We start from the raw sequence: 72,089 nt of genomic DNA, 5'->3' as shown, positions 1-72,089 counted from the left end.
AGTATTGCTTAAAACCATGGGAAAAGAGCTCTCTGTGAGTTCCAAGACAGATGCAAGGACTGGCATTCATGCACAGCTTCTAACAGATAAATCTGAAGAGTTCTTAGTGTGCATGTTGACTGAAATTACTTTAGAAGTAATTTTTCTCCTGGTGATAAAAGGCATGTAAGGCTATTTTAGGAAATTGAAAAATGCAAAAGGGTATAAAGAAAAAGAAAAGATAATCATTAATAGTACGTTAGTAAACAAGATTTGACTAAAGATATGACTTTCCTCCCGCTTGTTTTCTTATGCATATAAAGGGATAGGAAATATGTATGTATGTATGTGTGTGTATAGGATCATGCACTATATATAGCCTGCTTCTTTTTCCATTATGATAATTTTCCCATGTCATGAATTACGGCTTGCAAGTGCTTATTCTTAAAGGGCTGCATTATTTTTCATTATTTGGATTTATTATTTAATTGGAGCTCTATTATTGAACATTTAGATTGCTTCCAAAATTTTTTGCTCTTGTTAATATATTGTAATAAACTTCTGTGAAACACATACTCTTCACCTGCTACTTACATATGACTTCTGTAAGCAGAGACCTCTGTATCCCCAGGACCTAGAAGGTTACCTGGACATAGTAGTTGCTTAATTAAAAAAAATTATTGATTGAATGAAAGAAGACTATTAAATGTTCAGTTCTTCTTTTTTTTATTCTGATTCCCTGTGTATCCAGGGGCCTCTTATTTGGCTGCATGTATGAGTTTGGCTGTAATGAAAGTATTGGCCGTATATGACCGTAAACAGGCATTCCTATTTCTGTCACAGTTATATTTGTCATTCTGTATTAATACATCTATATCCTGATTTCTATTGAAGCATGGTTAATTTTGTTTGCTTCTAAGCAATGTAGCTACCCTACTGATGCTGATAAAAATAAATTTCTGAACCTATAAGACTGAGAATTGGGCCTAGGTTGTGGTAAATTGGCAAGATAATGGATGCTACCCTGTCAAGAGCCCTCTGAAGAGAAAAGTCTGCCACCCTTCACCAGGTAGAAACTCCTGGCAGTGGCACATTTTCCAGTTTGACGCCCTGTGATACCCTGAAAAGACAGATGTTTGACTCTTTTCAAATAATATTTTAACATATTTTAAGACGCAAAGGCATTGTGTTGGACTTTTTTCTTAAGAATGTATTTCATTACCACTCAGAAGTTAGCTTCCAAAAGAAATAAGTGTGTGCAAAGGCTTATGATAGTGGTGTAGAGAAGTTTTTAAAATAAATGTGCATCTTTTATGGTAATAAAAGCACATTATGAAGAATTTTTTAGGTCCAGTTCACAGATTCCTTGTGCCTGGGGAAAACTTTATTAGAAAATTAGATAATTTCTAATTTGATTAGGGGAAGTCTAATGGGAAAACTTTTTAACTGAGCGGTCCAGTTCGAAACATGAATATCTGTCCTGGAAGCTTCTATTGAACTTTACTTAAGTCACATCTAAGACCCTCTGCCTGTCAGTCCACCATTACCCTAACTGTGGTAGAAATTCTTTATATGACACCTAGATCTTTTTTTGTTGCACTTTTAAGCTGTGTAGGAAACACACTGCCCACATGTTCATACAACACAGAGTGATTATCCACTTAGTTCCTAAAAAGTTGTATTTGGTTATGGGGTTTGATCCCACTTGTCCAGGGTTTAGGTCAGCTACTGAAGATTAGGATATCTGGGTACCTCTTACTGGAGAATCCATTCCTGTTTTCATTTCATTCCTGGGGGCAATATTCAATCTGGTGTGGCCCTCTGTATTATAAAATATTTCCCAGATTGTGTTTATCTGAAATACAAATCCAAGGAGAAGCATGGTGTTAATTGCCGTGTAAAAAAGATTCCAGAGTCAAGAGCTTGAGAAGTTCTATTCCTTCCTTCATAGGTTGAGTTGTTTAACCCAGCATTTTTCAAACATATTTTACTCCTAGAACCAGCTTTTCCTCAGACATATTTAAGAAAAAAGCATTTTGTAGAACACATTTGGACAAATGATACTTTATATCATTGCTTTGTTTTTTAAATTTTAGTTTGACTCAATTTTACAGTTTTAGGATTTTGTTTCTGTTTCAGGTTTTAAGCTTTTCTTTTATAAATAGTTACTTTCCTAGTCTGAAATCTATACATTGTTTCAGTAATGAATTCATTATGTAAATTTGCCCATCATTCATCTAAAGGGAATAAACGTTAAATTGTTTTTTTTAATTTTGACTTGTGTCACATATGAGAATATAAAGTATATCTGTACAATAAAAGAAAATGGAACATCAAAGTATCTACCTCAGGTTAAGAAGCAGAACTTGGCTGGGCATGGTGGCTAACACCTGTAATCCCAGCACTTTGGGAGGCAGAAGTGGGAAGATCACTTGAAGCCAGGATTTGGAGACCAGCTTGTTCAATAAAGGAAGACCTCATCTCTAACAACAACCACAACAGCAAAAAATTAGCCAGGCACGGTGACACATGCTTATAGTCCCAGCTACTGGTGCAGCCTCGAACTCCTGGTCTCAAGCCATCTTCCCACCTCAGCCTCATGTTGTAGTGAACTTTGTTATGCAGTGTCTCCTATTCTACATGTGCAGGAGTATTTTTACAGTATGTACCTGGAGTGGAATTGCTTGGTCATTGGGCATGTGTGTGTTCAGCTCTATTGAGTGGCATCATACTGTTCTCCAAAGCAGTTGTACCAATCTACACCCTCACCAGCAGTGAATAGTCTTCCCATTGTTCTTCCTCAATGAAACTAGATATTCACAGGCTTTTAGGTTTTTCCTAGAGTATGAAGTGGTATCTCTTTGGGGTTTTTATGTTTATTTCCCTGATTAGAATTGGAGTTGAGCATCTTTTATTATGTTTATGGGCCATTTATGTTTTCTCTTCTGTGAAATTCCTATTGGAGTTTTTTGCTCATTTTAAATGTTGTTGTGTTTTTCTTATATAGGAATTCTTCACGCAATCAAGATGCACGTATGTTGTTCAGAGTAGTACCTGAGACATAGAAACAACTTTGTAAGAATAGCTATCATTACATTACCATTGTATTTAATCCTTTGTTTTTATGTGTTACAATTATCTTCTGCTAATTTGTGGCTTATTTTTCATTCTGTGATGCTAATTTTTAACCTAGTATTCTATTATTTTAAAAATACACAATCTTGAGTAGTCTACATGTTCATAACCATGACATATTCATGTTGCATATGTTCTGTGTCATAACCCAGAACTTTCCTTTTTTTTTTTTTTTTTGAGATGGAGTTTTGCTTTTGTCACCCAGGCTGCAGTGCAATGGCGTGATCTTGGCTCACTGCAACCTCTGCCTCCTGGGTTCAAGAGATTCTCCTGCGTCAGCCTCCCGAGTAGCTGGGATTACAGGCACCTGCCACCATGCCCAGCTAATTTTTGTATTTTTAGTAGTGACGTTGTTTCGCCATGTTGGCCAGGCTGGTCTCGAAATCCTGACCTCAGGTTATCCGCCCACCTTGGCCTCCCAAAGTGTTGAGATTACAGGCATGAGCAGCTGCACCCGGCCAACTTTCAATCTTAAGTACCATTTTTTGCTGCTGTTTCTTTTTTTGAACCCCAGGAAAAAAATTAACTCATTTAATACCCTATTCAAACTGCTACAATTTTATTTTCAGTGTTGTCTCCTGGTTGTAGATGCATTTGTCTCTCCAAATGCACTGTGATTATTTCAAAGACAAAACATTTTTGGCATTGTGATATATATATATATATATGTATGTATATATATGTATATAATATATATGTATGTATATATGTATATAATATATATGTATGTATATATGTATATAATATATATTGTATAAATATTAATTTATGTTTTATATATCATATAAAAATTATATATAAAAATTATATATATATATAAATGCCACTTATCCCTAATATAGGGACTCGATTAGTTTCTGCTAGTGTGGAGACAAGTCATATCATGGCTAGGGGCCATGATGGTAGGAGCAGTCAGAGGATTTCTTGCATTGTGATGAGTGCATATAAGTTAAATGAGCCACATATCAGTAGATTTGATAGCAGGATAATAGTTATATCACTGATACCTAGGCAGTACATGACACTCAGTAAAGAATAGATTAATCCTCATGCTCTTCATCTTCCTCCTAATCTCTTTACCTGTGCTGCCCTCCAGCTTTCAAAGTGCTCTGACTCATCACTTACACAGTGTTCCTTAGCTGCCCCTTCAGTGGGCCAGTGTTTCTGTGCCCCAGTGTTCCTGAGAGTTAGAACACAGAAAACAGAGCAGGCTCTTGCCCACATCACAGAACATCTTTGTCTCCCTGTGGATCCCGCACATTTGCTCATTAGAGCTCAGGAATTGCCAGAGACTGGCTTTTCTGGCAATGGACACTAGATTCTTCAGAAGAATATTGGTTGAAATCTTCCTGCTGTGACAGTTCCCTGCATGCAGGGCAGGAGTGTGTGCTTCTTCCCAGCAAAGGCAGAGGCAGGGCCTACAGAAACTGCCCACAGCCTATAGTGATGGGGTCTATGAGGTAATTCAGGCAGATGAGGCAGGTGAGTTCTTTCTGGAAGGCTTGTGGGAAGTCTAAGTCCATTTTTCTGAGGGAAGAAAACCAGAAGAATTTATTCTTATGCCATAGAGAGACAAAGATCTACACAAAGTTTGAATCAGGTTTTGAGTAGGATCTGCTCACAGGTTTAAATCTATAGCAGGATACGATTTTATTTTGCACGTAACAAAAATGAAAAACTGAGGCATAGAATTCAAGCTTTGCAGAAAAATGTGTTGGCTCCCTAACCAACACACACACACACACACACACACACACACACACACACACACACACACCTACTTTCCCAAATTCTTTCCTCCTGTATGAAAAAATCTTAAGTCTGGGCACAGTGGCTCATGCTTGTAATCCAGCACTTTGGGAGGCTGAGGCAGCAGGATTGCTTGATCCAAGGAGTCCAAGAGCAGCCTGGGCAACATGATGAGACCCTGTCTCTACAAAAAGAAAAGGAGGAAAAAATTAGCTGAGCATGCCAATAGTCCCAGCTACTAGGGAGGCTGAGGTGAGAGGATTGCTTGAGCCCAGGAGGTCAAGGCGGCAGTGAGCCATAATCCAGCCACTACACTCTAGCCTGAATGACAGAGCAAGACTCTGTCTCAAAAATGAACAAAGAAAGAAAAGAAAGAGAGGGAGGGAAGGAGGAAGGAAGGAAGGAAGGAAGAAAAGGAAGGAAGGAAGTTTACAGAGTTTTTTGAGGTGTTAGTGTTCCCTAAATTGTATGGTCATCAGAGGTTTACCCTCCTATAGCTTCAAGGGTTGAGTCCTGACTGGTAGGAAAATCAATCACACTCTTACTTGCCAGTGATTCATTTAGGGAAGACAGCTAACTAAGCTCTTCCACTTTGATTATTTCATTTAATTGTAACAACCACCTTATTATGACTTCTTCAAAATTACCCTGCCAGTAAGTGTTGGAGGACTCCCCAGAAGCAGAAACCACCATGCTTCCTGTATAGCCTATGGAACCATGAGCCAACTAAAGGTGTTTCTGAGGTATTTCTTTATATCTTTGGCCAAAATTAAAGAGTTAGGCTTTACTCTCCAAGATACTGCAACAGACAAAAACAAGCCACCACTGTTTTCTAATGTTGTTTTCTTGTTAATTCAATCAACAAGTATTTTCTGGTAAGTTTAGTGTTCCAGAGACTGTTAACCTGGTGAAGCACCGGTTAATAAAACATCCTTAAGAGAAATAAAAGTCTAAAAATAAACCAGATGATAAAATGCAGTAGTGTACACAATGCCACTTATCCGCATGTCTTCTGTGTGTCACCCATGATCCAGAAAATGTCTTTAGTATAAGCCATTGATAAAGATGCCTGAAAAATTTACGTATAGAAGACATAGTCACAAAATTATTTTTTTCCTTTGATATCCCTTGTTACTTCAAACAGAATTTACCACTCCAATTCGATTTCTGAATACATGGGAGTTAATAGAATACTCCTAATCCATTTATAGGATCTACACTAGGTAAAAAAATTAAAGACATCTGAAAACTATTTTGTGAGTCCTTATAATCCATATCAACAATCATGGAATATATTAAGTAATAGACCAAAAATTAATCATCATATTAACCAAAAACACATAGCAAGACAAGATAACTAAATATTTTCATTTGGAAATTGGGAAATTTAGTCAATTTTAAAACTCAGCAAATGAGATCATTTCACAGAAGCAACCTAGGTTTGCTGGTAAATTAAAATTATGACATTTTGTTTTGGTTTGGGAGGGTAGTTCGTCTTCTGTAAATTGTGTACTCACATAAGAAATATATCTATGTTCTCACGGACACTTGCTGTAGAGGTAATAATATGAAGTTAGCTCAGGGATCAGGGCCTCACAGTTCAGTGCTGGTAGCTTTTTTTTTTTTTTTTTTTTTTTTTTTTTTTTTTTTTTGCTCTGCACCTTGAGTAAAAGTTTCCTGAGGCCTCCCCGGAAGCAGAAACCACCATACTTCCTGTATAGCCTATGGAACCGTGAGCCAACTAAAGGTATTTCTCATGTATTTCTTTATAGCAATGCGAGAACGTACTAATACAGCTAAGCAGAGGCCATCAGGACCAGCAACAGTCTGAGCTGGATGAGAGACAAAGCTAAACTTTGAGCAGCAGCAGGATCTGCCAGGGATTACAGAAAGGAAGGACGGACTCCTAAAGTCCAGGATGTCTCCTTTAAGTCTGTGAGAAGCTCAGCCACCGTCTCCTTACCTGACTCCTCTGGGAAAGAGTTTCCCTAGGTTAAGCCATACAGGGATAGGGTAGGAGATGCCATTTGGATCTAGGAGCAGAGGGCAGAGACTCAGCAGGAAGAGTGTCTCTTTGAGAAGGAGACACAGTGGAGCAGGTGTGTAGGTTCACAGGGCCAGCTATGGGTAGAGTCGGGTGTACATTTTTAGAAGCCACAATTCCCAAAAATCTCCTGACTATAACATCAGTGCACAGAGCCAGTCAAATGGAGGAGGAGTGGGTCCAGGCAATTCAGGAAGAAGGAAAGTAACAAATGAAATGAGTGGTTGCAGGAGGACACTTTTTCTGTCGAGGTCACTAAACAAAACATTGTCTCCTCCCCTTAACTTCAGAAACAATGGAGGGTAAAAGTGTTGCCTGGGCCCTGGGGGCAAAGGCAGTAGATAACTTCTCTGTCGTGTTCTCCAGAAGGGCCCATTCCAGCCTCACAGGCCGAAAAGTCTGTTCGGTTCCCAAGTACTAGAGATGCTGCTATAAGGGACTCCCGAATTTCCTTCCTGAACCAGAGGCTGCCCAGCCTTTTCTTCCTGTTTTATTTTTTCCCAGGAAGAAACTTGCCTGTACAATTACAAGGTTCTACGGTTCTAAATTCCAATCTAGTCTTCCACATCATTTTGAAGGTATAATATTACTTGTCAAAGTGGGATGATAGAAGATATGTGTGGACATAAATTGTTGACAAGGAAAAAAACTAAAATAAGAAAATAAGAGAGAAAAAATATATGTATGTACAGTGGTTAGCTAGAAATATGCCTTTTAAATATTTGGCATGTGGTATGTGGGCCTCAATGTGTACTATTGCACTAGCTTCCCAAATATTAAAGAATGTCTTTTAAAAGAAAAACCTCTTGCTCAAAGGTTAACAGTTAAAATAACCAGAGTGGCACAGGTACCAGTCATTAAGTGAAACCTTTCATCTTCCCAGAATAGTACCTGTTCCCAAGCCAGCTTCTTTGAAAATCACTTTTCTCTCCTTTACTATTTAGTTTACAGATTGTATAGTAACAATACAGAAACCACAATAGTAGCAAAAAAATAAAGAATATTTTTAAATGAAAACTCACATCCTAACTCTACCAAAACATGAAAATTAAACCTGAATGCCTTCCATTCCTGATATATTTTTTCACCTAAATATTCAGCTCTGGGATTGCATTGTTTTTGGATTGAGTGGAAATTATTGCCTGGTCTTGAAATCTTCCATAATGTGTGTGTGTGTGCGTGTGTGCGTGTGTGCGTGTGTGTGTATGTGTGTATGTGTGGTGAATATATTTCTTTTTGTTCAGAGCAAAGATTTTTTCAATACGTATATTTATTTTAGGCAGATTATGCTAGTAATTTTCTACAAATGTGCTTTTTAAAAAATAACCTTTAATTTAAAAAAAATTATTCTTACTCAGTGGCCCACAATTGTTAAAAACACTACTAATGGAGCTGGGAATGGTGACACACACCTGTCATCCCAGCTACTTGGGAGACTGAGGCAGGGGTATTGCTTAAACTTGGGAATGTGAAACCAGCCTGGGCAACGTAGTGAGATCCCAATCTCAAAAATCAATCAATCATTAAAAAATAAAATAAAATAAAACACTACTAATAGTTTTTTAAAAAATAGTTCTTAACCAATTTTCCTAGCACCTTCCTTTCCTCAGTGAAGTATAGAAATATGTGGTCAGGCACTGTGGCTCACACCTATAATCCCAATAATTTGGGAAGCCAAGGCATGAGGGTCAGTTGATTCCAGGAGTTCAAGACTAGCCAGGGTGACATAATGAGACTTGTTCTCTAACAAAATTTTTTTTTCTTTAATTACCAGGGCATGATGGTGCATGCCTGTAGCCCAGCTACTTGGAAGGCTGAGGTAGGAGAATCACTTGAGCCCAGGAGGTGAAGGCTGCAGTGAGCCATGGTTGCACCACTGCACTCCATACCTGGGTGACAGAGTGAGACACAGTAACAAAAACAAACAACAACAAAAAGTATTTGTTTTAGAAAAAACATTTGGTGAGGTTTGGGCTTAAAAATATATTATTCTAAAATATTCATAAATATTCTCTAGTAATGATAAGATTAAAGTGACAAAGACAAACTTTCTTCCTGTGCAGTTCCATCTCTCACCTTCCCGTAATTTGTCTGTCCCATCCAGCTTCCAAAGGAAATTATTTACAAAATAATGTCTGCATCCTGGGTCTATATATCTATTGCCTATGAGGAGAGCGTTTAAGATCTGAGCCATCTTCAAGTCTTATACTTTGTGTATAGCTCTCATGTTTTTGCAGGTTAAGTAAGTTCGTATACCCTTTCTTTTATTAATCTGTGTATGGTCAGTTCATTTCGGGTAATCTTCAGAGGGTGAAAGGTGAAGCTTTTCACTTCACTCCTACTGTGACAACTAACTACCTTCTTACTTATTCAATGTTTTAGTCTATAACAACACTTTTATATACATTTACTTTTAAACAAAATTTTGCATCATTGCACTTAAAATTTTATTTACCTTTTAAAAAGGAAATTAAAAATTATAAAATTTTACATAATAAAAATAAAATAAATGATTTATATAAAAATTAATCTGACCTGTGAAAAACACTGTCCAGAGGCCAGGTGCGGTGGCTAACGCTTGTAATCCCAGCACTTTGGGAGGCCGAGGTGGGTGGATCACGAGGTCAGGCAATCTAGACCACGATGAAACCCCTCTCTACCAAAAATACAAAAAATTAGCTGGGTGTAGTGGCGGGCGCCTGTAGTCCCAGCCACTCGGAGAGGCTGAGGCAGGAGAATGGCGTGAACCCGGGAGGCGGAGCTTGCAGTGAGACGAGATCATGCCACCGCAATCCAGCCTGGGTGACAGAGCCAGACTCTGTCAAAAAAAAAAAGAAAAAGAAAAAGAAAAACACTATCGAGAGAATAAAAAGACAAATCACAGACTGGGAGTAAAAATTTACAAAAGCTATATCTGGTGAAGACACATTTGTTATCCAAAATATACAAAGAACTCTCAGGACTCAATAATAGGAAAACAAATAGTCTAACACAAATGTAGAGATCTGAACAGACATTTCACCATAGAATACAGATGGATGATACGTAAGCACATTGAAAGATGTTCAACATCATTCATCATTAGGGAAATGTAAATTAAAACCACAATGAGATACTGCTACATGCCTATTAGAATAGCTAAAATTTAAAAGACTGACCATACTAAACATTGGTGAGAACACAAAGGAACAGGAATGCTCATACTCTGCTGCTGGAAATACAGCCACTTTGTCAGTTTCTTTATAAGTTAAACTGGCTGGGAGCGGTGGCTCACGCCTGTAATCCCAGCACTTTGGGAGGCCAAGGCAGGCGGATCACAAGGTCGGGAGATCGAGACCATCCTGGCTAACAAGGTGAAACCCCGTCTCTACTAAAAATACAAAAAATTAGCCGGGCTTGGTGCCGGGCGCCTGTAGTCCCAGCTACTCAGGAGGCTGAGGCAGGAGAATGGCGTGAACCCTGGGGGAGCAGAGCATGCAGTGAGCCGAGATCACGCCACTGCACTCCAACCTGGGCGACAGCGAGACTCCATCTCAAAAAAAAAAAAAAAAAAAATCCTCCTACCTCAGCCTCTTCAGTAGCCCATTTTTCAATCAGATTTTTTGTTTGTTTATTATTGAGTTGCTTGAGCTCCTTATATATTCTACTTGTTAATCCTTTATCAGATACATAGTTTGAAAATATTTTGTCCCATTCTGTGGTTGCCTCTTCACTTTATTGATTGTATCCTTTGCTTGAGGCTTTTTAGTTTGATATAATCCCATTGTCTATTTTTGCCTTTGTTGTCTGTGCTTCCGAGGTCTTACGCAAAAAAATCTTTGCCCAGACTAATGTCCTGGAGCATTTCTCCTATGCTTTCTTTTTTTCTTTCTTTCTTTTTTTTTTTTCACGCCATTCTCCTGCCTCAGCCTCCCGAGTAGCTGGGACTACAGGCGCCCACCATCATGCCCCGCTAATTTTTTTTTTTTTTTTTTTGTATTTTTAGTAGAGACGGAGTTTCACCGTGTTAGCCAGGGTGGTCTCGATCTCCTGACCTTGTGATCCGCCCGCCTTGGCCTCCCAAAGTGCTGAGATTACAGACGTGAGCCACCGCGCCCAGCCTTTCCTATGCTTTTTTTTTTCTACTAGCTTCATAGTTTCAGGTCTCAGATTCAAGTCTTTAATCAATTTTTATTTGATATGATTTTTGTGTATGGTGAGATGGGTTTAATTTTATCCCTCTGCATGTAGTTATTCAGTTTTCCCAGGATCATTTATTGAAAAGACTGTTGTTTTCCCCGTGTATGTTCTTGATGCCTTTGTCAGAGATGTGTTGTTTGTAAATGTGTAGATTTGTCTGCGATCTCTATTCTGTTCCACTGTCCTATGTGTCTCTTTTTATGCCAGTAGAAATATATTGGCAATAATTAGTACAGAAAAGCTGAAACAATGAAATGACAAAAGTGAATTATACTGATATAATTCATTATGCTCACTAAATGCAATAGCATACAGCTAGGAAAACAATGTAGTGCACACGGTATTAAAATACAACACAATTCAATATACACCGTGCTCACAGTGGCCATCGTTAGAGTGTTGAAGAAGGGGATGTAGTCAGCAAAAGTTGTACAGGTGACTTCAAAAGTAATCATAAGCACTTATGATTACTTTTGGCTTAATTTCTTAAACCAAGACTGGAGACACAGGTGTTCATTATGTGCTTATTATATATATAAAATAAATATTTTATAAATATATTGTTTCTGTTCAGTATTTAATAAAGTAAATCAATAGAAAAGGTTAAAAAGCAATGCACACATATTTCAAATATTTTTTGCTCTAAATTATATAAACATTGCATAGTTATTGCCCTGGGCCTGGCAAGGTGACTCACACCTCTCATCCTAGCACTTTAGGAGACTGAGGCAGGAGGATAGCTTCAGCCCCAGAGGTCAAGGCTGCAGTGAGCCTTAATTGCACTACTGCACTCCAGCCTAGGTGACAGAGCAAGATGCTGTCTGAAGATAAAAATAAAAATAATAAATAAATATATGTTTATATATTAACTGATTTTATTAACTATATATATATAGTTGTTGTCTTGGTCTATAGGCAATCTTACAGTGCTTAAGACTTTGATACTGAGAACAGATCTCCTAGGTATATGCTGTGTTTCTGGGGTGACATGATGCTCTCGTCTGGCCTCCGTGAGCCTAATTCTATCTTACATTTACCCCACTCTTCAACAGCAACTTGGGGAGGTGTCCCTAAACATTCCCAGGTGAACCCAAACCTGTGGCCCTCAACACATTTCTAGGTAAAGCAAGCTCCTGACATATCTGTGGATATCCTCTCATTGGAAGAAGGGGGAAGAGACCATCTCAAAATAATTCATTTAATATAGCTTTTCAGCATTGATTTTATTTTGATAAAGAGACACACAGTAAATAAAATTTCTAAAAAACTATAAACTTTCAAGCATTCTCACGCTAAATCTAGCCCTGCTCACATGCCAGGGAAATATAAAGGTAATCTGTTTCTCAACCTGACCGGGATGCTACAGTAATTAAAAATAAAGTCAATCCCTTGATCCCTACCAAAGGGTCATTTCATATGGATCAAAGTTCTGGAAAAATTATTTGTCTGGAAATAGACTAATTCTCCAAAATATAATTGAAATAACAGCCTCTGGAAAGGGCCAAATACGACTCTTAATGATACAACAGCTAAATATAGGTCTGATGCTCATTCCGCGTGGACAACAATAGCAGCCATTCCCACAAATGGCTGATTTGTGGGAAGTAAACACTACTTTTGCAGAATCTTACATGATTTCAGTAGAAGGGCAAGGACATTTCAGTTGGGAACAGATTGCTCCATGGTAATGTGATCACTATGTACCCAACAATGGCTCTTTCTTCCTAGCGTCAATGCAGATGTTATTTTCACCTTAACTGTTATCATTGCTGTTTCTAACCACATGAAAGTGTATCCTTTATATATCTGAAGTAAATTCATACTAGTGGTATAACATCTCCAGCCATTTAAGTGTAAAAACAGAAAACGTATGATGTGTTTACCTACTGTTTTATACTCCTAACGCATGAAGAGAAGATCCTTTTATTCGTTGCCTATACTTTTATTTCTAAACTTTCTGTAACACTTTATCTTATATCCAGTATAGAATTGAGATTTGCTTTTTGATTTAATCTGACAATATTTTTTCCTCTAATAAAAGTCAAGTCCACTTACTTTTAATGATAAATTGTGTTTGGTTATATTTCGATTACAGTATATTATGCTATGATTTATATGCACATATCTGTCTTTTGCTGTCTTGTTTGTTTTTATTGCTTTTGTTTTGATGTTGTGATATTTGGAAGAGTGAAACTTTTATTCTGATGGCTACCTTATGTAATTTCATAAAATCATCTCTTTCTTTAGACAGTAGCTAATGTCTCTAAACTAAGAACAATGGTATTAGCTGTATTCTCTTTCTTGTCCTCCCTATGCGATTTTTCATCCCACAATTTGATTTAATCATATTAACTTTGTTTCCCCTGGTGCCATTAAGTATGCTTACATTTCTATAAACAATATCCTTTGACTCCCAGGCATTACAGATGAGCAGTCAGTAAAATCATTCTGAGGAATACTTTCTCTTTCCTTTTCTTCCATTTTTCTTAGTTGTATCATTTCTATATTGCCAGAGCACCTACAGTTGCATTTCTTTCTGTCAGCTTTATCCAGCATTTGTTTTTGTCTTTTATTTGAAGTTAAATATATTCCTTGCTCACTACAACACTGGGGGAAGGAAGGTTTCTGTTGTCATTGTTGTGCTTGTACAGTTGTTTATTTAAAAACATTGGCGAAAACAAAAACTGTATGTAGATGGAATGGAGATAAGACAGAAAATGAGAGAGACTGATGATGAGTGTGCCTATTCTAGACTGGGAGGCGTGCTACACTGAGCAGTGTCTCCAAGGCTGCAGGAAAGGATGGTTGATTGTGAGCAGGTGGACTTTCCACTGGAGGAGAGAAGTCCTGCGCTCAACAACCTGTGCAGAACCAGAAACGGGTAATGGTTCAAATCAACTTACAGACCTGGAGGTAGAAATTTAAGAAAACTCGTTTAGCACCTAGGTTCCTAGAAAATATTAGCTACTATTTGCTGAGCATCTGTCAGTGTGTCTGTAGCATGGAAGATCTGAGTACAGGGGAAACTGGATTAGTAACAGTGGGTCAGAAAATTATATAATATTCAACCAAAATTCCTGCTTTACATACACAGCACCTGGTATTTCCAGAACTAGAAGGTAAAGAAATTATTTGTGCTTGAACTTGCAGAAAACTGCCTTTTCCCTTCTTCTCTTGAATCTTAACCTGGAGCTTCCCTTTTCTTGAGCCTCAGTGTGCTTCCCAACTCAACTTATAATTGACTTCCTGCAGTTTCTCCTTAGGACAGGGCTTTGTTTTGGGGGTGGTCAATTTGTAGGGTTCATAGGAAACAGACCACTCACAGCACCTGCTTTATGCCATCCTCACTCTCAGCTATGAGTTGAGGCCCAGGAAGCCTTCCGCCAGCCTCAGCTGCTGTTCTCAGATTAATCTGCTGAGTTCTTTTTGCCTAGTAAGAATCTCTGAATTTAGGAACATAGATGTTAGCACTTGTATTTCTAGGTTTTCCAGTTCCCAGGGCCATTAAACATTTTTTTCCTTTCCTTTCCTTCTTCCAAAAAAATTGGTGATTCCCCTGGGTCCCTGTGGTTTAACCTCACAAAAGGTCCATGATGACACCCTGTTACATTGTTTTGTCGTAGTTAATACCTTGTTATCCCAGTTGCTCAGTCCGTTTTTGTGAGAGATTCAGGGATATTAATAAAACTGTGCTGCTACTGCTACTGACATCTTGCATAAAAGCCCTATTAATTAAAATGTTTATTTTGCATGTGATTTGAACTTGTAATTTTTATTCAAAGTTTTTCAACAGAGATCCAGAAAAGACCCTCTTTATATTTTTAGTTTTGTGCATTGCAACACTTTTTAGTGAAAAAAAAAAATGAGAACAACACAAGTGATTTTAAAAGAATAAACCTACAATCCATTAATTATAAAATGAAATACTATGCAGGTGTTAAGAATGAGGGAATCAATAAGAACTTGTGTGGGGTAACTATAAACTTTTAAAAAATAAATTTAATGCTCATGTGACCATATTATCATTAAAAAAATACAAGCATACTTGCACACACCTTCAAGCAAAATGGGTACACGCATTTAAAAATATTTAAATTAAGTAAATGGCCCAATAATTTAACTTTGTACAATTCTATGTTCTCTGATTATTTTATATGCTAGAAACAGGCATTACTGTTTTGTTTATTTCATTTGAAATAATTGTAGTCACATGAGGTTTAAGTTATAATACAGAGAGGTCACATATGCCTATTTTCTAATTGGATACCTTATTTATTACTATTGAGTTTTGGGAATTTTTTACATATGCTAGATGTAAGTTCTTTGTCAGATATATGGTATGCAAATTATTTCTCCCACTCTGTAATTCATTTTTTCAACCTCTTTACAGGGTCTTTCTAACTAAAAAAAATAACAAAAAAAAAAAACAAGTGTTTATTTATTTTAATGAAGTCCAGTTTTATCACTTTTTCCTTTTGTAGATTTTGTTTTTGATATCAAGTCTAAAAATTATTTGCCTAGCCCAAGGTCTCAAGAGTTTTCTTCTATTTTAAAAAGTTTAATGAATTTATTTATTAATTAATTATTTTTGAGACGAGGTTTCACCCAAGCTGTAGTGCAGTGGTGCCATCATTGCTCACTGCAGCCACTAACTGCTGGATTGAAGTGATCCTTCCACCTCAGCCACTTGAGTAGTAGCTGGGATTACAGGCACGAGCTACCATACACAACTTTAAGTTTTATAATATTACATTTTACATTTAAGCCTGTGATTTATGTGAGCTAAATTTTGTATAAAGTATAAATTTAGGTCAGTCTTAGTTTTTGTACCTGTGAATGTCCAATTGCTCTAGCACCATTTGTTGAAAAAGATATCCTTCCTTTAAACTGATTTTGCATCCTTGTTAAAAAAAAAATCAGTTGAATATAGTGTGGTCTGTCAACTTTTAATAAGATAAAAACATTGTCACTCACCAGATATCGAAGTTTAGAAATTTTTTTAAAGCTAAACTTCTGAAAATTGAATAAAAACACCTCCACATGTCAAATTAGTCAATTTGTATAGGACTAATTCATTTAAATATATTAAAATACAAAATAATTCAAACCACTAAAGTGATAATACGAGACTATAAATTTAAAGGCTAATTATTAAGTCAAATTGCTGCATTCTACGTGTTAGAGTGAGTTCAAAAGATCCATTGTATTACTGAATAGGCAAAAGTTTTAATTTCAGAGGATGAAAGTGATATATTACTGCCACATTGTGGCTATTCTGTTATTATAGGCTATTATAAAAAGCAATGAGGATATGTAATCTGTTCTAACAAGAAGCATTTCCTTTTTTTGTCGTTTTTATTATTGTTATTATTACATTTTAAGTTCTGAGATACATGTACAGAACGTGGAGGTTTGTTACATAGGTATACACATGCCATGGTGGTTTACTGCACCCATCAACCCATCATCTACATTAGGTATTTCTCCTAATGCTATCACTCCCCAAGCCTCCCACCCCCCTGACAGGCCCCGGCATGTGATGTTCCCCTCCCTGTGTCCATGTGTTCTCATTGTTCAACTCAAAAGAAAAACAGAAGCATTTTCTGCTTTCCCAATTTCTTAAATACAATACAACTTTATGTTTAATTTAACTAACTTAATTTTTGAAGACAAGGTCTAGCTCTGTTGCCCAGGCTGGAGTGGAGTGGCGTGAATATGGTTCAGTGAAACCTCCACCTCCCTGGCTCAAGTGATCCTCCTTCCTCAGCCTCTCGAGTAGCTAGGACCACAGGCACGCACCACCATGGCCTGCTAATTTCTTTTTTATTTTTTGTAGAGATGCGGTCCCACTTTGTTGTCCACGCTAGTCTCAAACTCCTGGGCTCAAAGGATCCTCTTGCCATGGCCTCCCACAGCGCTGGGATTTATAGGTGTGTGCCATGGCACCGGGCCTAAGCAACTGTAGAGAAGCCTTTTTTTCTTTCATAAAAACAGTTGTAGATATTTTCCTTATGGAATTTATTTTGTGGTGAAATATTTTAATAGACAGTTTAATTTGTTAAATAATTTGTCTTAGATAATAATAATTGATTAATATTAAAACTACAAAACAAGTAGTGTCTTCTTTTCTATGAAAAATGAAAGTTGATTCTGACATTTATGTAAACATTTTAAATATTCAAAGTATATAAATGTGAAGTCCTATGAAGAGTAATTAGACAAGAGAAAGAAATAAAGGGTATTCAAATCAGAAAGGAGGACATCAAATTGTTCCTATTTGCAGATGACATGATCTTATATATAGGAAAACCTGAAGACTCTACCAGAAAACTTTTAGAACAAACAAATTCAGTGAAGTTGCAAAACACAAAACTAATATACAAAGATTGGTTGCATTTATATATATGAACAACAAACTCGCTGAAAAAGAAATTAAGAAGGCAAACCCATTTACAATAGTTACCAAAAAAAAAAAAAAAACCCAGACATAAATGTAACCAAGGAGGTAAAATGAAAACTACAAAACACTAATGAAAGAAATTGAAGAGGACACAAACAAATGAAAAGACATTCACGGCCGGGCGCGGTGGCTCACGCCTGTAATCCCAGCACTTTGGGAGGCCGAGGCGGGAGGATCACGAGGTCAGGAGATCGAGACCATCCTGGCTAACATGGTGAAACCCCGTCTCTACTAAAAATACAAAAAATTATCCGGGCGTGGTGGCGGGCGCCTGTAGTCCCAGCTACTCGGGAGGCTGAGGCAGGAGAATGGCGTGAACCCAGGAGGCGGAGCTTGCAGTGAGCTGAGATTGCGCCACTGCACTCCAGCCTGGGCGACAGAGCCAGACTCCGTCTCAAAAAAAAAAAAAAAAAAAAAAAAAAGAAAAGACATTCACACTCATGGATCAGAAATATGAATGTTGTTAAAGTGACAGTACTACTCAAAAGCAACCTACAGATTCAATGCAATCTCTATCAAAATACCTATGAACATTCTTCACAAAATTAAAAAAAATCCAAAGAGATTTTATGGAATCAAAAAATATCCTGAATAGCCAAAGCCATCCTAAGCAAAAAGAACAAAGCTGGATGTATCATGCTACCAGACCTCAGAATATACTATAAAACTGTAGTAACCAAAACATCATGGTATTGGCATAAAAACAGACACATAGACCTATGGAATAGAATAAAGAACCCAGAAAATCCACATATCTCAGCCAACGGATTTTTTACAAAGGCACCAAGAACACTCATTGGGGAAAGGATAGTCTCTTCAATAAATGGTGCTGGAAAAACTGGATATCCATATGCAGAAGAATGAAACTAGACCCCTGCCTCTCACCCTATACAAAGATCAACTCAAAGTATCTCAAATACCGAAATATAAGACCCAAAATGGTAAAGCTACTAGAAGAAAACATAGGGGAGATCCTTCAGGACATTGCTCTGGGAAAATATTTTATGAATAAGGCATCAAAAGCACAGGCAACAAAAGAAAAAATAAACAAGTGGGATCACATCAAGCTAAAAATCTTCTGCACAGCAAAGGAAATAATAAAGTGAGTGAAAAGACAACCTACAGAATGGGAGAAAATATAAACTCATCTGGCAGGAAATTAATATCAAGAATATACAAGGAATTCAAACATATCAACAGCAAAGAAGCACAACAATCTAATTAAATATAAACAAATGCTCTGAACAGACATTTCTCAAAAGAAGACATACAAATGACCAACAAGTATATGAAAAAATGTTCAACACCACTAATCAGCAAGGAAATGCTAATCAAAGCCACAGTGAGGCATCATCTTACTCCAGTTAGGATGGCTATTATAGAAGAGACAAAAATAACAAATGCTGACAAAGACGTGAAGAAAAGGGACTTCTTTTTTTGACAGAGTCTCACTCTCCGTCCAGGCTGGAGTGCAGTGGTGGTGTAATCTGGCTCCCTCTGCTTCTAGGGTTCAAATAGTTCTCCTCCCTCAGCCTCCTGAGTAGCTGGAGAAAAAGGAACTCTTATGCACTGTTGGTAGGAATGTAAATTAGTGCAGCCGGTATGGAGAACAGTATTGAAACACCTCAAGCAATCCCACTACTGGGAATTTATCCAAAGGAAAGAAAAGCATTATATTGCAGAGACATCTGCATCCCCATGTTTATTGCAACAGTGTTCACAATAGCCAAGATATGGAATCAACCTAGGTTTCCAACAACAGATGAATGGATTTTTAAAATGTGGTATATATACACCAAGGAATACTATTTAGCCATAAAAAGAATAAATAAAATCCTGTCATTCTCAGCAACATGGATGGAACTGGAGGATATTATGTTAAGCAAAATAAGCCAGGAATAGAAATTTCAACACCACATGTTCTCACTCACGCAGAAGCTAAAAAAAGGTTGATCTCATAGAAGTAAAAAGTAGAACAGAGGATACTGCAGGCTGAAAAGTGTAGGGAGAAAGGAGGAATAGTAAGAGATTTGTTAATGGATACAAAATTACAGCTAGGTAGGAGTAATAAGTTCTAGTGTTCTATAGTACTGTAGATGACTATAGTTTACAATACTATATTATGTAGTTTAAAATACCCAGGAGTAGTTTGAATGTTCCCAACACAAAGAAATAATAAATGTTTGAGTTGATAGATATGCTAATTACCCTGATCTGATCACCATCTACATGTACTGAAACATCCCCGTATAGCCATGAATATGTATAATCTTTGTCAATTTAAAAAGTAAAAAAAAAAATTAATCTTGGAGAATGCATTTGAAGAACTTGTACTCAAGAAGTCAACTTAAGAACCTGAGTCTCCTTGGAATTTGTGTTTTCTAGACCAGTACTTCTCCAAATTAAAGCAAATTTAGGCTGGGCATGGTGGCCCATGTCTATAATCTCAGCACTTTGGAAGGCCGAGGCGGGCAGATCACTTGAGGTCAGGAGTTCGACACCAGCTGGCCCAACATTGTGAAACTCTGTCTCTACTAAAAATACAAAAATTAGCCGGGCATGATGGCATGTGCCTGTAATCCCAGCTACTTTGGAGGCCGAGGCAAGATAATCGCTTGAACTGGAGAGGTGGAAGTTGCAGTGAGCCGAGATTGCACCACTGCGCTCCAGCCTGGGCAACAGAGCAAGACTCTGTCTCAAAAAAAAAAAAAAAAGCGAATTTAGTTCACTTTGGTATTGTGTCAAAATGTTGATTCTTTTAAAGTAAATCTAAAGAATTTAGATGTAGTTGAAGCTTGTCATCTGTTCTTAATTTTTTTAATAAAAATATAATATTTAGATTCAGAGTAAATCTAAAGTGAGATCTGAAGCTGCTCCCAGGTGATACTGATGCTGCTTATTTTTGCCCAGATTTAGAGTCACAAGGTTCTAAATTATTGTTTTGAAGTCCTACATGAGTAATCACTTGGGGAGCTCAATTAACACCCAGCAACAGACTAATTATTAATAAACCAGAATCTTCAGTATTAGGCTTCAATCATTGGCAATTTTTTTTTTTGACACACAGTCTCCCACTGTCACCCAGGCTGAAGTCCAGAGGCCAGAATGAGACTAGGACATGGTTCCTTTGCCTAAGTAAAGTGAGGCAGACAATGGAATACTTCAGACTTCAAATTAGTATGGTAAGTGCTATGAAGAGTATGATTAGAGTTCATTATTTACCCAGAAAAGGGTCACTCAGCCCAGCCTGGGAGTTAGAGGAGGTTTCCTGAAGTCTTGACATGTGAGTCACGAAAGGACATAAGGAGTTAACCACGTGACAAAATAAGCTAAGAGAATTCTCAACAAAAGACAAAATATTGGCAAAGGCTTTTAGGCACATACTAGTTTAGTATTCTTGGGAGAATGTAATGATTTTCTGTATTTCAAAAGTGTAAAATACAAAGTGAGCCATGATATGAGATAAACCAGTAAATATGTTCTGGGAACAGATCATAGAAGGGCGTGTATGCTGTCCTAAGGAGCTTAAACTTCAACTTCAGTTCATGGGAGCCAATGACAAGATCTGAGCAGGGGAAGGATGTGGCTAGAGGGGCATTTTAGACAGACAAGATCCTCTGTGGATTACACCTAGGCTAAGCAACGGGTTAAAGTTGTTGTCTTAAGACAATAGTCCAGGTAAAAGATAATAAAGTTTTAAATTAGGATGTTAGTAGGAAAGAGGAAGAGGGATGGATTTCAGAAATAGTAAGGAAATGTATTAGCAGGACTTGATTAGTGATTGACTTGGGGAAGGAGGGGAAGATAGAGTTCAGGATGACTCCGAGACTGTCTGGTGTCGGTGGCTAATGACTGAAGCTATTAATAGAGGTAGGAAATGCAGACCAAAAGCAGGCCCGGGGTGAGAGATGATAAATTTGAATTTTAACATGTTGAGTTTGGACATCCGGGATGAAATAACCACAAAACATTTAAATATACGAATCTGAAAAGATAAGCATCATAAGCATATGAGCTATTGGTAAAATTCTGATACTTAATGAAGTCTTGCAGGGAGGCAGTACAGAGACAAGCAATGGGCTGGGGATAAAACATAGGGAAATATTATTTAAATAAAGATGAAAGAAAAGGAGCCCAGAAAGGAAGCTGAAAAGGCATAGTCAAAAAAAGAGGCTTGCCAAAGTGCCACCTTTGAAGCTCTGCTGTTACACTTTATAAGGAAACTTTTGGTTACCTGGGATTGCATGCATTTATAAAAGTTTCTATTATTAGGAAGACAATAATAATGATAAGGCTCTTTCTCATTGTTGTCAGTGTAATTTATCTATTTAATTATAGAACCTAGTTCCAGGATGCTTAATCTGAAGTATATACTTGGGGCAAAATGAATTATATCTTAATAATAATCTGGAATTTTTCTCTCTAACTTGACATATTTTAATTCTTGCTAGATTTTCAAAATGTCTTACCTCGAACCACCACCAGATGGCTATGAGAATGTTACAAATATTGTGCCACCATATAATGCTTTCTCAGCCCAAGGCATGCCAGAGGTAAAATAAAATACATTTGTAACCCAAGTCTTTAAATGGTTCTTTTGCTATATAAAACCTGTATAGAGGACTAAAACCAAGGAAATTAGGTGAATCATTCATGCGGATTCATTGTTTGATATTCAGTACTACGAAAACCTTATCCCTCAAATTTAAAAAATTATAATAAAATAGAAAAGAACACCAGACAGAGAAAAAAGAAACAAAACAAATACATTAAAAACTGATCCTGCTGAAGCAGATGCCACTCTTTGAAATAACAAAGAAACTGCTGAACACACCTTTAATTCAGTGAGGAAGTAGGTGTTTTTTTCTTTGTTTGTTTTTGTTTCATTTTTTTTTTTTTTTTTGAGATGGAGTTTCACTCTTGTCACCCAGGCTGGAGTGTAGTGGCACAATCTGGGCTCACTGCAACCTCCACCTCCCAGGTCCAAGCAATTCTCTTGCCTCAGCCTCCTGAGTAGCTGGGATCACAGGTGCACACCATCACACCCTGTTAATTTTGTATTTTTTTTAGTGGAGGCGGGGTTTCTCTATGTTGGTCAGGCTAGTCTCGAACTCCCAACCTCAGGTGGTCTGCTCACCTCGGCCTCCCAAAGTGCTGGGATTACAGGCGTGAGCCACCACGTTAAAAAGGGAAACTTCCTATTTGCCCTCTAAAGGTTTGCAGAAAATGAATGGACAAAACATCAATTAATAGAAGAAAGAGGCAAAAAAAATTCTGTAAAATGTAGGTGAAAAATCACAGGGTCTCACTCAGTTATGCAGCATGAAGTGCAGTGGTGTGATCATGGCTCCTTGCAACCTTGAATTCTCAAGCACAAGTGATTCTCCCCCCTAAGCCTATGGAGTAGCTGGGATCACAGGGGCATGCCACCTTGCCCACATACATGGGTATTTGCTGGAGAGGAGATGGAGACTCTCTGTCCTGGATGTGAGACAGGTGGCTGGCATCTGGGTAAGGATGACATTCCCTCATTGCTAAAGAGTAAAAGAGGAAAGTGTCATGGATAGTGCAAGCAGGGACATGCCCTGACCTAGTGAGGTCCAGAGGCTTATATTGTCCTTCATAGGGGAGTGGGAAGAAGCGAGTGTAGGCAACCCAGGGGAAATAAATGACCTAAAATAAAAGAAATAGATCATCAGAAGTGTAGACGTATTAGTCAGGGTTCTCCAGAGTGACAGAATTAAAGGACTATATACATATATATATGAAGGGGAGTGAGATGGTTAATAATGAGTGTCAACTTGATAGGATTGAGGGATATGAAGTATTGATCCAGGGTGTGTCTGTGAGAGTGTTGCCGAAAGAGATTAACATTTGAGTCAGTGGGCTGGGGAAGGCAGACCCACCCTTAATCTGGTGGGCACAATCTAATCTGCTGCCAGCAAATATAAAGCAGGCAGAAAAATTTGAAAAGGAGAGACTGGCCTAGCCTCCCAGCCTACAACTTTCTCCCATGCTGGTTTCTTCCTGCCCTCAAACATTGGACTCCATGGCTCTCCTTTCTCATCAGTTTGCAGACAGCCCATTGTGTAACTTATGATCCTGTAAGTTAATAAACTCCCCTTTATAAATAAATATATATATGTGTGTGTGTGTGCATATATATATGTATGTGTGTGTATATATATATGTATATATCCTGTTACTTCTGTCCCTCTAGATGTCACTGGCTAATACAGGAAGTTTATTAAGTATTAACTCACACAATCACCAAGTCTCACAATAGGCCATCTGCTGGATGAGGATCGAAAAGAGCCAGCCAGAGTTCCAAAACTGAAGAACTTGGAGTCCATGTTCGAGGGCAAGAAGCATCCAGCATGGGAGAAAGATGTAGGCTGGGACGCGAGGCCCGTCTCTTTTCACATTTTTCTGCCTGCTTATAGTAAGGCTGGGTTGGCAGCTGATTGGATTGTGCCCACACAGATTAAGGGTGGGTCTGCCTTTCCCAGCCCACTGACTCACATGTTAATCTTTTTTTGGCAACACCCTCACAGACACACCCAGGATGAATACTTTACATCCTTCAATCCAATCAAGCTGACACTCATTATTAACCATCACAAGCCCACCCCTTGTGAGCTTGAACCCACACACGTCTCCTGAGATCATACATAATCTTAAAATACAGACAATAGTAAGGTCATAATTACCCCTAACATAATAAACTATCCTTCCTACAACTGGAAATGCACCCATCCCCAACCCAAATACTCTTACATAAAGTAAACAATACTTAAATGCTGATATGAGGTCAGCAAATCTATGTCACCTGATAAAGAAAAGGGAAATGAAATGAAGATATTTTCTTAGTACAAGTGCATACATGCACAAACATGTTTTTAACAAAAGAAGAAGGAAATACTCATGATAGTTCCAGTCCTCATTTCTGCAGCTGGTCAGGTGGTCGTAGCTGGTATTGATAACTACTTTCTTCCACTATTCATTCTGTATTCCCTTTGCCTTCAGCAAGCACCTCAGCAGGTCGTGACCCGGAGAGGATCTGGACCATTTGTAGTCCTACCTGGATTGGGTATAGTTTCCCATTTACCTTAATCAGAGTGCATGATAATACCAAGAGACGCCCTAATGGATCTCCTATATTCCATGCATACTCTTCCTCACTTCCGTTGTGGAGTAGCGGACTGACTTCATCTTGATAGTCTGGGTCAGTCACTGCTGCCAACACTGTAACTCCATTCTTAGCTTGTTGACTTAAAGGTAGGAGGACCCCAAAGCGTCCAAGTGGCCATCTTAACTTCCAGTTTAATGGAATTGTTATTGTGTCTCCTGGTAGCAGCGTTCTTCCCTCTGGAGCTAAGATGACTAGTAAAGCAGAACCTAATGTCGTGGGAACAGAAAGCAAACATTTTGCCAGTGCATCATAGTGAGTGGTTCCACTTTCACATCCACCCCTTGAATCCTGGATCTGTGAATCCTGGCTATGGGAGAAACAATACCATACATTGGGCGCTGATTCAGAGCACACATGGTCTTCTGGAGTATGGTGCCCCGGCCCGGCAAAGTATTGTAACCTAGTTGACGTTGTAATTGCGACCTCAAAAGGCCGTCCCACCATTCTATCAATCCAGCTGCTTCAGGAAGATGGGGAATATGGTAAGACCAGTGAATTCCGTGAGCACGAGCCCACTGCCTCACTTCTTTACCTGTAAAGTGAGTGCTTGGTCAGAGGTAATGCTGTGTGGAATACCGTGATAGTGGATAAGGCATTCCTTGAGTCCATAAATGGTAGTCTTGGCAGAAGCATTGCATGCAGGTAGGCAAGCCCATATCCTGAGTAAGTGCCTGTTCCAGTGAGGACAAACCTCTCTCCTTTCCATGGTGGAAGAGTTCCAATATAATCAACCTGCTACTGGGTAGCTGGTCGATCACCCCAGGAAATGATGCCATACAAAGGGTTCACTGTTAGTCTCTGCTGCTGCTGGCAAATTGGGCACTCAGCAGTGGCCACAGACAGTTCAGCCTTGGTGAGTGGAAGTCCACAGTGCTGAATCCATGCATAGCCTCCATCCCTGCCACCATGGCCACTATGTTCATGGGCTCATTGGACAATGACAGGAGTGTCTGAGGAAAGAGGCTGAGTGGTATCCACAGAACGGGTCATCTTATCCACTTGATTATCAAAATCCTCCTCTGCTGAAGTCACTTGTTGGTCAACACTCACACAGGGTACAAATATCTTCAGTTTTTGACCACTCAGAGAGGTCCATCTACATACTCTTTCTCCAAGTTTCTTTGTCACCAATTTTCCAATCATGCTTCTTCCAAGTCCCTGACCATCCAGCCAAACCACTGGCTACAGCCCATGAATCAGTATATAACCGCACATCTGGAAATTTCTCCTTCCATGCAAAGTGCACAATCAGGTGCACTGCTCAATGTTCTGCCCACTGGGAAGATTGTCCTTCACCACTGTCCTTCAGGGATGTCCTAGAAAGGGGCTGTAGTGCTTCAGCTGTCCACTTTTGGGTGGTACCAGCCTATTGTGGAGAATCATCTGCGAACCAGGCCCTAGTCCTCCCTTCCTGTGTCAACTGCTCAAAGGCAAGTCCCCATGAGGTCATCAGTGCAGGCCGTGGGAGAGAAGGCAGGGTGGCAGGAGTAGAGACCGTGGGCATTTGAACCACTTCCTCATGTAACTTACTTGTGCCCCCCAGGACCTGCTTGAGCCCAATCACTTATACACCATTTCCATTTGATGATGCAATGCTGCTGTGCATGACCCACTTTATGGCTACATGAGTCAGAAAGCACCCAGTTCACGATAGGCAGTTCAGGTCGCATGGTGACTTGTTGACTCATAGTCAAATGTTCAGTTTCCACAAAAGCCCAGTATAGGACAAGAGCTGTCTCTCAAAAGGAGAGTAGTTAACTGGAGAAGATGACCGGGACTTGCTGCAAAATACTAGAGGCCTCCACCATGATTCACCTATGGAGGCCTGCCAAAGCCTCAAAAGCAGCATTCCTATCTGCCATGGACACCTCAGGGGGACCCAGTCTCCCCTTCATTCAAGGGGTTCTGGGTCTGTAAACTGGCTCAAGGCTGAAAATTGATTGAGGGGCCATGAATCCCTGTTTTTATGATTCCAATTAGTCTTTTATCTGTTTGACCTTAGGTTTCCTCCTTACATAAATTAAGTAGGAATGCATTAGTCTTCCTGTCAGTTTCACTTCTAGGAACACTATGATTAGTTAGCCAATGCCAGAGCTCTACATGAGTCAGACTGTTCAGATTGCTGCTTTGTCTTTTCTGCCCATTATGGTAGCTACGCCCACCGTGCCTTTGAGGGTTGAGTGCTACCACTTGGCCCCTGCCACTTCAGGATCCAATTATTCCAAATTGTATTTAACTTTTGTAACTGAGTGACTGCAGTTCTCACCATTAGATCTGACATACAGAGAAGAGCCTTTACAGGGCTCTTCAAAGATGCAGGTGCTGTCCTCACAAATCTATTTTGCAAGGTGTTTGTCAAGGGTATTAGGTACAGAATCACTATCCTTGCCTCTCACGAGCGATGATTCATTAGTGTCAAATGAATTTGTTTTGCATAGCTCTTTAAACCTTTCATGCCAAGAACTGTCAATATTCTCTACACCATTAAAAGTAGAGTCCTTAGCATTTTGGGATCTAATCATATTTAGCAGCCAAATCCAGAAACCCCAGAACCAACAAAAGAACTCCAACCTTAATATTCTGTTCCTGCAGAACCATTCCTGGTACCAAAATCTGTATTAGTGAGGGTTCTCTAGAGGGACAGAACTAATAAGTTCTATGGATAGATAGATAGATAGATAGATAGATAGATAGATAGATAGATAGATAGATAGATATTCAGTTTTATCACCTATGAAATAATATAATAATGGTTATTACCTTACAGGGTAGTTACAGATATTAAACAAGGAGATACATGCTTAATAAATGTAAGCTATTGTCAATGGGTAGCCTTTCCTACAAGTGGATGTAAACCAGAACACCTGAAAAGTTTCTTTGTGCTAAGTAGGTAAGGTCAACCTGGTCAAGTGAAATGGCTTTTTTTCAGTTCTGGGTTGTAGGATTGTCTGAAAACATGTCTTTGAATAATTTTAAGGTCATTTTTCTCATATCCTTCTTTTACTCTTGCATTACAGTGTACTTGGCATCTTCCCACTTGAATGTATTGCTATTGGACATTGTTAAATTTTTAGAATGAAATCAATTATCAGGATTTTGATATTTAAGGGAAAATTATATGCTTCTCTGATATGGAATTATTTATCTCATAGCTTATTGAATTTCAGTTTTGTGCCCTGTACTGAATGAAATATTAAAATGCAGAATCATTTGGACCTCTGAAACACAAAATCAAATTAGAATTTGTAATGACTTGTTAAAAAGATGACTACGTAAGGCCAGGCGTAGTGGATCACGAGGTCAGGAGTTCCAGACCAGCTTGGTCAAGATGGTGAAACCCCGTCTCTACTAAAAAATACAAAAATTAGCCAGGCGCGGTGGCAGGAGCCTGTAATCCCAGCTACTCGGGAGGTTGAGGCACAAGAATCACTTGAACCCGGGAAGTGGAGGTTGCAGTGAGCTGAGATTGTGCCACTGCACTCTAGCCTGGGTGACAGAGCAAGATTATGTCTAAAAAAAAAAAAATGACTACTTTTTTTGGCTATTCTAGGTCTAAGTAGAATTATTATTGTTGGTCTTTTTTGTTTTGTTTTTACGGTACTTTGAGTTGCCGTTTTAAGTAGAATTGTTATAGCTAAGTAGTACAGAGTTTACTCTTTTGTTCTGGGAGTCAAATCATGTATGTCTTCTCTAAAAACTAACTTGGCTTTCTAAATTTTAGGATTTCAGATAATTTGAGGAAAAAGCTAAAAGTTTTTTTTTTAACTAGAAATGTATGTGCCATTATAAGTATTTGGAATTTGAAGAAATAAATTATAACTAGACATTTTATTTTCTGACTTTTTTACTGTACATGTTAATTAAGTTCTTTGTAGAAATACAGTACAACATTGCTCTTGGTCTGCAGTATGTAAAGCTAATGGTTTAAAGAGGAAATCCTAAAGAGAATAAAAGAGGTTGCAGTATAATGAGTCGTTGTGTAGAAGTTCTGGAGCCTACTCAATAGACTTGAGAAGCTTATTTAAGGTACCATATTTCATCGAATCTAAGATGTCATAGATTATTTTTAAAAAGTGCTATTACATTATATACCTCTAAGAAGGAAAAAACATTCAGGACATGGAGTTTAGTAGGAGACCTAACCCACAAGGTTGGTACACCTAGGGATAAATGAGAAATTAACGTGACCATCCAGAAAAGGGACCATAAAGAAGCATGCAAGTCTCAACCTTGACACTAAATAGAGAAAGAAAAAAACATTTCTCTGAGAATTTGAACCACAAACACTAAGCTTTGGGTGTGCAGCCTTACCACCAGTGTGGTCCACAAAGGCCTGCCACAAAGTATTAATTCAGATGGTGTTGGGCTGATAGTGTTCCCAGATGACAGCAGAAGCAGATGCACATCTTCTCTGGGAAAATTCTGCTCTAGTCTAGACCTATGGTAAGATACCTCCGTTATAAAAGATGTATTCCAGTTTCAGAAATGTAGTATGTGGAAAAACCTGCCTTTTAGAATTGATAAAATAGAATTCCATGAGGACCAACTTTTCAGTGTTGTTAAACGTGTATTTTATATTTGATGAGGATCTTGAGACTGAAATATTTTAAAAAGCCTTCCGAATTAAATTACTTTTTATATAGTTTTAGATAAAGTATCTTATAGATCAGATTTTTGAAAATTTATGACCTGTATGTAGTATATATTGTGATTTTATTATGGGAAGTATTTGATTAATCAGAGTATCCTATTCAGAGATGAAAGTTGCCTTGTTATGAAAAAGAAAGCTAACAGACGTGCTCTCAAGGCATTTTTTGTTAATCTGAGAAACCATGTTCTTCTGCCTTTTCTTGCTTTGCCAGCAGTGTTTATGAATTTCTCTTAGCATCTCTTAGTATATATGAAGGACATTTGATGTTCTTACTTCTCTGCTAAGTTACCAAATGACAAGAGAGATGTTTTCTATTATATTCATAGAATTGCTTCTCTAGTGTTTGAGTTGTTTCACCACTTACTTGTGAGTTTTAAATATGTTATCCATTTATCTTAAAGTTAGGTATCTAAAGAATGTAAGACCCATGTTAATAAAAAATTTTGTTTTCTTCTGTAACTGCTCCATATGGTTTTTGAGTGGTTCCTGCTTTTGACTGAGAACAAGGAGAAATGTGGAATTGTGCACAGGAATGAAATGATGGTCAGGCTTTCACTGGGTTATACACTGTCATCACTAATAGTTCCTGACATCTCTCTCTTTCCTTAAGAGCTTTTTTCTATTCAAGAAAACAGAAATGGCATGGCCTTTTTAGTTTGCTCTTTGATTTGAATCAGACAAATTACTTCTGGCCAGCTGATTTATTTCTTTTGCTACTAGCTTTAAAAAACAAATAAATCTGACTAGAAAAGGATCTCATCCTCTTAAAATTATTGGCTACATTAATACTACATTTTGATCCTCCCAAATGTATTGCTTCTTGAAAAATATGTCATCTTTATTCTGTAAACTCTTAGAACCAGTAATTTCTTCTCTGGCTAAGACTGCTACTAACAAGTAGAGTGATTGCCCACTATCTAAGCCTGAAACTTAGCTTTACTAACTTCAGAGGATGTGCAAGTGATTTTTTTTTTTAAAGCTGTGGCATTTCACTTTACTATAAAGTACATAAATGTGTCTTTATTCACCAGTCTTTGAATGTAGGGTTAAGTCCTTTCTTTGTAAAGGAGTCTACAAATTTGAATTCAATTTTGTCTTTACTGCATAAGCTGTACCAGTTATACATCCTTTTTTTCAATGGTTTTTTTTTTAAAGTGTATTCAGCTTCAAAACTTTACCAAAAAGTACCAGCACTCAAATCCTACTGTTGTGCTGTTATTTGTATAGTTTCGTTTAGTGAAGTCTTACTGTTTTATAGGAGTTTCTACTGTAAGGATAATATTTTCAATCAATATTCTGTTATTTTCCAATGCTAGGCTTTGTATTTCCTGGTTGGTTTTATAGTCAATGTTAGACCTATTCTTTTATCGAGTGTGTGTGCGCGCGTGTGCACGTGCGTGTGTATAATGTTTTCAAAATTGAAACTTATTTTGGGTATGTTTTTCTTTTATTGCTTCTGTAGAACCTACTGGGTTGGTGACATTTACAAGACAGAGTCTTGAGGATTTTCCAGAACGGGAAAGGTAACAATAATAATAAAAATAGTCCTAGACCCCTAGAATTAGAAGGACTCTTGCACTATGAGAGGATTCTATTTTAGAGCACCTGGAAAGATGGTTTTCCAACCTCTATCCTAGTTCCAGGGAATTTCTTCTCAGAAGTGATCCATCGATAACTCTCATTTTTGAAAAGGTTATGCCTTTTAAATCAAAGTCTGTAACCCTTTGATTTCTACCATTTTGTCTTGGTTTTGTCTTCTGAAAGAAAGCGGTGTTTAAAATTGAGGAGTGTTGTATGTGAAGACACTAATAAAAGGAATGCCAATATATAAACGCTTCTCGTTACCCTATTTTTGGTTAGTGTTTGAACTTTATGGCTTTTCTTTCCAGAGGACAAGATTGAGAAAAGTCTTTTTATTATTTACATTTTAGTAAATAGTAACCGTCTAGAGTTTGAGTGGCAAGAATTTTGAAGTTTGGCTGCCCTTGTGTACTACTGGTAGATTTTCTGGAAGTTGCTATTTACTGTTTGTTTCTTATTTATCAGAAAATAATTGAGGAGATAGCAGCCAATCTGAGCTAATTCAGATTTGTAAGGTCCTTAGTGTCCTGAAATAGTTAACATATTTCTTAATCTAAAGCAAGTTCCCCAATGCACTTAAAGAAGTGTGGATTAACTTTTTAAATATGTTTGAGGACATGGTGAAGCATACTAAACACATATTTAACCAATGCTTCCCATTTTCACTTTCTAATAATTTTATGATAGTTTGTAATTGTTTTGTTTGGAATTAGTGATGAATGGAATCACTTTTAAAAAAAGTTGAGAAGTCATGTCTGCTTAGGTGGCTTTCCTGCGGTGTTTTCATCCATCAAAGATGTTTATTTGTGAAGTGAAAGATAAAGAAATTTACTTCAGAAGACTGAGTGTATGGTTTAGGTGATTATTAATAGAGGGAAGTAGATAAAAGGTAAAGAAACCTGAAGAGAGAAAAAAAAATGAGCCAGAAAAAGATGAGAGCATGTACAGCATTTTGGCATCATGCCATGTCAGATCTGAAAGGAACCCCAGCCGCCTACTAAAACTCTTGATAGCTCTGTAATACGTGCAACAGTCAGAGACTGGATAGCTTCAGTGATGGCAAATCCGCTGTTGCACATCAGTTTGTTCCATTGGTGGCTGCTTGTGTTATCATCTCGTGCTTTCATTCACTAAAAATGTTTTCTACATTCATTCTCCACTATTCCTGGTTCTTCCTTCTAGAGCTACATAAATAAATCTGAATTTCTAGTTTTCTTTAAGATTTGACCTTCCTTCATGCATCTTAATGGCTTCTTGACCTACTTTCCTCTCCAAAAGTGCATACAAGTTCATACTAAACTGATTCATTTCTTCTATTTCACATGTAATATGGAGTCTAAACCCTTTATCTCTGCTCTTAACAGAGTAGATTGGTTGCAGTTTCTTGGGTGCAGGAATGAAAAAATGAGTACATTTGCCTCAGCCTCCCATATAGCTGGGACTGTATAGGTGCATGCCACTACACCTGGTTAATTTTTGTATTTTTTGGTAGAGACGGTGTATCACCCTGTTGGCCAGGTTTGTCTCGAACTCCAGACCTCAAGAGATCTGCCTGCCTTGGCCTCCCAAATTACTGGGATTACAGGCATAAGTCACTGTGTCTGGCTTGGGGGAGTTACTGTTGAAGTATTGTCTTTGTATCCCAAAGCAGGCCCTTCTGAAACTGATGATATTGATGAAAAACTCCTTCTACTGAAGTCTTTGCAATGTATAATCTTTTCACTTCCATTTTCCTACATACTGTTTCTATTGGTTCCTTGTATTCCACAGACTGTGTTTTAGTATTTATAAGTATAGTGTTCCTTTTCTATGTGGAAAAGGGAAAATGTATTGGCCTTTTTTTAACATATAAATGAACTTCACAAGCAACAATTTTTCAAATCAGTTTTCCCTGTTGTGAATCTCGAAGTGGGTACATGATGCACTTTCCCATTTAAGGTAAAGTACACATTTATCCCTTATCTCAGAATAGTCAGAAGTCAGGTTCTTATTGTATGGTTAGTAATGCAAAGACTGATAAGGTCATGTCAATACTTAGTATTTAGAAGAATTCTGAAATAGCACTTGTTACTCTGTAAGTTTTATGCATTTATTACTTTTTTTGAATTTTTTATAATGTTCCCAAACTTGACTGCCTTACTTCTATCTCTTCTGGCCTCAAGTACACAAGATGTATTTTCTTTAGATTTAGCATATAATATAAATTCAATTGTTTATTTCAGATTTTGAAAGAACAAAGAGGAACTACAGAATCATTGCTTACATTGACACCAGCCCTATTGTCCCAAAGGATGGGTTTTTTTTGGATGAATGTCAAAATTGACCCTGCTGTTAAAGCTTGAAACTTGGATCTGTTGTATCTGAGTTCTCTTCTCAAAAAAAGACCTTCAGGAAGTATCAGATAACTGAAACATAGCAGATCACAGCACCACATGCCTCCTGCCCCTCCCTAATTTCTGTTCTCTTATACATTGTTAAATTTCTTTCCTGCCCCTATTAGTCAAGCCCATGGATTTGAGACTGAGCTCCCAGCTCCTGGGCCACAGCACCAGGTTAAAGCTTTCTTCCTTGGCAGTACTTGTCACCTCAGTGACTGGCTTTCTGTCCCATGAGCAGGAGGACCTGGACGAAACCCCTGGTGTTTGGGTAATAACATGAACGACCATCTTAACTGTTATTCTTTATTGAAATTTTACTTTTTAACTACTGGCCTCTTGTACATTCTCTCCCATTCTTTTGACCTCATATCTCTTTTTTCATTGACTTTACAGTCAAGGAACTTGATGCTCCCTAAATGCAAATATTACGGTTAAAAGAAGAGAGAGGAAATGTGTGCAGAGAAAGTGTATTTTACAAATGAATTAAAGATGGATTCTGAGATACAGGTTTATAGATTTACCTAGAGTTTTGAGTTCAGGTGAGTTTTCACAATATGCAGTAAGTGGAAAAGAATCCCAAAATAATTGTGACATGAAAAAGCTAGATGTTGAAAACCAAAAAGATTTCACTTTGTTATGGCACTTTTAATTCAAGAATACTAGCCACCAAATGAGTTTTTCTGACTGTAATCATTGCTCTTTAAAAATTAAGAGATGTATTTATAACTTTTGTTTGACTTTTAGTACAGCTTCTGAATTTAGTTATCAATAGATAGGACAAAATAGATGAGCATCTGCTTCCCTTCCCCCTAAACAATGTATTCTTACCGAAATGTAATATATTTTTATTTATACTTGAAGACAGTGTTTTTCAATCTTTTCCATGTTAGTAGCTCAGATCTTTAAGGACAGAGGATGTGTACTGGGGGGCAGTTTGTGGTCTTAATCCTAAGTGGCACTCTGATATTTTAGATTATTTCTTTCATATTTGTGAGTAAAACTTCTGCTCCAGTAGGGTGAGCCTGTTTACCTTGTGACTGCCTAACGGATCTGTTGCTTTATATGCCAGTTTTTAGAAGCAGGCAGATTACGTTACCTGGATTAAAATGTTTTTGACACTAAAGGTAGTATCTTAAATTTTTACATATGAGTTACTTTAAGTACAACTTTGCTTAAATTATGGGGATCGAGTTTCCATAACTTTCACCATAGTGAAAATGGAAAGCAGGGAACATTCCACAGCAAATCCTGAGCTTATTTACGGAGTTAATTGAGCAAAGCAAGCATTCACACTTGTGTGTGTGTTTCAGTGACAGATGAGCATGGTACTTGAAGCATATATTGTGCTGCTTCAGATTCCGATATCCAGTAATCTTATCATGTAGCTAGAGTAACTAATATTAAGTCCCCAAGCCTACTTGGGTCTACTGTATTTGTATTTTAAAAGATTGTTTTTAAGCTACCAAATAGACATGTTATATATTTCTTCTGAATTAGAAAATGTTATTTGGATTAATAGAGTTAATAGAATCATATTTTATGTTTATTATGTCTTTTTTTTTTTCATGAGATGGAGTTTCACTCTCGTCACCCAGGCTGGAGTGCAGCGGCGCGATCTCAGCTCACTGCAAACTCCGTCTCCTGGGTTCAAGTGATTCTCCTTCCTCAGCCTCCCGAGTAGGTGGGATTACAGGCAACCGCCACCACGCCTGGCTGATTTCTTGTATTTTAGTAGATATGAGGTTTCATCATGTTGGCCCAGGCTGGTCTCGAACTCCTGAACTCAGGTGATCCGCCCTCCTCAGCCTCCCAAACTGCTGGGTTTACAGGCGTGAGCCACTGCACCTGGCCTATTATGTCTTAAAAGTGCTTGCATCGTCACCTAGATTATTTTTTATCTTTCAATGTGAGTTTTTATTGGTTTATATGTTGTTTGTTTTCTTTTTAGGAAGCCATCATTCTTTAGAAGGCAATGACCAAACAGTACCAGCAGAAATTGAAGTACCAGCAGAAGCCTAAGAAGGTTAGGAGAAAAAGACATTTTGTATTTTACTGGTTTTTTCTTTTTTTTTTTTAGACGGAGTCCTGCTCTGTCACCAGGCTAGAGTGCAGTGGCACGATCTCGGCTCACTGCAACCTCTGACTCCCTGGTTCAAGTGATTCTCCTGCCTCAGCCTCCTAAGTAGCTGGGATTATAGGCACACACCACCACATCCAGCTATTTTTTGTATTTTTGGTAGAGACCAGGGTTTCACCATGTTGGCCAGGATGGTCTCAATCTTTTGACCTCCTGATCCACCCACCTCGGCCTCCCAACATGCTGGGATTACAGATGTGGGCGCTTGGCCACCTCCTCTTGGGAGAAATGCACTGATTCTGGTTGCCACGTGGATTTATTTTGGGAGTGATATTCATCTAACTTCATGGAAATAATACTAGATAGAAAGTTAGCAGATGAATTCTCTATCTGATGAGAGTTTTGGGCAAATCGAATACCAAGTTACCAAGTTTTGTTTTTTTCTCTGATGCAAAAAAACAATTTGCCAGCCGGTGAAAAACTCTCACAGCTCTGGATGTGAGTTTAGGATACTGGATTTCTACCATTCAATTTCTTACTACTTTTCTTGCACAGGGATCATGGCACAAGCTGCAGTTTCCACCCTGCCCATTGAAGATGAGGAGTCCATGGAAGATGAGGAGTCCATTGAAGATGAGTCTGTTGAAGATGAGTCCGCAGAGAGCAGGATGGTGGTGACATTGCTCATTTCAGCTCTTGAGTCCATGGTGAGACCTTCTGTCCTAACATTCTGTAATTGGGTAGTACTGGGTGGTAGATAAGGTTGATTTGTTTTTGTAGAATTTATAATTTTATGATTTATAGTTCTAATGAGTAGATCTTTTTCTTGAATAGTAGTTATGGTCAAACACTTCTGACCAAATGTGCCATGTTGTCCAGCCTGGTCTCAAAATTTGGGGCTCAAGAGACCTGCCCACCTTGGCCTCCCAAAATACTGGGATTACAGCTGTAAGCCCCTGAATCTGGCCAGATATTTTTCTTTTTATGGCTGGATAATACTCTGTGTATGTATATATTACATTTTCTTTATCCATTCACCTACTGATGGGCATTAGGGTTGGTTCTACCTTTTGGCCACTGTGAATAATGCTGCTGTTAAACGGGTGTACAAATACCTGTTTGAGTCCCTGCTCTCAGTTATTTTGGGTATATACACTTAAAGGGTGTTGGTGGATCATATAATTCTGTGCTTAATATTTTTAAGGAGCTGCTAAACCATTTTCCACAGTGGGCTGTACCATTTTACATTCCAAAAGGCAATGCATACAGCTTCCAATTTCTCTATAGCATTGCTGACAGGTTAATATTTTCTGTTTATGTACTGTATTTTTATAGTGTTTGAAATTAATCTGAGGGTTTTTGCTGATACCAAAATATTAGGAAAGGTTTTCCAAAAATAATACTGCTTATTATAAAGAATTTTATGTGTTACTTGATGCCCTGTGATCTATTTTCTCAGTAAGAAGAGGAACTTCTCGGCTGGGCGCAGCAGCTCATGCCTGTAATTGCAGCACTTTGGGAGGCCAACGCAGGTGGATCACAAGGTCAGGAGTTCAAGACCAGCCTGGCCAACATAGTGAAACCCAGTCTCTACTAAACAAACAAACAAACAAAAATTAGCTGGGTGTGGTGGCGGGCACCTCTAATCCCAGCTACTCGGAAGGCTGAGGCAGAGAATTGGTTGAACCTGGGAGGTGGAGGTTGCAGTGACCAAGATTGCGCCACTGCACCCAGCCTGTGTGATAGAGTGAGACTCCATCTCAAAAAAAAAAAAAAAAAAAAAGGAAAGAAGAGGAACTTCTCTCCATCCAGCCTCATTCCACTGCACCAACTCTTCTGTGTCGGGTTGTGCAGGGGAGAAAGGGAGCTTGGCACCTCTTTGCTGTGTTGAGTTGTGGTAGCCCATCACTGGGTTGTAAAGTGCCTTGCCTCCTTCCCCCCCCCCTTTCTTTTTGAGACAGAGTCTCACTCTGTCACCCAGGCTCAGGTGCAGTGCTGAGATCTCTGCTCACTGCAACCTCAGCCTCCTGGGTTCAAGCGATTCTCCTGCCTCAGCCTCCCAAGAAGCTGGGACTATAGGCACGTGCCACCACACCTGGCTAATTTTTTTTTATTTTTAGTAGAGACGTTATCACCATGTTGGCCAGGCTGGTGTTGAACTCCTGACCTCAAGTGATCCGCCCACCTTGGCCTCCGAAAGTGCTGGGGTTACAGGCATGAGACACTGCGCCCATCCACCTCCTCTTTTACTTGGGAGAAATGCACAGATTCTGGGTGCCATGTGCATTTGTTTTGGGAGTGATACTGATCTAACTTATGGAAATAATACTAGATAGAAAGTTAGTGGATGGATTCTCTATCTGATGAGAGTTTTGGGCAAAACAAATTCCTAGTTTCTGAGTCTTATTTTTCCCCTGATTCAAGAAAACTGTGGATTATCCAGCCGGTGAAAAATTCTCACAGCTCTGGATGTGAGTTTAGGACACTGGATTTCTACCACTCACTTTCTTACTACTTTTCTTGTGCAAGGATCATGGCACAAGTTGCAGTTTCCACTCTGCCCATTGAAGATGAGGAGTCTGTTGAAGATGAGTCCTTGGAGAGCAGGATGGTGGTGACATTCCTAATGTCAGCTCTCGAGTCCACGGTCAGACCTTCTGTTCTCACATTCTGTAGTTTGGTAGGACTGGGCAGTAGATAAGGTTGATTTATTTTTGTAGAACTTACAATTTTATGATTTTCAGTTCTAATGAGTAGACCTTTTTCATGAATAGTAGTTATGGTTAAACACCTCTAACCAAATGTGCATGTGGAGTTTCTACACTGATTTTCAGACAATCTGGATCCCAACTGGGTATCCCACAATTCCATCCTGACACTCCCTGGAGTTAGTGCAGACCCCGCAGGATGGGGGCTCAGTCCCAGGAGTCTACCCTCACTCCACATGCCAATTGCAAGTCTTGGGTTGTTACATGTAGTTTTGACCGACCAGTTAGAAAACAGGGTTTCATGACCCCATTGCTGGGTGGAATCATTTGCTCGGACAGCTTGCAGAACTCAGAAAAACAGATTGTTTTCTTTTTTTTTCCTGAGATACAGGGTCTCAGTCTGTTGCCAGGCTGGAATGCAGTGGTGTGATCAAAGCTCACTGTAGCATGGGACTCCTGGGCACAAGTGATTCTCCCACCTCAGCCTCCCAAATAGCTGAGACTACAGGCCCGCACCAGCGTATCTGGCTAAGTTTTTTTATTTTTTGTAGAGAAGGGGTCTTGTTATGTTGCCCAGGCTGGTCTCAAATTTCTGGGCTCACATGATCCTCCCACCTCAACTTCACAAAATGCTGGGATTGTGAGTGTGAGCCACTGCATCTCACCAATTTACTTTCTTTTACTGGTTCATTTTAAAGGCTATATCTCAGAAACAGCCGGTGAAAGAGATGTACATGCTGGGCACAGTGGCTCATGCCTGTAATTTCAGCTCTTTGGGAGACTGAGGAGGGAGCATCGCTTAAGTGCTCAGGAGATTAAGACCAGCCTGGGTAACACGGTGAAAACGCATCTCTACAAAAAGGTTTTTCTAAAAATTAGCCAGGTGCAGTGATCTATAGTTCTAGCTACTCAGTGCCTATACTTCTAGTTACTCAGGAGGCTGAGGTGAGAGGATGAGAGATGGGGCTTGAGCTAGGGAGGCATAGGTCGCAGTGAGCCACGATTGTGCCACGGCACTCTAGGCTGGGGAACAGAGCCAGACCCTGTCTCAAAAAAAAAAAAAAAAAAAACACAGGGCAAGGTGTGTCGGGAGGGGTACAGAACTTCCATGCTCTCTATTGCACATGTTACCTTCCTGCTATCTCCCTTGTGTTCAGCAACCCAGGCATTCTCCAAATCTAGTTGTTGAGGTCATTTATGAAGGCTTCTTTAAGCAGGCATGATAGATGAAATCATTGACCATTGGTGATTAAGTCAGTCTTTGGCCACTATTTCTTCCTGGAGCCCAGTGGGTGAGGCTGACAGTTCCAAGCCTCTAATCACATGGTTTGTTCTTCTGGCAACCAGCCCTTTTTCTGAAGCTGTCTAGGAGCTTTCAGTCACCCAGTCATCTCAGTAACATCACCAAATGCATTCTTACTATGGTGATCCCAAAGGTCTTAGAGGCTCTTGTGTTAGAAACCTGGGACTAAGACCAAATGTTCAAACAAAAGATGCTCCTATCACCTTTATCACCAAGGCCTTTTAAGAACTTGAGAAGCTCTGTGCCACGACAAGGGGCAGAAACCAAATGTGTATTTCTTTTCTTTTTCTTTTGAACACAGAGTCTCTGTTTCACCCAATCTGGAGTGCAATGATGCAGTCGTACCTAACTGCAGCCTCAACCACCTGGGCTCAAGCAATTCTCCCACATCAGCCTTCCAAGCATCTGGGACTACAGGTGCACACCATCCATGCCCAGCTGATTTTTGTATTTTTTTGTAGAGACGGGATCTTGTTATGTTGCCGAGGCTGGTCTTGAACTCTGGGGCTAAAGCAATCCTTTCACCACAGCCTCTCAAGTAGCTGAAACTACAGATGCATACCACCATGCCCAGCTAATTTTCTCTTATTTCTTTTTGTTGTTTAATTGAGGGGGGGGGGGGTGTCTCACTGTGTTTCCCAGGCTGGTCCTGAACTTCTGGCCTCAAGCATTTCTCCTGCTTTGACCTCCTAAACTGTTGGGATTATGGTTGTGAGCCCCGGCCTCTGTGTCCAGCAATCACAAGAGGTCTTTATAAGTGAAAGAGGGAGGTAAGAGAGTCAGAATTGAAGGAGATTTGATGATGGAAGCACAGGTCACAGAGGGAGATTTGAATATGCTTTGCTTCTGGCTTTGAAGATGCAGTTAGGGGCCATGAGCCAAAGAATAGGGGTGGCTTTCAGAACTGGGAAAGGCAAGGGAACACCTTCTCTCTGGAACCTCCAGAAGGGATGCAGTCCTGCTGATGCCTTGACTTTAGCCTTAATAGACCTATTTTGGACTTCTGGCCCCCAGACCTGTTAGGTAGTAGATTTGTGGTGTATTAAGCCACTCAATATAGGGTAGTTTGTAACAGCAGCAAGAAGAAATGAACATGAAGCCAGGGGTAGTGGCCCACACCTATAATTCCAGCTATTTAGGAGGCTGAGGCAGGATGGTTGCTCTGGCCCAGGAGTTCAAGATAAACCTGGGCAACAAAGTGATACCCTTTCTACATGGGAAAAAAAAATTAGCGGGTGTAGTGGCATGCACTTGTAGCCTTAGCTACTAGAGGCGCTGAGGCAGGATGATTTCTTGACCTAGGAGTTCCAGGTCTCAGTGTGTTGTGATCGTGCCATGGTGCCCCAGCCTGAGTGACACAGCGAGATTATGTCTTTAAAAAAAAGTAAACAGAAATGAGTGAGCATGGAAGGAATGGGGACACATAGCAATATTAAATAGAGTGGTCAGGGTTGGCCTCCTAAGTGAAAATTGAGCAAAGACTTGAAGGAGGGGAAGGAGCTGGCCAAGGTACTGAGGGAAGAGCATTGTAGGCAGAAACAACAGAATAAAGATGCTAAGAGGGAACTCCGTGGTGTGTCTGAAGCTCAGGAAAGAGGCCTGTTGAGCAGAGAGAGGGAGAGAAGGTAGGGGAGGAGGCCAGGGAGTTGAGGGACTCAGATCAGTACAGATTGTGCAAGCCCTGGGAGGCTATTGCTGGGGCTTTGGCTTTTATGTTGTCTGAGATGGGAGATGTGGAAGGGTTCTGAGCAGAGAGGTGACACGAACTGTCTATTGATTTAAAAGCATCCCATGGTGGCTGAGTTGAGAAAGATTGTGGGAAGATTTGGGTAGAAGCACGGAGGCCAAGCTGTGGCAACATCCAGGTAGGAGATGATAGTGGTTCTGACCAGGGTCCTGGCAATGGTGAGAGATGGTTGATTCTTGTTGAGATACTAAATAATTAAAAAAAAAAACACTACTGCTTTTCCTGATTATATGAAGTATGGGATGCTAGATTAAAGACATCTTAAGTCGGGCCAGGTGCAGTGGCTTATGCCTGTGGCGTCAGCACTTTGGGAGCACTTTGGGAGGCACAGATGGCACAGATGGGAGAATTGTTCGAGTCCAGGAGTCTGAGACCACCCTGGGCAACATAGCAAGACCTCCTGTCTATGCAAATAAAAATTAATAAAATATAATTATCATGGGATAGTGGTATTTTCCTGTAGAACCAGTTACTCTGGTTGTCGAGGTGGACAGATCTCTTGAGGGTGGGAGTTTGAGGCCAGCTTGGGCAACATAGCAAGGCTCCTCTTTCTACAAAAAAAAAAAAAAAAATTATCTGGGTGTTGTGGTCCCAATGAGGGACAGCATTCCTGAGACTTTTTAAGTACTTTGTGTGTGTGTGATGGTCTAATAATCATAGCCTTAAAACTTTCTGGCTGGGCATGATGGCTCACACCTGTAATCCTAGCACTTTGAGAGGCCGAGGCAGGTGGATCATCTGAGGTGAGGAGTTCGAGACCAGCCTGGCCAATATGTGAAACCCTGTCTCTATGAAAAATACAAAAATTAGCCAGGCATGGTTGCAGCACCTGTAATCCCAGCTACTCGGGAGGCCAAGACAGGAGAATTGCTTGAATCTGGGAGGCAGAGGTTGCAGTGAGCTGAGATGGGCCACTGCACTCCAGCTTGGGCAGCAGAGTGAGACTTGGTCTCAAAGAAAAGTTATTGTGATATGCTGTACACATTCACAAATTCAGTGTCTCCCAGAAGTATGAGATTCTTTTTTTTTTTTTTTTTTTTTGAGACAGAATTTCACTCTTGTTAACCAGGCTGGAGTGCAATGGTGTGATCTTGGCTAACTGCAACCTCCACTTCATGGGTTCAAGCAATTCTCCTGCATCAGCCCAAGTAGCTCCTGCCTCCCAAGTAGCTGGGATTACAGGCATGTGCCACCATGCTCAGCTAATTTTTTATTTTTAGTAGAGTTGGGGTTTCTCCACATTGGTCAGGCTGGTCTTGAACTCCCGACCTCAGGTGATCCACCCGCCTCGGCCTCTTGAAGTGCTGGGATTACAGGTGTGAGCCACCATGCCCAGCCAGAAAGTTTTAAGGCTATGATTATTAGACCATCACACACATACAAAGTACTTAAAAAGTCTCAGGAATGCTGTCCCTCATTGGCCTGGTATGACAAAGATAAGAAGTTGGTCGTGAAAATTTCTGAATGTGGTTTAGGACAAGCAACCCCAGTAAGATTCAGACACAACCTAGAAAATTGAAAGAAAATTTTACTACTCAAATCATCCTTCTATAAAAAATAATAGAAGATGTCAAATATGAAAATAAAACTGTCCTCTGGGCCCTCAATTTTCTGTGTTATGGGAGAAGGCAGACAGATACTCAGCAGTTATATCCCATAAGAATGGATAACACTAAAACAACTGACAGCATCAAGTATTGGTTAGAAAGTGGAACTGATTCTCTCAAACATTTTCATTGTAGTTTAAGATGACACAACCACTTAGGAAAATGTCTCCCCATTTCATACAATGCCAAATATATACTTATTTTATAACCCAGAAAATCCACTCTTATGTACTTAAACTCAAGAAAAGTGAAAATATTATTACAGAAAAAAATGAGTATATCTGATTTGTTCGTAGCAGCTTTATTCATGATAGCCTCAAATCAGAAACTGCTTTTGTGTCTATCAATAGTGGAATGGATTAAAAACAAAACAAGCAAAGGCCTCAAACCTGTGGTATAGTCATAAAATTGAGTATTACAAAACAAAATTAATGAATAATCAATAGGAGCAAAATGATGTGTCACAAGCATGTTTAGTGAGTGAACATAAAAATTATATAATTTATAGTTTCACTTACATAAATGGTGAAAACAGACAAAACTAACCTTTGGTGGAAAGAATCAAAACTGTGGAGGCCTCTGTGTTCAAATACTGACTGGAAATGGGCATGAGAAAACGTGTTTCTGCCAGATCTTCTATATGCCTGATGTGCATTCACTCGATGTATTTTGCGTATACTATTTTTGCAAATAAAAGTGAGATAAAGGCAAAATAACTCAAGAGAAAATAGGTAGAAATAGGTAGAGTTGGGATAGAAGCCTTGGAAGCTCCCCTAGTACCTTGCCCACCTGGCACAGGCCGAGGAAGTCCTGGGACAATGCTGTGAGCGACCTGAGGGCCGTCCAGGGGAGCCCCGCCAGCCCATGCTGGCGCCCGAGCTGCCCGCCGCCATCTGAATATGTTGCAAAGCAGCACAGGTAGCGGAGGCTCAGCCCGGGGTGGGAGGGGGGGCTCAGGCCGGGGTGGGAGGAGGCCCCCAGGCCCGGCTTCCCCGCAGACCATGGGACGGGGCCTTGCAGGGCGCCGGGCACCCTCGGAGCGGCGGAGCCAAACGGACTGTCAGCTGTTTTCCATCCCTCATAATTCCCTGGCTGGAGCAGTTGGAGAATTTGAGTGATTTAACTCACAAAGTTAAGCATATACAGCGTTGTTATTTTTAACGTACACGTTTAAAACATGGTTTATATACATTATAGGAGGTGCCTAATGAGAGAACTCGTTCCCCTATCAAAAATACCGTGAGTTATTTCAGTGGGCGAAAAGTTCTCAGATAAGAGAGCTTACTTGAAAAATATTTACTATATTATATATATATATTTTTTCAGATGAAAAGTATGTTTTCATTTTATAGGGAATTGATTATATTCTTTTTTTTTTTTTTGAGTCGGAGTCTCGCTTCTTTGCCAAGGCTGGTGTTCAATGGCACAATCTTGGCTCACTGCAACCTCTGCCTGCCGGGTTCAAGCAATTTTCCTACCTCAGCCCCCCAAGTAGCTGGGATTGCAGGCAGGTGCCAGCATGCCTGGCTAATTTTTGTATATTTAGTTTCACCACGTTGGCCAGGCTGGTCTCGAACTCCTGACCTCAAGTCATCTGCCCGCCTCCGCCTCCCAAAGCGCTGGGATTACAGGTGTGAGCCACCGCGCCTGGCCTATGTTGTTTATTATATATCATAAGATATATATATTACTGATATGTATACATATATAACAGATATAATATGTTATATATATCAGTTATATATACACATTAGATGAAAAGTACATCTTCATTTTACAGGGAATTCTTTCAAATCAAATCATCAAACACACTAAAAGTGGGCAAAATACCTTTTTCCAGATCTACAAGTTACTTACATACATAGGAAAAAATCCTTCGCATTTCTGGTATAAGAATTTAAAAGAGGAATGAAACAGTTTTCTATCCACAATATTTGTGAGGATGTTCTATACTGCTGCTTACAGTTTAAGTTGCTGATTACTTTTCAAAGTACTCATTTGAAAATGGTAAGTACTACATTTAAAGAATGTGTATGCCCTTTACCCACCAATTATTCCATTATACTAAAATACCCTTAGGAAATAAAGATACATGCACTTTATTTTTCACAGTACTTACTTTAAAAAGAACCCATAGAGTGGATCCTATAAATAAATTTCAGTTGCATCCATAGGATGGAATAATATGTGACCACTGAAGGTGGCAATAGATACAGAAGTACGTTGATGTGCAAAGATGTATTTTGTTATAGCTAGCAAGGAAAAAAAATTAGTTAAATTATACATACACAAACATACTATGGTCTTGTTTTAGCAAAAATATGTACAAAATATAAAATTTGTAATTTATGAGCATTTGTATTTTAAGTAAAGTTTTTTTCCTTTTTCTTATCTGTGATTGCTGCAGTGAGTACAAAACTTCTAGTAAAAGTTTATTATTAATGGAATAATCCTTGGGAAGAGAGGAATATGAATCTTGCGCTGATGAAAATAATTTCTCACTTTCTATTTTTTATCATTATTGTGTGTGTTGTTATCTTCTTTGAGCTTTTAGCCTCTTCAGAAGTAAAAAGGGAATGTTTTTATCTGTTTCCAGATTTTATTATCTATATATTTTATTATGTACATATGTTTTTCTTATATACTCATTCCATTTATGCAAAGATAGATTAATCATTTCAATTTATTCTTTAAAAATAAAATAACACATATAAATAATTACTATTGCAAAAATATTGCTTTATAGGAGTTTATTTAAAAATATTGAACTCCCCAACTGTATTTATCCATTCTTTCATTCCATTTATGGATCAAGCATAACCTGAGTACCTGCTATGTAGCAGACATATTCTACCATCTCTCAGGACCCGTCCATCCTTAAACACTTCATGTTTACCTGCCCCGCCTGCACAAGCTGAGAGATTTAAAATAGGAATATTGGGACTTAATCTCCTTGAAACTTTATCTCCCACCTTTCAAACAAAAGCATTTCTGAAGTTAGAAAATAGTAGAAGATAACCTTTAACTGCTCTTTTGAAAGTTTATCAGCCTTAAATACTAATATTAATCATTGGAAAGTCTTATTTGCATATATTCTCTAAGTATAAATATAGAATACAATGAGCCATATGTATTCATTTGAATCATGAGTTTCCTTTGGCTTCAAGTTGTTTGAAAATCAAAGAATTAATTTGTTTAAAAAATGCATTATTATTATTTCAGTGCTCTTTCCCCATAGTACCTTTAAGAACTAAAATGTATTTAAGTTTCAGTTACATGCCTAGAAATGCCCTAGACCTGCTGAGTATGCCATATTCTACTTAATGTAAGGTCTCATGGATTGCGTGATGCCCCACTATTTTATGTATCAATAAGATAATTTTTAAAATGCTACCAATTATAGTTATAACAAAACATGAATTATAAGTGGCATTCCAATGTCAGAGGTGTTAAAATGTGACCTACTCGTGAAGTCATCCTGCAAAGTAGGTATAATTGTATCATTCTACCTAATTAAAATGGTTTTGTTAAGTAGTAGTAATAGTAATAAATATAATATCTGGCTGGGTGCAGTGGCTCACACCTGTAATCCCAGAACTTTGGGAGGCTGAGATGAGAGGATTGCTTGATGCCAGGAGTTTGAGACCAGCCTGGGCAACAAAGTGAGATTCTTACTCTACAAAAATTTTTAAATAAATAGCTGGGCATGCTGGTGCTCATCTGTAGTCCCAGCTACTCAGGAGGCTGGGGATGGAGGATCATTTGACCTAGGAGTTCCAGGTATAGTTACACCATTGCACTCCAGCCTGGGCAAAAGAGTGAGACTTTGTCTCAAAAAACAAAAATCTTACAATTATTGAGTTGTCGTAGGAACTGTTCTACATACTTTACATAGCTTCTCATTTAAGCATCACGATGGTGTCCTATGAGATAGCTACTATTGTCATCTTTATTAATGAGGAAGTTGAGGCACAGAAAGGCTAAGCAATAGTTGGTAAGTGTCAAGGCTTAAAGTAAGACTCAAGCCCTAGTTGAACTGAATCCAAAGACTGAGCTCTTTCTACTCAAATAGGCTGCTGTTTTCATTAAGGCAGTGAGCAATAACAGATAGTAAGTATTGTACTTTCTTCAAAAAAATTATTTGTTTTCAAGGCAGAGGAAAAACATGCTATTCAATTTTTACAATTACATGAATGATTGTATGTTTTGAGATACTGTACTACAGTTTCTTAAAAAATCCTCTTACTCTCATAGAACTGCTCTACACTTGGCCTGTGCCAGTGGCCGTGTGCAAGTGGTCACTCTCCTGGTTAGCAGAAAATGCCAGATTGATATCTGTGACAAAGAAAACAGAACGCCTTTGATACAGGTATATTAGAGCCAACTCTTTCAGCATGACATGGATTTGATTTACATATATAGAATTAAAATAAATTGATCTCATTTACATGTAACTAGTTGGTGAAACCTGTGGAATGTGTATTTTGAATTCTTGGAATTTACAATCTGTTTCTTGGTCTAACACGGACAGGCTGTCCATTGCCAGGAAGAGGCTTGTGCCGTTATTCTGCTGGAACATGGCGCCCATCCAAACCTTAAGGATATCTACGGCAACACTGCTCTCCATTATGCTGTGTATAGTGAGAGCACCTCACTGGCAGAAAAACTGCTTTCCCATGGTGCACATATTGAAGCACTGGACAAGGTATAGGTCAATCAACTTTCTTTCCAAAATATTTGTTTTAACATTGACATAGGTAAGGGTCAATTTTTTATATTTGGAAGCTCAACCATTCCCTGAATGCAAATACAAATTAAGTTATTTTGAAATAACTTAATTGTCTAAGATTTTATTTTAAATATTGATACTTTTAAAGAAGCATTAAAGGGCACAGCTTTATAAAATGCACTTTGGAAAATATTTGTGAATTTGTTAAAGGTAAAACCTTTTGAACTTTTTTTCTACACAGGGTTATTCTTTTTTTTTTTTTCTTAATTAGTGTAAAACAACACAGGAAAGAAAATATTCCCTGGAAATAGGCTTTATCTTAAAACTCAAACAAAACTAAAGCAAATTACAATAAAGGGACATGTTGCTGCTGCTGCTGCTAATTTTCTGGAAAACTGATGTATCATCTCTCAGTGGCAAGGCTTAAGAGGGAAAAATGGGAGGGGAGAAAGAGAGCAATCAGAAATATGCAGGTCACTTGGATATTAGATAATGAGGGAAAATGCCAGGAAGAGGTTTTTTTTTGTTTTTAAGTTTGTTTTATGTGTTGAGACAAGGTGCTGTTTAGCTTTGGGTCTAATAATTTTTGGTTTGAAAAAGAATGAGTTGCAACTTGCCTAGAGATGAATTTTAGGAGGACTCTGAGGAAACCAGATTGGCAGTGAATATGTGGTGACGAAGTGAGAAACACTTCAGCAGAAGGTGGAACAAATTATTAACTGACTTATTGCTCATCCTGGCAGAAACAGCCACTTAGATAAGAACCTAAACCCTCCTCTCAAATCTAGAATGTCTTAGTGGGAAGGTGGGAGATAAGGAGCTTGTAAATAGCAAAATCAAGTGGGATTTTTAGTTTACTTGTCCCTGTTCTACCCATAGCCAGGAAACTTAACTGGAGTTTTAATAAATGACACTATCTTTTACTCTTTTCTCTTTTTCGCCACATCTCCAACTGATAAAGGAATTAGCCATGTGGGTGAGAGGTGAGACTGAAGTGATTGTCTGCTGCACTAATTTTCAGAATTGTGCATTACAGTGACCTGAGGACATTTTGTTAAAAATCTACAATTGTAGGCTTTCCCCTGAAGATTTTGATGTAATAGACCTAATAAGGCCTGAACGTGTTTAAAAATGTTTTCTTGAAGCTGGGCACAGTGGTGTATTCCTGTAGTCCCAGCTTGAGCCTAAGAGTTTGAATCCAGCTTGAGCAACATAGTGAGACTCTTGTCTCTAACAACAATAATAGCCAAAAAAAAAAAACCCACAAAAAAACAAAAAAACAAAAAACCTTCAAGGTTGGGATACACTCTTGATTAAAAACCCCAGAATAGATAAGTGCAATATATAAATTTCTGTATCTCAAAAATGTAAGAAATCTCTAGAAGAGTTGGCATTTGATAGTTGCCACTTCCTTCAAAGTTCTCCTTTTCAATAATATTAGCCTGACTTATCTGTCTTTCTCTACATCTGTGACTGGGAAGTGAAAGGAAATATCATTGGCAATATCTCTCAGCTTACAGAATAACATGTTTTGCTTCCCACCATGAATCATTCACTACCTTTCAGAGAGTCTTCAGAAATTTGCTTATGAGTAATCTTTCAATAGGTAGAGGCTGACCCTTTCATGATTTCATGTCCCTTTGTCACCACGCAGGTGATTATGTGTCAACAAATGTTCATTACAAGTTGGGCTTTCTCAATTAGAATAGTAGCAAATCCTAAACTATTTTTTTTAGTTGAAGTTTTATTATGAACTATCTCAGTATGTTTGTTAAGTTTATAGAACTTTAGCATACCCAAAATGTCAGTTTTAAACACTGAAATCCATGAAGTTAATAAGAATATAGATAGGAATTCTTTTAATAATTTAGTTTTAGCAGTCTTGTGAACCAATTATCTATTTGGTTAACAATCTGGGAAAATTATATACAAACATTTTAAATGAATACATGTTGGAAAAATTCTTGAAGCAGGTATTGTGAGTCTTTTTAGCAAATTTATTATATATGAGAGCCTGATTTTTTGGTAGAACATATGATACCAGAGAAAGAAAATATTTTACATGCAAATACTTGGATTATACACAACCATTTAGTAACACATTAATAGCAAATATAAAAAACAAGGGCTATATTCTAATGTGGTACACAGATTTGTTTGTTTGCCTCTATAAGTTGAATCAACATGTAAAATTTAGAAGACTCGTGAAGAAATGTGGACTTCAGGCATATCCTAAAAAATCAAATCTGGTGTCCCCTGAGTTTCTATCATTCTTTGGTCTGCTGTGCAGAAGTTGCCCCTTTATAGAAGGCATGTATTCTCCAGTTTGCTACTGTGCCCACCTTAGTACTTCCCTTACTCAGGCGACCTTCCTTTGTCTTTGTAAGTATCTGAGTTTACAACTCCTATGTTATAGTATATTTTGATAAAAATTTCAAGGTTTTTAAGTCAGCATGTATTTGTTTATAATATATAGTCTGTAGAGTATATAAATCCCTCAGTTATGGAGTTGAATTTTAGAGTTTAGAAGTTTTTAACTCTTTTCTTTATATATACCACAAATAATTCTCTGCCCATAAGAATGCCTAGAAGCCTTTTTAGGTTATTCCTGGTTATAGTTGAATAATTTATGAATATTGCAGACAGTACATCTTTCTCCTCAGTGCTCTTCCTTAAAGATGCAAGTGACTTATTGGCTTGTATTATGCCAGAAATAATCCATATGGATCAGTATGAGAACTTTTATTGATAAGCCATTATGTTTTTATTTCCGATTTATATTTTGTCTAAAATAAAACATAATTTTAAGTAGCCATTTAAGTGGAAGCCAGTAAAAATGGATTTAAAAAGTAGAGCTGCACTAGGGTCCCAGGATTACCATTATAATTGATAATAGTATTTCTTATTGAGTTTTGGTTTTTAAAATATTTGTTCTTAGGTTTTTTAAATCTATCTCTCTTACACAGAATATACTGAGCTTTCTAACAGTAAAGATAAAAATCTCTTCTCTTGTATTAGGGGAAAAACCCATGGACTATTTAATAATAAGGAAACAAATGCATCTGAAGCCAATCTCTCTTAATTCAAAGCTCATTTCCATGGTGACCCATTTGGAGCAGGAGTGCCTGACATTGGCATCTGGGATCCTGACACCATTGATAGAAGTGAATCAAGCAAGTTTGTACCACCCAGAGGAAACTGCCACCTGTATTGGGAAGCTCTGGCAACTGTATCTCTGAAACTCTTAATTCCTCAAATGTTAATGTTTGCCACAAATAGTATTGTGAAAGGGGGATTAGGTAAAATTAAAGAGATTTCTTGATTATTGGACATAAAATACAGTTTTGTAATACTTCTCAAATGCAGATGGTCATGGAGTCTTTCTCTTGGGGTATAGTACTTCTGATAAAGCAAATATTCTTTGGAATATAGTTTAAGAAACACTGCTTTAGAGATAGTAATTTAGATCATTAATTAATGTAAAAAACTTAAAATATTTGCTACTGTGTCTTAGGGTTTTAGGCCCTTGCCTCAAGAAGCTCTTGGTTTCAGTGGGAAACAGTGAAATGACTACAATGTACCATGCTAAGTGCTGTGATCAAAGCAAGGATTCTTGGGACTAGTAAATGTTTAAAGTGAGTTTTGGCAATGACCACAGTTAATCCGGGAAGACAGAGGAGGGTTGTTTGCAAGGCAAAGCGCAGCACATCCGAAAGCACAGAGGAGTGAGAATGAAGGGACTGCTTTTCATTTACTTCCTTTCTATATTGTATGTTGAAGTTCAAAGCATCCTAGAGAAGATTTTCAGTTCAGTTGAGAAATATGTAATTTTGTGAATTATTAATTTTTTTCTGCTGTTTTATAGGACAATAATACCCCACTTTTATTCACTATAATTTGCAAGAAAGAGAAAATGGTGGAATTTTTATTGAAAAAGAAAGCAAGTACACATGCCGTTGATAGGCTGAGATGGTACAGTAGTTCTTTTTTTAAAAATAAAACCTGAGTATTCTAGAGTGGTCACTCAAGTCAGAAATATTAATAAGAAGATTAACATAATTATTGGCATATAATGAAAAATATCACCATGAATAATCAGGTAGACCAGCAAATATTTGGACTGAGTAACATAAAGAATAGTATATAGTAGGATTCATCTTCTCTTATAATATACAGTGTTTGGTATTTATAATCAGATATTTTTGGTACTGTAATCTTTTATTAGCTAAAGGGTTTTGTATTAGTTTTATTAATTTTTTTTTTTGAGATGGAGTCTTGCTCTGTTGCCAGGCTGGAGTGCAGTGGTGTGATCTCAGCTCACTGCATTCTCCACCTCCCAGATTCAAGTGATTCTCCTGCCTCGGCCTCCCAAGTAGCTGGGACTACAGGTGCACGCCACCATGCCCAGCTAATTTTTGTATTTTTAGTAGAGATGGGATTTCACCATGTTGGCCAGGATGGTCTCGATCTCTTGACCTCGTGATCTGCTCTCCTTGGCTTCCCAAAGTGCTGGGATTACAGGCATGAGACACTGCACCTGACAAGTTTTATTCATTTTTAAAGTGTGGACTTTTAGTTTATGACTACTAGCATTGTCATTATTATTATTGTTGTTGTTGTTGTTTTCAGCCTGCAGATAACTCTTATCTGACCCCTAGCTGATTTGACTAGGAAAGCAACGGGGAAATCGTCATCTAAATCTTTGCCTACTTTAGATAAGTGACCTCAGCACAGTTTCTTGGCCATCAAAGGACTATAAGTTAGCAACTTGTATTATGTCTTACCCCAGTGGTACAAGAGGCTTCCCTGTTGTCCCTTTCTTTTAGCCTTGGTGACAATTTACAAAGTTGAACACTTGAGCACCCTAGATGCTTATAGACCCAAGCTAGTACATGCAAATGGTTATTACATCTACACTGACAGGTAGATATTAAATTGGTAAAGTGTATCAAACTAGCTTTTTAAAAAAGTCTTTATTAAAGTTCTTGAGTGGAGTTATTTCTTTGTTATTTTAGGTCAGCTCTCATGCTTGCTGTATACTATGACTCACCAGGTATTGTCAATATCCTTCTTAAGCAAAATATTGATGTCTTCGCTCAAGACATGTGTGGACGAGATGCAGAAGATTACGCTATTTCTCATCATTTGACAAAGTAAGTGTTTATGTTAAAAGGCCAGTTAATGCTAAATTGAAGTTCAAAATAATTGCAACTACTGCATCTTATACATTAGGTGAGAGTTCATAGTTTGGTTCAGATAGTTTGAAATAGCGAAGAGTTAGTCTACCTTTTAGCCAGAAATCAAGCAGAAGTCTAGATTAGTTAGAAGTAGAGTGCGAGATTTTTTCTGGATTTGTGAGACCTTTATCCCTAGGGATCTCAATGTTATTCATTTTATTCTAAGTATAATCCCCATGCATGGGATAAAAAGAGCCATGTCTTTGATTTCTTTTCCTTTCCTTTCCTTTTTTTTTTTTTTTTTTTTTTTGTAGAGACAAGGTCTTACTCTCTTGCCCTGGCTGGTCTTGAACTTTTGAGGTCAAGTAATCCCTCTGCCTCGGCCTCTGAAAGTGCTAGCCACCATAGCTGGCCTGACTTTTCTAATTAGTTATTGAGTCTTGTAATGTCCAGTTTAACAGAAAATCTTGTATTGTCCCCTGGGGCTCTCTCCTGTGTCTTCCTTCTTTGAATTTTCCAAGAAGCTAAGGGGTTTCCTAAGTCCAAGGAAGGCAATCTTTCTTTACAAGTCAGAAGAAGGGGAAAAAAGGCCATTCTAATCATTCTGTTGTTTCCGTGGACTCACTTGCTGTATTATTGCCATTATAACCGGTCCTGCAATCTGATAATGATTGACCTTTGCCACCAGGATGCCTTCACTGATTCAGACCCCTCAGTTTTCATGGTGATTCATATATAGAGGTCAAAGCTACGGTGTTTATTAGTTTATGTACTTGTGCTCGGTCATTGTTCCCAGCACCCTGCTCTGGCAGCTAGGCCTCCTAGCTTTATCCACACAAATATTGAGCAAGTTGATGCTCACCCTACACTAAAAACCTTATTTGGAGCCCACATCTTAGCTAGACTTTGCCTAGGCCTTCATGGTAAGTTATCCTTTGAGGGCCATGTTTGTCTTTCCTTTAACCAATATTAGTTGTGATTGTTCTCAATAGTCAGGGATGTTCAAATAATGTTGCAGGAAGAGATCAGAGTTTCCTGTCTCTTTTGCTATCAGATCTGTACCTTGAGGCTTTTTTATATCCTGTGCAGCAGCTTTGGTTAGATAGCGGAATGTTCCATGTTATCTTTCCACTGAGTAGTGGGAACCAGCTTGCAGTTGGCCCCTCAAGTAATGTGTCTCTATAATCATGAAAATATCCTGGGCTACTTGCAGCTCTTCCTCAAGTTTTAAATATATTTTAAAATTCTACCTCACAGGAAGCCATTCAATAAAATTCTCTGAATCTGAAGTAAGTGAGTTGGATTTAATAGAGCTAAGCCTCATCCATGACTCATGAGTATCCATGTATCAAACAGGGCTTTGTACTTATTTCAACAGCACATAATTTAAAATTGGATCAATACAGAGCAGATAAGCATGGCTACTCCCTAGAGATGGCACACAAATTCAGAAAACATTCCATATTTTGCATAGTCCCAGGAAGGCCATTTGACTATTTGTTGAGTAGCTCCAAGCAAGCAGTGTGAGCAAAACCAAAACAGGTGACACACTATATTGAAATTGTGATTATCGCTATGAAACTATTGATGTATGGTGATCTCTGAAATGGGAACAGAGCTGAGTAATAAGGGGATGTTACATGTTGTTAGTACATGTCTTGGAAATGAGAAAATGTCAACTTGCATTTCCTTCATGGAACTGAAAAACAATCAAAGCAGGGTTTTGTCTTGTCTGTTAGTTGGAGAGGACCATGGAGATCCAGCAGCCAAGCACAGATCTGCTGGCTCAGAGTTTGAGGAGGTAGAGAAGGAGTGGTAGTTGTCCAAGCCAGGTTTTGACACATATTAGTTTTCTGCCCTTGCTGTGATTGATGAGCTCATTGATGAGCTCACTAAATTTATATATATAGAAATGTAGTAATAAGTTATGCATTAGGTAAAATGCCCTGAATTACAAGCCACAATGAATACAAGTGATAACCAAAATTAGCACTTAATAACATTTTCTGAAAACTGCAACATTTGAATATTAGAACTTATAGAAAAACACACACCGAGCATTATTTGGGATTCCAAAATGGTTTCAGCAATAAAGTTCAAGAATAAATTATTCCATTGCTTTACTATTTCTCTGAACATTTAAACATGTAATCTCATTACATCTTCCAAACAACCTAGTGAAGTAAGGTAGCAGAATCCTTATTTTTTAGAAGAAACCATGGAGCCTAAGAGAAGCAACTTGTCTGAAGACAAAATACCTACAGAGCGAGGTATTTTGGTTACAGAGCGAGGACTTACTCTGAGTGCAGGACACTTTGCATGATATCCAGCTAACTAGAGTTCATTTACTGAGCTGTGCTTCCTCCATTTATGAGTACTTCACTTTCTTTTCTTCTTTAATTATAAGCTTAATAAGCTTGTAAGGTTTACAAATTTGAAGTGTATGGGACATTAAAATTCTGATATTAGGTCTGATATTGCCTGAAAGTGTTTTGGAATTTAATATGTTTGGTAAATATTTTTTATTTCAGTATAAAAATAGCAATTTTATTTATTACTTTTGTATACGTAGAATTCAACAACAAATTTTGGAACATAAAAAGAAGATACTTAAAAAGGAGAAATCAGGTAAGACTTCTGATTGTGAATTTCTTACTTCTCTTGGTGGTCCTACTCTTGATAAGAAAATACAAAGTAAGATGTAAGATTAAGGTAGTTTCAGTCAAAAAAGACCAGCTTAAAAATATGTGTAAATTGAATGTGTATATATGTATATACATATGTAAATTAATCTTTAAAATTTAACTTCTTTAGTTTGAAATTCAGATTTATTTAAGAAGGTAGTTGTAGCTAATTTATAATCTCAAACATTATTGTCTGAAAACATTCATTTATTTAATTATGATCCCTAAAATCCTATATAATATTTTTGCATAAATAAGAAAAAAGATTTTTAAGTTAGTATGTTGTATGTTTCCTCTATAGTCATATTATAACAAATTGGACTTGTTATACAAATGGATCTTCGATTTCATTTTTATAATAAATTGTTTATATTTAGTAAACAAATAACTACAGTTGACCCATGAATAATGTGGGGTTGAGGGACTCTGATCCCTGTGCAGTTGAAAATCTGAGTATAACTTTTGATTCCTTCACCTTAGCTACTAATAGCCCACAATTGACTGGAAGCCTTCCTGATAACATAAACAGTTGATGAACACCTATTTTGTTTGTGCTGCATTATTATATACTGTGTTCGTACAATAAAATAAGCTAGAGAAATGAAGCTGTTAGAAAGGAAATCATCAGGGAAAACATATTGACTTTTCATAAAGCATAAGTAGTCCTGACAAAGGTCTTCATGATCTTCAGGTTGATTAGGCTGAGGAGGAAGAGGAGAGGTGGATCTTGCTGTCTCTCTGTTGCAGAGGCAGAAGAAAATCTGCATATAAGTGAATCCCTGCAGTTGAAACCCTTGCTGTTTAAGGGTTAACTGTATTACATATTGATTTGTGTCACTAAGAAAGTAAGTATCTTTAGAACCAGGAACTCAGCAATCCCTTTCTGGTACCATAAATAAATGGCAATAAGAACTGTAGAACTGAACCAGTGTGCACCCATACAAATAGGAGATTATTTTTTGAAGACAGCTACTGAGCACAGAAGACGGAAAAGCAATTCCTTTGTGAGAAGCACAAGTTATATTACATATTCGTACACAAGCAAAATGATTTTATCTGTCATAGTTTACATACATACACATACACACATGCACATGTGCACACACGTGTGCACACAGACACAAAGTTAAAAGTCCTGCTGATTCTTAATGACCAAATCCAACTGTTCACAGAGAGCGGTGGATAACGCATCCTACTGTTTGGATGCAATTCTTTTGACTTTTTGACTTGTTTTGTGATGAACTGCCTTTAATGGGTTTAAATCGTGTTTTTAGTTTTATGAGAAATGAAGAAAAAGATTAGAAGCAAGTAAACAGGAACTCTATGGTCAGTAGTAGACTATAATAGTATATTCAATAGTCATATGTTTTTCTCCAGTTATACAATTTACTTGAATGATGCACAATTAATTATTATTATCATAGGAGATGGGGTCTCTCTATGTTGCCTAGGCTAGAATACAGTGTCTATTCATTGGTGCAATCATAGCTCACGGTAGCCTTGAACTCCTGGGCTCAAGCAGTCCTCCTACCTCATCCTCCTGAGTAGCTGGGACTACAGATTTGTGTGGTTACATCTGGCCTGATACACAATTATTTATTTGTTTATTTATTTTTAATACAGGGTTTCCCTCTGTTGTCAGTACTGGTGTGCAGTGGTGCCATCTTGGCTCACTGCAGCTTCTGCTTGCTGGCCTTAAATGATCCTTTCACCTTAGCCTCCCAAGTAGCTGGGACTATAGGCATGCACTACCACACTTGGCTAATTTTCTTTTTAAGGGTTTTTTTTTGTTTGTTTGTTTAATAGATGAGGTCTCACTATATTGCCGAGGCCAGTCTGGAACTTCTGGGCTCAAGTGATCCTCCTGCCTCAACCTCCCAAAATGCTCGCATTTACAAGTGTGAGCCACTGCACCTGGCCTTCAAAATTATTATAAAAAGGAATGAAGCCCAGTTGAGTTGCAGAAAATTGACCACTTTTTCATTTTTTTTTTCTAGAGACATTCATATTGTAGAACATATTGTCAATCACCCAGAGTCTCTATTTTTTATTCGGATAAAAGAGGATTGCTGCTTATTTCACATTATTTTCTGACATTATTTTTTCATTTATTCCTTCTATGGCTTTATTCAATTGGATAGATATAGAAATACAAGAATCTCCAAGTCAAATATCAAGGCAAAAAAAGAAAAGAAAAACAGATTAGGTAAAGTTATTCTGTGAAATAACCATCTGATTACAGTTACACGTATCATATCAACTTAATACAAATCTTACACAATGAATTTGTGTCAAGGTTCCCAAGACCACCCCAGGTTTGGTGGTTCATTAGAAGGACTCACAGGACTCAGCAAATAGTCATACTCAGATCTTTAATTGATAACAAGGAAGGGGACAAGCAAAATTAGTAGAGGAAAAAGGTGCATGTGGTCAATTCTGGAGGAAACAAGGCACAAGCCTCCAGGAGTTCTGTCCTGTGGAGTTCCCGGGATCTGCTTAATTCTCCCAGGCTCACATTTTGACAACATATGTGCAGTGATGTCTACCAGTACCAGAGTCTCATTAGAGACTAAGTGCCCAAGTTTTTCTATGGAGGTTACTCTCCCTCACATGTACCCAAATTCCAGACTCTTGCAAGGAAAGCAGCTGTTTAGAGTAAATACACTGTTTCTATAAGCACTTTAGACACAGTGAGCCACTCTTCTCAGGGAATGGTGGAAACCCTCCCATTTCCAATTTCCTAAACACCAGCCAAGTGCCAGCCTTGCATGCAGGCCTTTCTAAGGATGGCAGCCTCTTGCCTGCTATATGAAATCTTTTCTGCACAACACTTGTAACCCCAACTTCATTTTTGGTGGTGTTTTAAAATTTCATTTTAATAACATAATATTATAAGATAAGGTAGCTTGGTACTAATTTCTGTTGTATGATCCATCTTAAGTTGCAGTGCTTGTTACTTTTTTGACTTTTGGTGATGAACAGCTATTTGTATATAAGTTACCATAGCAATGTTAGGTAATTATAATCTGTCCTATTTATCTCCTTAACCTTTCAGTAAAATTGTTAAATTAAATAAGCAAAATAATTTCTGAGTTAAAATTAGAATAAAAATTGTCTTTTATTTTGATTACATGAATAGTCTAGTTTTCATATTGTGCAAATCCCTGTTTAGAATTATGAAATAAGATAAAATATTCAGTTATTTTTATCAATATTTTCTTACCTAAGCATGCAATTAAATTTATTTATTTTATATATTTTATATAGTTCAATTTGAGAAGTAATGACCACATGTTGTTACTTTGGTCCTCAATGATCTCTAATTTTTAGGGTCACCGTGTCTTGCTTAAATATATCATAGTAACAGGTTCAGTGAATATCTTTATTTTTTATTTTATTTACTTATTTTTTTGAGACGGAGTTTTGCTCTTGTTGCCCAGGCTGCAGTGCAATGACACAACCTTGGCTCATTGCAACCTCCACCTCCCAGTTTCAAATGATTCTCCTGCCTCAGCCTCCCAGGTACCTGGAACTACAGGCATGCACAGTCATGCCTGGCTAATTTTTTGTATTTAGTAGAGATGGGGTTTCACCATGTTAGTCAGGCTGGTCTTGAACTCCTGACCTCAGGTTATCCACCTACCTCAGCCTCTCAAAGTGCTGGGATTACAGGCATGAGCCACTGCCCCCAGCCATTTATTTATTTATTTATTTATTTATTTAATTGTTGTTCTGGAGATCCTGGGATGCATAGACAGTGAATATCTTTTTGTTTTTTGAGATGGAGTCTCACTCTGTCTCCCAGGCTGCAGTGCAGTGGTGCGATCTCAGTTAACTGCAACCTCCGCCTTCTAGGCTCAAGCGATTCTCCTGCCTCAGCCTCCTGAGTAGCTGAAATTACAGGTGCCAGCCACCATGCCCAGCTAATTTTTGTATTTTTATTAGAGACGAGGTTTTGCCATGTTGACCAGGCCGGTCTTGAACTCCTGACCTCAGGTGATCCACCCACCTTTGCCTCCCAAAGTGCTGAGATTACAGGCATGAGCCACTGAGCCCAGCTGAATATCTTTTTTAAATCAATAACCTTATTTCTTAGAGCAGTTTTAGGTTCACAGCAAAATTGAGAGGAAGGTACAGAGATTTCTCATATATCCCATGCCTCCCACACATGCATAGCCTCCCCCATTATTACTATTTTCCACCAGAGAGTGGTACATTTGTTACAACTGATGAACTTACATTGACACATTATAATCATTCAAAGTTCATAGTTTACATCAGGCTTCACTCTTGATGCTGTACATTCTGTGAATTTGGACAAGTGTATAATGACATGACATGTATCTATTACTGTAATATTATCGACAGAACAGTTTCACAGCCCTAAAAATTCTCTATGCTATGCCTGTTCATCTCTCCCTTTCTCCCTAGCAACTCGTGGCAACCATTGATGTTTACTCTGTCTTCATAGTTTCACTTTTTTCAGAAGAGTCACATAGTTGGAATAATACAGTGGATATCTTTTTGAATAGTTAAAAAATTAAAGCTCCAGGGCAGTTGAATGTAGTCATTTAAGATGTTCTTTGTCCTTTTGTTTTTCTTTTGCTTCTTTATCATTGTAAAGAATGATATATTCTGATTACATATGCTTTACATACTTAGAAAACATGATTTGTATAGATATGTGGCACATAATAGAAAGGGTTGAGGAAAAGGACACCATGCTGTACCACACAGCACAAACTGGAGCATCTTGCTCTGTGAGGTGGGTCCAGATAGACTCTCTAGCAATGGAAGGGGACAAGTGTGAGGGGTTGTACTTTATAAAACTGGAATCACAGAGTCTTTCATACTTACCTTCGGTTGGAAATAAGACCAGACAGTGAATGCTATAGGTAAATACATAGGTTCCTCACTGATCCTCTTCCTTTGAGGGATGAGGTTGACAACAGCCTGTATTATGACTCACCTACAACTAGATTCTGTAATGAGGGATAGCAAGAGAGTTTTGCTTTCTGTGAGGTGAAAAAGATTTTTTTTCCCCTACTAGGGGAAGGGCAAGCACTGGAACATTCTGGTAGTAAAAGGACATTGATGGTTTTCTTTCTATATATTTTTCACATCATATAGTACTGCCCAGCAGCCTGCCACACCTCCCTGGTGTCTCTTCAGCTTCTCTCTGAATATGAGGTGTGGTTCCTAGCGGATAAGCTCTTAAAGGAGTGATCTTTCCAGCGGTTTTTCTGTGGGAGGTAAAATGGCAGGTGAATTTGGGCCTTGCTATATGTAGGGCAGAGCAAATAGCTACAACTAAGTAAACCACCCAGCACCTTCCCCAAAGAGTAGTAGCCAGAGTAATACATTGATCTCTTTTGAGCTCTTTTCCACTAGCGGCTGGAAAGTCTTTGCAAGGATTCCTGTTTCTGGTCTGATTCCTGTGTTTTGCTGACTTCTGGTGATAGGGTGTTTTATTCTAAACTGAGCAGTTTGAACTGAAGAGCTAGAGAGGCTGTGTTGTGTTATAACAAAATAAGTGCAGTAGCTCCCCCTTAACTGTGGGAGATACATTCCAGGACCCCCAGTGGATGCATGAAACCATGAATAGTACTGAATCACAAACTGTTTTTCCCTATACATACATATCTATGCTAAAGTTTAATTTATAAATTAAATTGAATCTGATGTTACCAGCAGATAGGGTGTGAGAATTGAATTGTGTCATCAGCAGGAATGATTGCTTGCTCGTTGGTGGGGAAAAACCCTCCACACGTTTGGTCACAGAAGCCTTCTTTGTTGATGATTGTTGCTGTGGTGTGACAGCAGAGAAAAATGTGTCAAGCATGTCTTTCTGCACATATAGTGGATAAGGGGTACTACTGTATACTCTGTTTTAATGGCGCCTCATATTTTGGTCCAGAAATCATGCTCTTTGACACTGTTGACTCATCACACCTGTTCTGCTAACAATACCATTTTTACCCAACCTCATAGGGTTTGGCTAGGATGACTTGCATGCTGCAGTTCACTTGTAGATACCAAATTTTAATAAATTTATTCTTCTTTGCATCTAATAAATACAAAGGGAAGAGTTCTTACTGCATTAATTACCTACCAATATGTATAACGAATGTTAATTCTAATAAGGTCCCAGGCATGCTCCCAAAGGAATGCTTTGTAACAAAGCATCAGTCTTATGCTTTAAAAAACCAAACCAAACCAAAACCAAAATAACAACAACAAAAAACACGATCTAAAGCATACATACAAGTGTGCACAATTTTTTTATGAAGGTAGAGTCTTACTATGTTTCCCAAGCTGGTCTCAAACTTCTGGGCTCTTCAAGTGATCCTCCTGCCTCAGCCTCCCAAGTAGTTTGGATTAGAGGGATGCATCACTGTGCATACTTATGCTTTTAATATTCTGTACATTTGTTATTGATTTAAAATGCATTTTACCTTTTTCTTTAATAGATGTTGGAAGTTCTGATGAATCTGCAGTCAGGTAGGATTTTATAGATTTAAAAAATTATGTTAACTAAGAAAATATAGATGGAAGAAACGAATATCTGTTGAGTGTTGTATTCTGGGCTAGACATCCTAATATGTTCTATGCATTTATCATCTCATAAAGCCATCACAACATCTTGTGTTCCTATAACCTACTGTTTATTAAATAAACAACTATGGATTAGAGCTGATTAATTGCCTCATGATCCCATAGTTAACAAAGTAGCTGGCCTACAGTTTGACCATCAGCCTGCCTGCCTTCCAAATCCTGTCTCTTGCTCCTCAGCATAGATTGACAGATATCTGTGCAGCCCTTGGATCAAGGTATAGGTCTGAATCAGATTAGTCAGATTGATTAATTTGATTAATGTCTAAATTAATGAGAGTTTAAAGACCTTGAACTCTCATTTAAGTTTATCATTAGAATGTGGTTAGTCCAAGAGTTTGTCCTAATAAATTTGACAATTTCAGTGGTAACCAGTATCTTATTTTTACCATCAAAGGCTCTAGGGCAGATCTTACTTAGCTTTGGCCATAGGGGTGTAAGTTTTACAAAAGCAAGTTTAGGCAAGTCGTAGAGACAAATTATTTGACTTCCCAGTTTGGTTTTCCATTTAGGCAAGTATTTCTGCTTACTTCCATAATACATTTTTTAGTCTTGTTGCTTTTTCCGTGACTTTTCTATAATCTTGCCTTCATTTTTTAAAACTTTCTTCTCTGCTTTTCTTGGTATTTCTTTTGTTCTATTATTTTTTCAAACTCTGATGGCTATGTATTCTAAGTTTTTCTATAGACAGAATCAAGAGGACATAGAATTACAGAATTTTAAGGAATCTTGGAATGAATTAAAATACCTTCTAGCATTTTTACCTGTGTTGAACATTCTGGTCAAATGATTCTCTAGATAGAGAATGTGAGGCTCAAAGAGATTAGGATGCTTTTCTTTAGACATAGGAATTGGCAGAAATGAGATTTGAACTCATGTTAAAGCCCAGTACTCTTGCTTCTTTTTATATCCTATTGGCGTGTGTTTTAATAATACAAACGGGAGTGAGTCTGTGGGTAGAATGAGAATGGAATTAGCTGGTGAACCCAATGGAAGTAGATAAGAATGGAATGAGCAGGGGAAGTCCAAGTTTGAAGATAAACAACACTGGATTGGATAGGAGTACAGACTCTTCTATAAGAGATCAAAATATTGGGGTTTATGACAAGTTTGATAAAGATAAATTATAAAAATGAAGGGCACAAGATGTTGGAAATTATCTACAAAGGCCCGTTGAAATAGAAGGTTCAAGGGAGCTCTAAAAAGTTTGCTGCTTTTTTTTAAATCAAGGACTGACAAACTTGAAGATTTTTACTAAAGATGCTAAAACATTTTGAGACACTGGGAGGAGCGTCTGCAGCAGATAGAAATGTGGTGTCATCTACTTCCATCCTGACTTACAAAGTGGTGGCTTAGAGCCCCTGGAGTACTAAGGGGCTGGAGATTGCTGAACTACATAGATCTGTGGCCCAGTACAGGTGTCTCCTCACCTCTGCCTCTTTTCCCAATTCACTGATGTCCTTCCCATGTCCATGTGGGCTGGTTCAGGGGCATGATTGGCTGGCAAATCAGTCATGGAGTTCAGTTGGGTAGTTGGTAGTGTGTCTAGCTGGGGGCAGGTGATGGAGACTCCAGTTAGCTTGTTTTTCAGGAGCAGGGATATAGAGAGCTCCTACTCCTGGTCATTTGAGGCCATCCTTTCAGGAATCTGTGCTTTCATAGACTGAAGATTTAAAGATTGGAGACTTCTGTGGAGCCCTGCAGAAGTGGAATCTGGAAGTGGGAGCCCATAGGAAGACAGATACTTAGAGAGTACTTAGGGAAATAGAGGTACAACTACCAGGACTCTGTTTTTTTTCTGGCAGTCTCTCTCTTTGGGTGTCTGAGTGCCTATGAAAAGTTTTAAGGGCTTGCTAGTTTATGTGGACCTGAATAAGGTAGGACCTATAGGGTGAAAATAATGGGATTTTATAATTGTTAATATTTCAATCTTTCTGGGAAAAGTATTCTCAATAAGAACATACACCTTTGTTATTTGACTTCTGTACATTTAGCTTTCATACATTTCAAATATTGTAGGGGCTTTCCTGTACTGATTTAGGGCAAAGGAAAGCAATAGGACCTTCCTAAGTGGGTTCCATACTGAGGAATCAAGACTGCCATTTTGAAGTGATGCAGATTAGTCTTTTATCCAGAGACAGATCATGGAAAAGAGACAGTGGATCTTTCCACCTTGTTTTAGGTTATCAGTTTTCTTCCAGTTTAGGTAACAAAATTTATGTCATCCATTAATTGAATTTTAAGTTCAGCTTCAGGACAGATAATTTGTGAGGGCAAATCATTGTCAGGCTCTGCCAATTTATTGACTGTCACTATTTGTTATAAAGCTCAAGGTTAGTTTTCATTGAATATTTTATAGATTTAGACAGGTGGAGGCAGAAATAGGTAACTAAAATCTATTTTTAGAACAGAGGACATATTTTAATTATATCAAGAATCACTATTTAATATATAGATTGCTTACCCTTCCCCAGATTATGGTTTCCTTTTTTGAGGGGGAAGCTGGATATAAACTGGCAGTTAAAAAAATTGTAAAGAAATCAACTTGCTCATTTTCGTTGTGTATTTTTGCTCTCAAGCATTTTCCATGAACTGCGTGTGGATTCATTGCCTGCATTGGATGACAAAGACTTGAGTGTTGCTACTAAGGTAAAGTGGTCTCTTGTAAAATTAATTTTCTCACTCTGAATGTACTTTTGCATAGTATTTACTTTTCAAATTTAGCAGTGGTTTACCTATCATTGTTTTATGGTGGTAATGGAAAGTTGGTCAGAGAAAAACATACGTATGGGTAGTTGATTCAAAAAATGTGTTTAACTTTGGTAACTAACAAAGATTGATAAGTACTGTGACAGGGTGGGAGCTGAAAAAAAATGAACTGGAAAATTAGTAGTGACAGGAAAATCACATTAGGAAATGCTTTCTCCAATAGAGGAAATGTGAAATTTGCTTAAGGTTTATTTGGATAAATACTAATACTTTGACTTTTAAATCATACGAGTGTGACTTTCTTAATATTTATGCCTGTATAAATCTTCAGTGGATCAAATTATTTGCAGCAATCATGGGATCCTCCTGGTGATTTTTAGTGGCAAAAATATTCAGCACATAGCATATAGCTTTTGTTCTTGGAAACTTATTATTTTGGTATCATATTGTTTTTACGAGAGATTGTTTTTCTACTTATATTATTGGCTCTGTAGTGAGACAAAAAAATTAAAAATTGTAGAAAAATAACTGAGTGTGGTGGTATACACCTGTAGTCCCTGCTACTTGGGAATTTGAGGCAGGAAGATTGCTTGAACCCAGGAGTTTGAGAACAGCTTGGGCAACATCGTATCTGATTTAAAAATATAAATTGTGGAAATATAGAAATTTAAATTTATGTTTGCAAAATGTGTATTGCAAAGGAATTTTTGTGTGGTTTATGAGTTGTCCATGAAGAGTTTATATAAGGCTCTTCATCTAATTGAATAGCATGTATTTTGCTGCAAATAACCAGTTCTAGAAGCAGAGACTCTTAATACCAACGGATGGTAAGACTTTATCATCATAATTTTGTCATTGTAGTTTATTTAAAATATTTACTTCACCAGGCATGGAGACTCACCTGTAATCCCAGCAGTTTTGGAGGCCGAGGTTGGTAGATCACCTGAGGTCAGGAGTTCAAGATCAGCCTGGCCAATGTGGTGAAACCCTGTCTCTAAAAAAAACCAAAACCAAAACAAAACAAAACAAAAGCAGAAAAATTAACCAGGCATGATGGTGCATGCCTGTAATCCCAGCTGCTCAGGAGGCCAAGGTGGGAGAATCACTTGAACCCGGGAGGCAGAGGTTGCAGTGAGCCAAGATTGCACCATTGCACTCCAGCCTGGGTGACAGAGCAAGACTACATCTTAAAAAATAAAATAACCACTCAAAGTCCTCATATCATATTCTGAAGTTTTGAATTTCAGAAGGTTTTCTATTTAGTTGTTTAAATAATCATTGGAAGCTCCTGCATACCATAAGCTACTGGAGGTCAGTAAACATATTTGTGTGTATCCTGGAGTACCTAGAATACAGTCTTCCATGTAAGAAGCATTTTACTTATTGTTTTTTGAGATGGGGTTTCACTCTGTCCCCCAGGCTGGAGGGCACTGGTGAGACCTTGGCTCACTCCCATCTCCATTTCCTGGGCTCAGGTGATCCTCACACCTCAGCCATCCCAGTAGTTGAAACAGTAGAGCTATGTCACCATAGCCCTGTGTCACCATGCTCAGCTGAGTTTTGTAGAGACAGGGTTTTGCCTTGTTGCCCAGGCTGGTCTTTAACTGTTGGGCTCAAGTGTTCTGCCTGCCTCAGCCTCTCAAAGTGCTGGGTTACAGGCATAAGACATTCAGCCTTAATAGTTGTTTAATCTGAATAAATAGACAAATGAATTTTTATATAATGGAATGTTATAAGTAATATAATAAACCTAATGTATCTAATAATTATTGTATTTAAAATATTGCTTACATTGTATTTTTTAATATTTAAGGGTGTATAAGTTTTGATATGTTATGTGGAGAAATTATGCCATAATTAAAAAGGAAATAAAATAGAAATAGGTCATCAGTAGCAAAGAGGGTTACAATATATTTTCTAGTATCATTCAACTGGAATCTTAACATTGAGATTTTAGATTAACGTTTCTTAAGCTTTTTATTAGCTCCAACTCATGTTCTATTAAATATACCTTTTCAAGCCATACATTACTCTTTCTTATTATTATACTGTAAGTTCTAGGGTACGTGTGCACAATGTGTGGGTTTGTTACATGTGTATACACGTGCCATGTTGGTGTGCTGCACCCATTAACTCATCATTTACATTAGGTATATCTCCTAATGCTATCCCACCCCCCTTCCTCCACCCCACAACAGGCCCCAGTGTGTGATGTTCCCCATCCTATGTCCAAGTGTTCTCATTATTCAATTTCCACCTATGAGTGAGAATATGTGGTGTTTGGTTTTCTGTCCTTGTGACAGTTTGCTCAGAATGATGGTTTCCAGCTTCATCCATGTCCCTGCAAAGGACATGAACTCATCCTTTTTTATGGCTGCATAGTATTCCATGGTGTATATGTGCCACATTGTCTTAATCCATTCTATCATTGATGGACATTTGGGTTGGTTCCAAGTCTTTGCTATTGTAAATAGTGCCGCAATAAACATACGTGTGCATGTGTCTTTAAGCAGCATGATTTATAATCCTTTGGGTATATACCCAGTAATGGGATGGCTGGGTCAAATGGTATTTCTAGTTCTAGATCCTTGAGGAATCACCATACTGTCTTCCTCAAAGGATGAACTAGTTTACAGTCCCACCAACAGTGTAAAAGTACTCCTATTTCTCCACATCCTCTCCAGCACCTGTGGGTTCCTGACTTTTTAATGATCGTCATTGTAACTGGTGTGAGATGGTATCTCATTGTGGTTTTGATTTGTATTTCTCTGATGGCCAGTGATGATGATCATTTTTTCATGTGTCTGCCATACATTACTCTTTAGAATTCTGGTGACCAATTTTTTTGTGGGTGGAAAGTTGATTGAAAGTTCTAGTTTTCTCTCTCTGTTATAATAATGTTCTTTCAGGTAGTGGTCGATGACCATATTTAGCTAATTGAATGTCTTATAGTAATAAACTCTATCACAGAAGTACTTACAAAAAACTAATTGCAGCATAAATATTAATTAGTATTATCAGGGATATGAAAAAGCAAAAGGCTCTGTTATAGATCTATTTCCCCATGTACTTTATTGTACTTCATGTTGTTTCTTTTCTTTCTTGGCTTAAGCTCATATTTCATTGACCAATTAGGCTTGTTTTTTGTTTGTATCTCTCTTCGCTCTCACATTTTAAATTGAAATTTTTGGGGAGTCAGGGTCTTGCTCTGTTGCCCATGCTGCAGTATAGTGGCATGATCTTGGCTCACTGCAGTATCCACCTCTCAGGCTCAAGTGATCCTCCCACATCAGCTTCCCAAGCAGCTGGGACTACAGGCACACACCATCATGCCTGACTCCTTTTGGTATTTTTTGAGTAGAGATGTGTTCTCATTATGTTGCCCAGGCTGGTCTCAAACTCCTGAACTCAAGCAATCCACCCACCTTGGCCTTGCAAAGGGCTGAGATTACAGGTGTGAGCCACCATGCCTAGGCAACATTGAGATTGATTTAAAGAAATCGATTAGGGCCGGGTGTGGTGGTGCACACTGCTTATCTCAACACTTTGGGAGGCAGAAGTGGAAGATTTACTTGAGCCCAGGAGTTTGAGACCAGCCTGGGCAGTATAATGAGGCCTTGTCTCTACAAAGATAACAATAAAAACATTAGCATGGCATGATGGTACGCACCTGTAGTTCCAGCTATTAAGGAAGTTGAGGTGGGAAGATTGCTTGAGGTCAGGAGTTTGAGACCACAGTGAGCCATAATCAGGCCCCTGCATTCTAGCCCTGGGTTGACAGAGTGAAACCCAGTTTCATAAAAAGAGATTGATAAGAAACTCTTGATGCAACTCATTATAATTTTAAAATGGAAACTAATTCTTGATATTACCTTAGCAGTGTGTCCCCGAGAAAGTATCAGAGCCTTTACCTGGACCTTCGCATGAAAAAGGAAACAGAATAGTCAATGGATAAGGAGAAGGTGAGAACCGTATTTTATTTAAAAAGTCATTTGATGGAGGCCGGGTGCGGTGGCTCACGCCTGTAATCCCAACACTTTGGGAGGCCGAGGCGGGTGGATCACGAGGTCAGGAGATCCAGACCATCCTGGATAACATGGTGAAACCCCAATCTCTAGTAAAAATACAAAAAACTAGCCAGGTGTTGTTGTGGGCGCCTGTAGTCGCAGCTACTCAGGAGGCTGAGGCAGGAGAATGGCTTCAACCCGGGAGGCGGAGCTTGCAGTGAGCAGAGATACCACCACTGCATTCCACCCTGGGCGACAGAGCGAGACTCCGTCTCAGAAAAAACAAAACAAAAAAGTCATTTGATGGAATGTTTCTTTGAAAATATGAGCACCAATAGAGTGTAATAGCTAAAGAAAGTGTCCTATTAACTGTATAATAAGTAAAGGAGAAGTGAAATGGTGAGAAGTTGTGTCTCTAACCAAGGGTCAGCAGTTGATTCTATTGGGAGTACCACTAAAGGAGCTGAGTTGTGAGTTCCATTTTAAGATACTCTAAGACCTGAGGCAAGTTAGGAGAGAGGGAAGAGGAAATGAATAAAGAGAAAGAAAGAATGAGGAGAGCGGAGTGTACGTGGAATAAATAAAAAAGCATATGCAGAGGTAAGTAATGGAGGATAGTAAAGGCAAATTGATCTGTAGAAGAAGGAAGAACATGGTGTTAGAAACGGGAAAGAAGATAAAGTGAGCTTCCAGTACCAAAATGTGTCAGAGAATTAGAGTAATATTTTCCTTCTCTTGCTGTCATCCTCACTACTGGGGAGGCATTAAGGATTGAGGCACCTCACCACACAGACCTGTGTTTTATCTACCATAGATGAACATCACCAAAAATGGTCAGCCATGTGTGGCTATAATTTGTTTTTATAGAAAATGTTGTAACCTCATAGGATAGTATCATATAGGCCAAATTAACATAATTGAATAGTGTTGGGTGATGTATGGAGAAGAAATTAATTCGAGAAGTTATTGCCTGATTAAAAGTTCATTAGAAACATTATGGCTTATAATGTAGTATTAAATTGAGGGACATAATAGGGAAGAAATTGAGGCTAGGCCAAAAGGGCAATTAGGGTAAACCAATATGGAAGCACATCAGTGTAGAACAGGGCATTCAAATTGTCATGAATGAGTTGAGGAGCTTCTGGAAGGTGCACATTCTGATTCAGCGGGTATGGGAGTCTGCATTTCTCATGAGTACTCAGGTGATTTTGGTGCTGGTCCTTGGACACAGCTCTGAATAGCAAGGGAATAGCCTTCCTTTAGAGAACTCTGGAAAAAGAACCATTGGAGAGCAATTTAAAAAATAACAGAATCCAGGGAAAGCATTAATTTCCTTTTATTTCTGAGCATGATTCTAGCCACAGGGGAAGGAGAATGAGATGAAAACAGAGAGATTACAGGTGTATACTACTGCTGAATACAGATGAAAAAAGTGGTCACAATTATCCATAAAAAGCAGTTAGGAAGGGAAGCATCAGGATGACAGTTCTAAAAATCACTTTTTCAAAGGAAGAGGGATTGTGAAAGGACACGGAGGGAGGAAAGAAAGACATTTGCTGGGGTCCTGGGAGTTGAAGCCAAGTAAACTTGAGACAACTCACTTCCAGTTGCTTCAGCATATGCCCAGTCTCACAAAAGAGGTTATTGCTGTGGAGAGTACTGGAGGCAGGAGGGAGTGCTAGAGTTGGGGTAAACCACAGCAGCTCATTTCACTTGATAACTGTCAGGCCTCAGAGAGAGAAGTTTCACTGACATGAGTGAATAAGATGTGATTAAGTTGCATATAGATGCTTTGGCTAATTTTTTTTGAGACAGCCAGTTCTTTGATATGATAGCTGTTTTATAAAAGTCCTTTACAGTGTAAGATAATACACCAAACTTAGTTAATTTTAGAAGCAATCATATTATAAAATTCATTCTGTGAATACCAAAATTCTCTTTTTCAATAAATACTGCACTGATTTTGAACTATAAATATGTATTCGTATCCAGCAAGTCTGTGGTAATTCAGTGTTTTCTTTTTTGATAAATATTTTGATATCGGAAGCTTATTTGACATGGTTTATTTTATGTGTTTTATGGACCACCTTGCATGAGTGGATCAAGGAGCTCTAATTCAAGGCCAAATGAGGGGACAGGAGAAATGTAGGTGCTGCAGTAGCCCATGTGATCATGGGAAAAATGAGTAGTTTGATTAGCTGTCATTTCATAAGTGTGTATACTAGCTGATCAATGTAGAACACTTTCTTTGATGAGAGGTGAATCACACATTCACCTGAACTGTCATCCGAACTGTGTATTTCCTCAGTGACAAGACAAGGGGAATTTGTGGCATGCTGGCAGCAATGCCTCTGATGTGTTGAGTTAAAATACTCTGTACATTCACCATCAGCTTTGACGTTGATTCCCTCAGGTTTGATTTGCTCCTCTGTTTAATGGTCCCTTTTCTCCTCATCAGTCCACGTGTTCACAGTGATGTCCATGCTTTTCAATTTTAGGTATAGGCATTTGAAACATAATCTCACTACTGAAATGTAAACTGTGCATTTTAGGAATCCTATATTCCTATTTTCCTCATTATGTTTCTGTCATGTTGCCGTCCTAGGCAATGAAAAGAAGCCAAGAAGAACCCTCAAAACCTTAAGTAATTATTTTTATAGCCAGGCATGAGAATTCAGCTCGATAGTACCACTGCATGAATGTTTGGTTGGCCCTGTCATACTTACATATAATTGATGACATATCCCCTTTGCTTTGTAGGGCCTCCTGCAAAACATCCTTCCTTGAAGGTAATTAATTATGTATATTTTTGAATCACTAACTCCATGTTGTATAAAATATATATGATTTATGAATCATTTTCTTTTAAAACCCATTCAACCTAGCACTGAAGTGGAAGATCCTGCTGTGAAAGGAGCAGTACAAAGAAAGAATGTACAGACATTCAGAGCAGGTACATTTAATGGAATACTGGAAATAAGTACATTCAATGATTGGAAGTACTCACATTATTCTTATTCCTAATTCTATTTGTTCAAAATTGAATGGAAGGCATTGACATAAATGTTATTGTTGGTATCCATATTTGAATAAAAATAAATTTAGAAGCATAAAAAAGATTTTAAAAAAAATGTAAGCTTTAACTCAGGTGTTTCTCTTTTAATGTTTTGAATAGCATGAAGTTTTCAGTATAAAATTTTTATACCTGTCAGGGATTCAAAGCAGTGAATTTTGAGACTCTAAGATATTTCCATTGATTTATGTGCTAGTTGGAGTTCTGATCTTTACCTAGAGGAAAGCTTTACTTATTAACGTGTCAGATTCTGTTTTAACTTTAGAGGCTTGCTGCTAGTGTTATTACACTGATGATCTGAAGCCAAT

General features: G+C 38.3%; 1 protein-coding gene, 2 long non-coding RNA genes and 1 other non-coding gene across 4 annotated transcripts; all 4 read left to right on the top strand.

Annotated features, from left to right (window-relative positions):
• Positions 1–20,646: 20,646 nt before the first annotated feature.
• On the top strand, positions 20,647–22,126 carry LOC134756706 (uncharacterized). The gene is made up of 2 exons (XR_010129791.1): positions 20,647–20,728; positions 21,998–22,126. It is a non-coding gene; the product is annotated as an uncharacterized lncRNA (long non-coding RNA).
• An 11,667-nt stretch (positions 22,127–33,793) lies between these two features.
• On the top strand, positions 33,794–36,123 carry LOC101146549 (uncharacterized). Its single transcript, XR_004069189.3, has 3 exons — positions 33,794–33,887; positions 35,297–35,371; positions 35,981–36,123. It is a non-coding gene; the product is annotated as an uncharacterized lncRNA (long non-coding RNA).
• Positions 36,124–43,791: 7,668 nt separating this feature from the next.
• On the top strand, positions 43,792–71,783 carry LOC129531486 (putative ankyrin repeat domain-containing protein 20A4). The gene is made up of 11 exons (XM_063695466.1): positions 43,792–43,904; positions 47,045–47,159; positions 47,322–47,495; positions 51,385–51,491; positions 52,535–52,672; positions 55,269–55,324; positions 61,851–61,881; positions 64,572–64,641; positions 68,582–68,663; positions 71,469–71,497; positions 71,594–71,783. The coding sequence occupies exons 1-9, from the start codon at positions 43,792–43,794 to the stop codon at positions 68,654–68,656; spliced, it is 879 nt and encodes a 292-aa protein (XP_063551536.1). The 3' UTR covers positions 68,657–68,663; positions 71,469–71,497; positions 71,594–71,783.
• On the top strand, positions 54,059–54,165 carry LOC129531877 (U6 spliceosomal RNA). Its single transcript, XR_008677315.1, has one exon. It is a non-coding gene; the product is annotated as a U6 spliceosomal RNA (small nuclear RNA).
• Positions 71,784–72,089: the final 306 nt, after the last annotated feature.

The sequence above is a fragment of the Gorilla gorilla genome, chromosome 12, assembly GCF_029281585.2.
Source record: "Gorilla gorilla gorilla isolate KB3781 chromosome 12, NHGRI_mGorGor1-v2.1_pri, whole genome shotgun sequence".
NCBI lineage: Eukaryota > Metazoa > Chordata > Mammalia > Primates > Hominidae > Gorilla > Gorilla gorilla.
Note: the sequence above shows the minus strand (reverse complement) of the source record. Positions and strands in the feature narration are given on the sequence as shown.

What these genes read in the sequence shown, in the direction of transcription:
- LOC129531486 (XM_063695466.1), top strand. Translation starts at nt 43,792, where the DNA reads ATGGGACGGGGCCTTGCAGGGCGCCGGGCACCCTCGGAGCGGCGGAGC. An exon ending in ACTTAAAAAGGAGAAATCAG is followed by an intron (nt 55,325 to 61,850) that starts GTAAGACTTCTG and finishes TTTCTTTAATAG; the next exon opens with ATGTTGGAAGTTCTGATGAA. An exon ending in TCTGATGAATCTGCAGTCAG is followed by an intron (nt 61,882 to 64,571) that starts GTAGGATTTTAT and finishes TTTGCTCTCAAG; the next exon opens with CATTTTCCATGAACTGCGTG.